We start from the raw sequence: 72089 nt of genomic DNA, 5'->3' as shown, positions 1-72089 counted from the left end.
TTAAATTTAACACTCAGTACTTTGGAATTATGTGATTATATTCCAGAACTTGAATATTTTTAAAACATTTCATCAGAGTATATGATACTGTCAAGGACTTAGGTGATATTCTACGTTCACAACATTATATTGAAATGAAAAACATTTGGGTCAATAATTCTGTTAAATTTAGGAGCTTCGTTCGGAATACCTTGGAACAGTTTTCAGATTAGTGAGAAATCGATAGTACAATTATGACTATTTAGGATTACATACTAGGAATTAATACACTGAAAGTCATATTTAATACGTTTAATTTGTTTGATTTTATATTTTATTTAAATAACTTTATATTTTGGAAAACTTGATTGCTTGTTTGGATTTTACCAAATCTTATTATTATTAAGTTGAAACTCCTAGACGTAACATTGACCTTCGTAAACAATAAAGTCCATTACTGTCTTGGCCATTGCAGATGTTCAGGATTTGTCTCAAAATGATGAAATATTGATCTACTTCTTTTACCTACAAAGTTTGTACTAACCTAATATGTATTGTTACATCAAAGGGGTGGCTGAGGAAGGGAGTGCTTTCCGCTGCCAGTTCTAACTCTTATGATCTAAATTGCATTTCCCTTTCTTATTTTTTCTATTTCTCTTTGCATATACATTTGTCTTTGTTCTATTTTCCTATCATTTTCCCCTCATTGAATTTGTTGTTCTTCTTCTTGTTCTCTTTGCATTTGCCTTTTTTCTCTATGTGTTTTCATTTGCATTTGCCTCTCTGGTCATTCTCTTTCTTCTTTCTTCATTTCATTTCTTGTTCGTGTTTCTCCTTCGTCTGGTTTCTTAACTGCATTCTTTTAGTTTCCCATCAAAGCCAGGTACAGTCAGGCAGAGACTTACTAATCAAATCCAAAGCAATTTTATATATAAAATTCTTTTCAACGAAGTAATGCGCCAAAATATTTTTTCTTCTTTACCGAAGATGGTTTTATGTTCGAAATGGAAAAAAAAATGTTTATCAATCTGAAGCAACTCGTTCTTTTTCGAAGGTTAAGCTCCATCCTATACTGGACTTGAAACAATATTCACTGCATTAGTTGACATTGTGAATATGTGTTAGTTTCACTAAAATGTTCAGGGACAATGAATGTCAGAATCAAAGTTAACTTACATTTAAAAATAATTTGGATTTCTCTGAAATAGTTTAAAGATACTCATAATTGTAATGACCCCCCCACCAACCAATTCTTCTTACGACCCTACGATTCTAGACTAAGTAATAGAAAAAGTAAAAGTTATAAGTTTAGTCAAATAAATAAATTCAATTATATGAATTGTAACATGAAAATTTAAGAGGAACTTACAGTATTGTGAATGAAATCCCAAATAATCCTAAAACTGTTATCACAAGTTCAATATAATTGTGTTGTGAATGAATTCCAAGTCATGAATGTGTTGATTATTAATAAACGTCAATGTGCCGATGTGCCAACAGTCCTGCTGTATAACTGCGATGTAATCTAAAATGTCCCACAACAATCCCAAAAGGTGTTTTTCCAACAGTCACATGAACACTGTGTAATTCCAGTAAATAATTTAAACAAATGATTCCTCTCATCTAAACACAACAGTTTTTACTTCTGAAGAGTGAAAAATATAGGAAGATAAAAAGCAATGGGAATGAGTAGTTGTTCACTTTCACTTCCTATATCCATCCCACTTCTCTTTGTCGCAATACATCTCTACTAGATCTATGGCACAATACATCTCCACCTGATATATGTGCAAATACATGCCCGCGTTGCATGTCGCAATAAAACCTCACGTGACCTACGTCAGTAACTCATCATCTCACTGGAAAATTATCATAAACTGTAAAAAGTGTCATCCTCTAGATCCTTTTAAGTTCATAATTAAACAATATCTAGAATTCAAATCCAAGTAAACAACCTATTTAAATATAGTGTACATTTATGGACAAAAATTAAGCATGCAATATGTTGTTTATGTTAAAAATGTACTAATGTGGGTAAAGGATAAACACACAATATAGATATTTATAACATACCGGAGTATTTATTTCGCCTTGATTTGCATAAGAATTGTTTAGGTTTTTAAAAAAATTATATGCCTGTATTGATCTGAATTTTAAGTGTAATATCTTTGCAGACGTTAGAAGGAACTGAAACAAATTTATCGATAAATCTTCTAACTATATCAAATATTTATTGAAAACTCGTATTTTGATTGACTCTGATAGTAACCTTAACAAAGAAGTTCCCTCTATGCCGAATCAGGAACAAAACATGTTCACCAAGTGATACAGGAAGGAGAAAGCAGTGATCGAAAACAAGAGACGGAAGATACGTCTTTCACTAAAGGTAAGTTACTAATCGTTAGTTCTATAAATATTGATACCAAGCAGTTTGTCCAATATTGCTTTCCATAAATCCTTTCCATGTTGATGTTTTAAAATGATACACAAAATGGGTTATGTGAAATCATTTATTTTAGTAGGTATGGATTTTTATGTTTTCGGATAATTTCATAGATTTCTGATTGAGTCCTATCGTTGTCACAGAAAGATTATTAGTTGCGATGTCGTTCAATTTTTGTTTTGCGTAAGAAATGAAATCTACTAACATTGATTAATCATACATTTACAGTATTGAAGTGTACAAAAAAGATAAATACTGAAAGACCACATGCATAAAAACTTTAAGGAACATATAATAAGAACATTTCGATGTGACAGGCTTCATTACCAAGACAAAACTTGCGTCATAATGTTAACTCAACATTCTGACTCGTTTTAAGTCAAAAAATCTTCTAAAAGTAAGGTGCTAGAAACAAAATAATGTTCGATTTTCAGATAGTCTTTACCAAAATTCAGAGAGAAAGACACAGCTGATGGGTCAGAGAATACCAGTTCTTTCCTTTTGGGGTCATGTTATGAAGAAGAAAGCGAACACAGAAGAATTTGAGTCGGATTTCCAAGTGAGTAGCACGTTTTAAATGAATATAAAAATAACATTACTGCCTGACGTCACCGACGAAATTCTTTTTCTTAAGCTCATTTGATATTTTGTATTTCACTAATTACAATTTAAGCGGACGCGATCCGTCGAATATGCACTCGAATGTACTTCAAAGTCATAGCACGTCGCTAATAATACGTGATCAAAGAATGAACGACCATTTAATTGAATGAATTGTCTTAGCTTCATATCTATTGATAGTAAAGGTTGAGCAAGATCCAACAAGGGGATTAAAAATAAAGGCAAATAAAAAGCACTGTAAGCAAGGTTTTAATGTACATTTTCTATGTCTATGACCTTGACCTCAGTATAAAATACAAAAGAAGATGTGTAACACAATGGATTGGCTTATATGGATCATGAGGCTTGACAAATATGATACAAATATGTCAAATGAAACATTTTATTCAAGTAATAAGTGATAGATTTGCCTCTACTCCTCCAAACATGGGCTAGACAATAGGGGCTAGTGTAATATCTTCCATGTATTGAGTACAAAAAACATGGGCTGGATAATGGTTGCTAGTGCAATATCCTCCATTAACTGAATACAAATAGCATGCTTACTTGTCTACGTTTCGGAGAGAAACAGAGATTGAATTCCATCTTCACAGAATTGTCGACAACGTAATTTGTTACAATTTGCTATCATGAATAATGCCATTATCTTTCAGAAAGGGATTTATTGAGAACTTTGACAAGGAACCATTTAATGAAAAAAGAAAGAAAATATTCATTCGGATAAAATAGTTGATTGATCCTAATTTGGAAAGTTGTTTTCTCTCACAGGAACAAAATAGAACAAAGAAAATAAAGCGTCAATTTCTCAGAGAGTACATACCAACTCTCCGTTTAATACTAGCATATGCAGTCGGATGATGATAATATTCTTCCACTACATAGTTGCATGTCACATTATTGTTGTATCATAGCTATGTGCAAATCCGTGGTTTTCCCATGGATTTGTAAGAAAAAACACTACATAAAAACGATACATTTGTGGTTTATCTTCAGAGGACTGAACGAATTTCATAAATTGTAAAACTTGTTTCATCACGTGAGAGGAAGACGTATTTCAATTATATATCAAAGCATTTCTTTCCCACTAATTGAACAAAACTATTACACCAATTAAACGTCATTTTGGAGACTTTCGAAATCGTTTCTCCAGAACGCTAAAGTTAAAATATATATCATAGCATCTTTACATTTATAAACGGCCAATTACGTTCATCTAAAAATGAAAATGGATTCCAAAGAAAACTACCTAAATGACAAAGCCTAAAAAGCCTGCGTCCTGCATTAAAACGCACATACTGAATAATAATTAAGAATTTATTCCATTACATACATTAATTGATAAACACCTCAGAGTACTTTACCTATTTTAATGTAATGAAAATTGCATGTAGCTATGTAGCAGCAGAGAGGGTGAACATACCAATGGTCGAAAAGCGTCGCAAAATTAAAAATAAGCCTTCATACGGATGATCGAAAAATAAAAAGTGTCGACAGATTTTTAAAACGCGTCGACATTTACTGAGAAAATCTCTCCGGAATTTGTCTAATTAATATTACTCCATTGTCGTTGGTGATTTTTTCTAGTTTATTATGCAACGCGCTTTACGCAATATACGTCTTCGCCGAGGTCCCACCCCCCACCCCCTCTGCTGCTATTCATCCAAATATTTTATCAAGTCCAATACGATATCTTGTTCTAGGATCGTGCAAATTTATTGTTATAAATCCATGTGGAGTAGCTTGCGCTCGTGAAAAGAAGTTTCTGAATTTAATTATATCCATGTCACCGCTGCACCAGGTTTGATGAATATTTCGCAACGTATGTGTATCAACTCCATTAAACACAACTAAAATATTACAGTTATCTCTGATCACTTTTGGTATTTGTGTGTATCGTTGAGTAACATTAATGACATCAGTGTTTTTATGTCTACCTCGAGAAAAAATCCTAACTGGATTTGATTGTTAGTCCAGCATCACATCATCATATACAACTAAATTATTAATAAATCCGTCTATGGAATCTACTGATGGTGCTTCATCAATATCGGTTATAAACTCGATAACATCGTCATCCAGTAATCGCACGTTTTCATTAAATCCTTGAGCACATCATAACATCGTTGATCATCAACTGACGGAGCTACCAGATACAATTTATCCCACTTTAACCATCTCATTATAAGATTAAGTAACAACTGTGTCTTTCCACTTCCAGATGGTCCTATTATTATCATTCTGATGGAATTCGGTAATGCAGGATGGTGTTTGACAGGTTCTCGTCTTTTTGTCGCTGAGAAATCAATTATATCCATGCTATATAAAATATCAATGGATTTATATTGTGTGAAGTGCAGGACGCGTACCCCGACGGATACACTAACAACTATTACCACAAAAAATAATAGATCAGCAGTTACGGGTAAGTGTACGCGGTGTGGTACAAAGAAATTAAAATTTATCTCTACTGACAAGTCAGTGCAGTCAGGTGAAAAACCAAAGCCAAAGTCAAGTAAAAAAAAAGCAACGGGGAGGTGATATTGCAGCAAAATTAACAAAGTTACCGGGAACTCAGTGGGCTAAATATCCAAGAGAAAAACATCTACCAGGATATAATTATTGCGGTCCTGGTACTCGACTCGATATCAAGCTTGATAATCAGGATCAACCAAAACCAGGCGAGGAACCAATAAACGATATTGATAAAGCATGTCATGCTTATGATGTTGCGTATAAAATCAATGATCTACAACATAGGCATATTGCAGATGTGAAATTAATTCATGCGCTAGATTCTATAAAAAATAAAAATATCAGAGAAAAATTAACTAATTGGTTAGTAAGATCCGCGATGAAAGGTAAATTAGAGCTAGGGGCTGGTAATATATAAAATGGAATCGATTTATTATTCACCAATTGGATACTGGAAAGGTAAAGCAGCAATTAGTAAACTTGCTGAAGCAGCAGCTGTTAAACATTCTACTGCTAAAGCGTGGTTATCCAAACAGGCAATATGGCAAATTTACCTACCGCCACCTAAGCAAATTCGATTTGCACATTTCGATGTTAGTGTTCCTAATGAAGTTCATCAAGCTGATATTCTGTATTTACCACATGATACTGTACGTAGAAAAACGTACAAATACGCGCTAACCGTTGTTGATGTTGCAAGTAGATATACATTCATCTAATCTTGCAACCCTAACTGCGGTATTATAAAAATTATTTATCATAGATAGCAAGTTTATGCTCACGTAGGCCAACATCGATGATCTTAAATGGGTATAGCTTACAATCGTACCTAATCGTGTTTCATTTGATAAAAAAACATCTTCGCGGTTTATAAATATATTTCTCGCTGCTGCATCAGCACCTATAAAATCGTATTCGGTATCATCCAGTATTAATCGTGAATGACGTTGTTTATGATCATATGCACCACCTTGAGTAAACTTTCCTATTATGTTTCTTCCAAGATCTTTTGCTGTTTTATTGCTGTTATTGAGTTTAATCTCGAGGATTCTAGGAGCTTCTTTGATGATATCATCCTTGAAAGCGTCAGGACATTTTTCTTTAAATTCCTTATTGACCTCATCGAGACTGATATTTTCCCCCGGTGGTAACCAAACCTGGGTTTGTTTCTTATATGATATAATTGCCTCACTAACCACCAACGATACCAATATCGCACAATCGAGCATATATCGCAATAAAACTATTGGTGCCCAGCGTTTTTCTGAGAAATGTCTACCAAACCAAACATAACATATCGTATGAAGATCCATAGCACACTCGAATGATTCAACACAAGCAAATCCAGTTAGATCAAAATCCGGCAATGGTCCATTTATCGATACTCGCGTCATTTCATGAGTTGGATGACCGAACCTTGCAAAAATAATTAGAACAATCTCCGTATCCGAGAAAACTTCCTGGATAACATGCAACCATATCAACAGATATCATATCGTTGTAATTATATTTGGTGTTCCACAATCCGCCGTGGCCATACTCGACACAACTTGATTGTATATCCGAAAGAAATTCATTTCGGGTTGGTTTCCACGAGCTTTTTTCTCTAGCAACATGAGCTGCAACAGATGGAACAATAAAACAGTTGCTGAACAACTCATCAATATTTTCTGAGTATCTTTGAGCAAGAGTTTTCATTTCTTCATGAAGGAATTCTTTACGATATATTTCACCGTTAGGTAGCACAAATTGATCATATTTTTCATCATCTGAGCTCTTAAATAACAACACTGACACAGGATCGTTTTTACTTATTTTGTTAATAAAATCAAACATGTCATCATCATAAAATTTAACAGTTCGATTTCGTGGAAATATTGTTACTGCGCTAGTCCATGCATGCGCGTTATGATCAATAATTGCGATCGAAGCTCCTTTAGATTTATACTTTGATTCATACAAAATCTCTACTGTTATCGTTGCTACGGTTATTGGGAATTTTAATCTTTTTCCTAACTCAGTGACATCTTTGATAGACGCTCAGGTATCTTTAACTGTTTCGGCCCACTCGTTATTATTTTACGTCTTTTATCTGTTAAACCGTTTCCACGGGCCGCGCTTGTAAAATATTATATTACTCGCTCAGCTACACAGCTTATTTTTGAAAATTTCATTGGCGCTAGTTTATCAACGCTAGGTTTTTCATTTATCACATAGATTCCATAAATAACTGCTGTTACAGGATACGCTCGCTCATAATACGGTTTGTCAATACCGGTCAATAGACCTGGTTTGGAATTTCTACTTAGTATGACAGTTTTTTTATTACCGTGGACGGGATCATATTTGTCACGGATAATCCAGTTATCTGTTTCTGCAAGTATGACAAATGTTATTCTGAAAAGAAAACTTCTATCATCGAGCTGTTTAATAATAGCTGATGCTCTTTTGTCATTCATCGTAGCGTTGACACCTTTGGCGTTGACTTTGTCATTACGAATAATCTTGAACGATGACCAGACATGAGATGCACCATCTGCGTGAAATTCTTTCTTGGCGTCGTGAATTTTATTGATCAAACCTTTATTTTTCTGATCAACCAGATCTTGTATTGGCACGTCAGGAGATATCCTGTCGAGGTTGAATTTACTTGTTTTCTAAGGCCTTATTCGGGATAATCTTTTAAACTCATCCATATTATATTTCAGACAAGTATTTAAATAAAAAATATTACATATATAATTCTCAATGCAAATGGTTAATGATCGGATCATTAACTCATTGTAATAAACCCTGCAGGAAGGAATTCTGCGGACAACACATGCCCAACGTTCACCGAGGAAGCTTAGGACCAATACCATGTCTGCGATGTGGTGCTGGAGTACGAGGAAAAACACAGTTGTGTGCGTGTTTTGGTGGTAAACGATATAGACAGCTTAAAAGATATTATGACAAAAAGAAATTAACGACCCTGACACAGTCAATAATAACGCTATAAAATCCGTGAAGGATTATCTAACTAAGCTTTCAGACAAATTATGATTTAAACAAATGATATTATTGTATAATGGAGCAAAATATGAACCACGAGTATATAATGCATCCTACAATAACAAACTACGAATAAAATATTAATGGCATGATCAGAAATTGTCAGAAAAAAGTACCAGTTGGTTATATTAATAATCATGGTTATCTATCGTTTACTGCTGGAAAGAAACCTTATCACTGTCATCGATTTGTGTATGAATGTCACAAGGGGTTGATCAAAGACGGTATTGTGATCGATCATAGTAACGGCAATCATCAAAATAATAGTTTATCCAATCTGAGGGTTGTCACGCAAAGTCAGAATTGTAGACTTGGAAACACCGGTTGTAATGATAAGAATGCCAAAGCAGTCTTATCATTAAACACAGAGACCGGTGAAGAGATTATATTTCAATCAATGAACGCGGCTGCGAAATACTTCAATATCTGCGTGCCTTCAGTACGTTTTGTCGCAGAAAATATAACCAAATCCACTTTTTCCAGTAAATATAAACAAAAAATCATGTTCCAATATTGTTAATGAGATGAACTATCATCATTATCAAGTAATTACCTCGAATTATATTTATTAACCATTTTTTAACCATTTATCCTTTTTTGTCAGAAAATCTTATTTTCATGCTACTTATTTTTTGACTCGTGCGAAAGGGAGTTTACTTCTGCATGTATACATCTATCCGTAGATTTCTGATTTTTATGGTCGTAATTAGTCAATTAACTATCTACGTCGTAATTAAGATCAATAATTATACTCGTAGAAGGATATTTATGGTTTTTAGCTAACAAAATAAATATATAAACGTATTTCCCATCGTACAATGCAGGGAGTTATTTTTAGATCTGTTACGAGAAATCGATGCAGAATACGCAGTTTATATATTTACAATCTGTTTAGAAACCACTGTTATAATACATAAATATTTGAACCGATCTGTATAATGCAGTGGTAGCATGTATATGTATATTTTATCAAGGCAGGACACGTTCTTTATATATTTATAGTCTGTTACGAGAAATCTTGGCAGAACACGCTGTTTATATATTTACAATCTATTCAGAAACCGCTGTTTTAATGCAGATATATTCAGAAACCGCTGTTTTAATGTAGAAATATTTGCAATCTATTCAGAAACCACTGTTTTAATGCAGATATATGTATAACTTACAATCTGTTCAAAAACCGTAGCTATATAATAATTTCTGGAACGTATATTGTTAGATGATTCGATAGCTCAGTTGATAACGTATCCGGCCGTAATACTTGTGGCCCGGCGATCGAATCCCCATGGCTGAAAACTGTCGGTGGTACGCGTATTAGCGATTTTTATAATTAATTGGGGCACCGCCAGCCCCCTCGCTCAACAGAACCCCTCCAACCACGTCACATGTGGTTGATACATGTTTTGTATTACCCACGGGCTGATTATTGGGGGGGGTGTTCTGCTGAGCGTAGATAATGGCCTCATACATGTTTGTGCCGTCATTCATTAGTTGTATGTTTGTGCCGTCACTCATTCATTGTATATACTCATTCATTGTATGTTTGTGCCATCATTCATTCATTGTATATACTCATTCATTGTATATATTCATTCATTGTGTATATTACAAATACTACGTGTTGTGCTGTCATTCATTCATTGTATATATTTCATGTCATTCATTGTATGTTTTTGCTGTCCTTAATTAAGATTATATGTTCCGTGTATCCTCTAAACTCAGTAGAATGCGGTGGCAAGCTACGAATTTAATGGGGATTATATGTTCTGCTGTCTTCACCAAACGCACCCTCTTGGACCTGTAAACCGTCGTTTGACGGGTTAGGGGCTCTCATAGGGGGTAGTGTTTCGTGTGCCTGTTGAACTTTGGTAGAATGTGGTGGCAAGCTACGAGTTCTGGGTTGTACTGTCCTTGTGCTGTGCCCCTTTCGGCTCTTGCTAAAAGACTCGAATAGGGGATATTTTTCATAGGGGATATTGTTCATAGGGGATATTTTTTGTCTTTTAAATATATATATACTAAATAATGAACTATGAAAATATCAATGATGTAATTGTTGCTATTAAAAAATTAGAAAAAGACAGCATTAATATATCTGATGAACTGAATCCTGAAAAGGTCCTTTTCTGATTTTGAAATCTTACAAGAACGTAAAAATGATGGTGGTTTTACACTATCATCTGAACACAAGTTCATAAAACGAATTCAGGTAGCGATGTTCTGGTCACTAGATGCAGTAAAAGATGATCAGGTCAAGGACTTCGTTCCTCTCTCTGCCTCAGTAGAAAAAATTAGATCGATGTTATCCCACGAATACGAGGCAAAGAAAACGATTAGTACTCGTATAAGACAATTTAAAAAAATCATGTTAGGGAGTAACCTCGTTACTGGTGATACGATCCAAAGTAACTTCGTTACTGGTGAAACGACCGAACAAGTGTAATATTTTTATTTATTCTGAAATATTTTATTTTTTCAGAAATATTGTATTATTATTCTGAAATATTTTATTGTTATTCTGAAATATTTTATTATTAGTCTGAAATATTGTATTTTCCATAAAATCTGATCGATTTGTATCATTTTGAGTATCAAACACCATATCAGGATTAACAAACTGATCGATTTGTATCATTTTGAGTACCAAACTCCATATCAGGATTAACAAACTAATGGATTTGTATCATTTTGAGTACTAAACTACCATACAAATTTAGATATTTCTGATAAAATTAAAAATATTTCAGAATAATAATAAAATATTTCTGCTAAAATGAAATATTTCAGAATAATATTAAAATACTTTTTATAGTATTTTTTGCAAAACTAATCGATTTGCACGATTTTGAGTACCCATTTACCAGTCAAAATTAACAATCGGACTGATTTGCACAATTTTGAGTACCCATTTACCTGTCAAAATTAACAAACTGATCGATTTGCACGATTTTGAGTACCCATTTACTAGTCAAAATTAACAAACTGATCGATTTTCACGATTTTGAGTACCAATCACCATATAAATTTAAGATATTTCTGATATAACTAAATATTTCTGATAAAATGAAAAATATTTCAGAATAATAATAAAATATTTCTGCTAAAATAAAATATTTCAGATTATAATAATTATTTCAGATTACTTGCAAAACTGATCGATTTACACGATTTTGAGTACCTAAATACCCATCAGAATTAACAAACTGATTGATTTGCATGATTTTGAGTACCTAAATACCCATCAGAATTAACAAACTGGTTGATTTGCATGATTTTGAGTACAAATCGCCATATCAATTTCAGAATATAAAAAATATTTCACAATAAAATATTTCAGAATAATAGAAAACTTTTTTGTAGTATTTTTTGCAAAACTGATCGATCTGCATGATTTTGAGTACCTAAACACCCATCAGAATTAACAAACTGATCGATTTACACGATTTTGAGTACCTAAATAACCATCAGAATTAATAAACTGATCGATTTACACGATTTTGAGTAACAATCACCATATCAATTTCAGAATAAATTAAAACATTTCTGATAAAATAAAATATTTCTGACAAAATAAAATATTTCAGTATAAATATAAAATATTTCTGAAAAATCTACGACAAAGTCTTACGACAGAAATCTTAAGATAAAGATCTACGATAAAAGTCTTACAATAAAGATCTACGATCTTACATACAGTGTGACAATCAATTCATCCCCACGCAGGTCAATTAATCGTCCTATGTGGTCAGTTAGTTTAAAATTTATTCGTGTTAACATATTATTATGACACCGCAGATAAACAGGATTAGTTGGTTCTTGCACGATCAAATTCCCAGGGGGAACTTGTGGTGTGAACGTGTATAAAATGTATCCTTGTTGAGTCTGATTTGACTTTCCGAGATCTATTTGATAGCTACCATCGATTACGTCACAAACTAGATTAACCGCGATTGTAGATGTTATATTAACTATTCCCGGAGATACATGTCTGCCGCCGCCGTGTAGATCATTATTATTTCTGAGAATAAACTCCGGTGGAGTTATTTTTTTCCATGTATTAAGTATTTTAGGAGAGTTTTCGTTGATAAGATCCTTGAGTGATTTTGTCAAGTCGTCGGTGACAAATACTGGTAGTATAAAATTTAATAAATCCGCTTCATTTATCTTATAATGATCGATATTAGTTTGTTTGGTACTTTTACTCGTCTTAAGCGGAAGAATGCTTTCATTTATAACATCAATAAAATATCGATTAACGTATTTAAGATCTAATATAATTTGATTCAGATGTTGTATTATTTCAATAATTTTCCTTTTCAGATCGTTATTAGGATACTCCAGGATATAATTTTTAAACAACTGTGTTAATGTTGTTGATGTATTTGTAAACTCGGCCTTAATTTCGTCGGATATAATCCTGACATATTTTTCACCAACAGTTGTGGTTGAAGCTGTCACATCAACAACAATAAAATGAGGAAATATTGGTGTAATAAGTTTTCCACCAGCAGCAGCAACAGAATCTCTCCATGCTGGATACTAAAGAGAAAATCGATATCCTGGAACCGTTATAAGTCTTGCTTCGTCCGTGAGAAATTCACCTAACTTCGGTTCTGATGGTCCATGATATTCTGGCGGAATTTCAGGCCAAGCTAGTACGGATCTTATCGTGGACTGATAAATATCAACGGCATAATCAGGAGAATGTATCTCAACCGCAGAAGATAGCGTCGGCTCATGAACGTTAATCGATATTTTTTATTCTTTTCCTGTTATTGATTTTATTCTATGAGCAAATTCCTCATTGATTTGTTCGATCTCATAACTGCCAGTTGTTATTCCATCAACAACCCAGTCAGGTGTTCCATCGGGTTTATTCTTATTAGCAAATACAAGCGAATCATTTGCTGGTGTACCCTTAAATGATTTAGATCTGATATTTGGCCAACTATGGTATACTCGTCATTGTGCGAGTGCAATTACGTTTGCGCGAATCGCAGATGGAAAATTGATACTAAATACAGGATTAATCAAGCTTACCGAGATCATCGGGGTCTTGTGCGGTGTTGTGTTTGTCACGATCTGCTGGAGTAATTGCGTCATTATTAATACTCGTTCCTTTAACAGCACTGTTATATATTTTAATCATTTCAGAAAACTCGAAATCAGATATAATTCCATCACTGAGATTTGCTGATAACAACGACGATAACTTCGAGTATGCGACCGTCGCTCTATGTAATCTTATCATGTAATCGGATAATTTTTAATTCATGCAAGAACATATTTTTTTGCAATGATATTGAGTACACCTGCAATCGTTGTTGTAGCTGAAATACAAATAGTTACAGCTACTGGTGTTATCATTGCCATTGTCACACCGGTTTCAGCAACAACAGCGGATGCTGAATAAACGATTACGTCGACGATAACTAGTCGTCGTCGATATTTCTTTACTTTTACCGTGTATTGTTCCACTCAATCTTTCAACGCTGCCTGCCATTCACGCGCTTGATTGTACCTGTATTGAGATGCATCGTCGATTGAGGTACTCATTATATGTTATGCAGTAACCAATTGAGGTGTTTCAGCTACGAATTCCAAACACCACCAGTAAGATGTTGCGTTTAATGTCCTATTGGCTGCTTCCAGTATAAACTCTTCTTCGGTTGCGCTATTTATTATTACAGATACAACCCCGGAAAACTTATCAGTTGAATAGCGCCATGGATGCTTTGTAAATATTTCAAATTTTGCAGCACTGAACACAGACAGCCTGTACACGCCAGTGACCGTTGCGGTATATTTTATAGTTTTATTTTGCTGCGACCATGTTGCGAATCCAGATGATACAGTGCATCCGATATTGGTAATATGCCCGGGAATTATTCCGGCTGAAATTTTAATCAGACTAATTTTATTAACGATCACAGAAATCCTCGCTACGACATCCCGAGTGTTATTTTAGTTGTGTCGATGTTCGTATTGATATCAGAAAATTTTATGTCAACGGCGTGCGGACTGCCGAAGAATTTATTTATGGATTCATCGGTTTTTTGAGAATTTCTTCGAACTCTTCCAAAACGCCTACGTGCACATCATATTCGGCCCGCAACGTGGATAATTTACCATTTACGGTGTTGTAATTGACGTCAACGTATTTTTTTGTTGCGGCATCTTCGTCGGATGTTGGATCTCTCAAAACTACTATCTTATTCCCGTTCATACTGAGTTCTTCCGTCATTGTGTCACCGGTATTTTTCACGCGATTAGCAACACTTGCTATAATTTGATCTCTGATGGTTGGTAACGATATAATTGAATCCCTGATTTTGCCGCTGTCATTAAACACAGGGATATTATCCGCAACTGCACCGAGTACTCGTCGAATTATATCATTCCATTTGATATTGCTAGTTTTTAGTTTACCATTACGATCCTGAAAAATAACAACCTCATCTGGGTCAACTCCAGCAAGATTCATGATATCAGCGAGTTGATCTTTAGTCGCGTACTTTGACAAATCAATGTCATCGGATTTTTTCTTAACGCGTGAAGAAGATCTTTTTCCGTAAACATCAACCATTATATTTTAAGATCTGTTTAAAACGAATCGGTTGCTTGTATAATCATGCACGACTTGGATGATTTTGATATAGCGTTAAGTACATTAATTGCCTCACGGTCACATATTGGCGGATCTGTCATTGTTTGTGTGGGTAGCGTTGAATACCAAACTTGCGCGTGAAGTGGTGCAACATACTTGATAAATTCAATGGGTGGTGCTAACCCATATGAATAAAAAAAAAACGATTCCACGTGGATCAACCGCGTATGATACCCAATGAGTACAGGGTCCTGAATTCGAGTCGAGATTAATAATACCTGTTTCAACACTGTTTGGTTGTTTCGGTAATTGATCTCGCATAAAAACACCTCTGAAGTTTTTTTAGTTTTAATCGTTTAGCAGCATCAAGTAAATCAAAATTTGATGCTGGAGCATCTAACGAAGTGATCATGGAAGCCTGAAACCTCTTCCCCAACGAGATCCCGGTAATCTTAGGCCGCGTCCCTTTTTTGTATCCCTTTCCTGTTGCTTTCTTTAAAGCCATTCCAGCAGCTGTTCCAACAGCACCCAATGCGGCTGCGTTTGCTACGGCTGGAGCGGCAGCAGCTATTAACACTGGAATAGCAGCGAGAAGTGGAAAAATAATACCGGTTTTAATTCAGTCCTTAATCTCACCCGCAGAGAGATTAAGTTTCACGCCTGTCTTGATTGTTTAGCGTCGTTGAAATGTTTAAGTTGACGTTCTGATAATGATAGTTTATTTTGACCACCCGTGATCTGATCTCGCTTTAGTGATATTTTCATTCCGCAGTTTTTTGCTGAATTTGATTGAAGGTTTTTAATCTGACCCGGAGTCAGACTGACACTAACGTGATGATATGGCATTTTATGATAAATACTTGCCACGCTCCAAATAATGATGAAAGATTTTCCACTGGTTCATCAACGACTCTCATTCGACCACTACCACCTTCAAGTAACATCTCTTTGTCACTGAGCATAACCGCGATTGCTCTGTAGATGCCGCGAATAAGAGGTGGACCAGCTATATCAAGACAACGGTTAGTAACACGAGCTCGAAAGTGTACATCAACGACAGATTGTTTAGATAAAAAAAGATGTTCCAGTGAAAAATAATAAATCGGATATAGATTTGTAAAATCTAACTGTGATATTTTCAAACCGGTATCCACATTTTGATCACGTCCCATGAATGACATCAAACGATGATATGCACACGCTACGTGATTTTGATTAAAATCTAACATTATATCTTCAGCTGGTTCTTGATGTCCATTTATCCGCAAGGAAACTTCATTAACTCCAAGGTCGTCAAATATCATATGTGAACGTTCTTGATTATTTGTCCGAGCATTATCTTGCAGCGCAATAAAAATATGTCGTGGCGCAGAAACACCCTGCTGTGATGCTATATTCCATGTAAATAAACCATTAACAGAACTTTGAGTAGCATCTGTGGTTACTGTTAACCATGATAGGAATGATTTACCGCCTTGATCCGTAAAAGAGAGTAATTTTTGTTCTTCAGCAATAGATGGAATCATTACTGGCATCCACAATGAAAGCTTCGTTATATTTACTTTACCATCAGCAACACCAGCACCTCGCCAGATTGCATCATTATCAGTATTTTTTCTTACGAGCACAACTGTGTGTTTAGCTCCAAAGATGACCTTTCTAACATTTCTGCAAAATCCAAAGATGTGAGACAATGAAATTGCACATGAAAAATTTCTATCATTTCCTGACAACGCTAATCGGCGTGTTGCAAATCCTAAGTTGTAACTCGTATTAACACTTCTTATAATATCAAAAGCAGCACCTGGTCTATCTTCATGTTCAAAATCACCTGGTTGTGGATCAGTTGCAGTATTTTGTGGTGTTCGTACCTTAATATACTGAACATGATCAGCGTGGTCAGTAATATCCTTAGCAAACATCATTGTTGGACCAGCTGATCTTGTGTAATCATCAGAATATCTCGCTAGACCAATTATTGTTGTAGCAACATCGACATCCTTTTGAATTGTTTCAATATTTTTTCCATCAATCATGTATGTGGCGCAAACAAACAGTGCCATAATCCCATTGTTGACAAAACCAACACGCAAATTGGCACCATATGGCGTATTAGCTACAACATTTGTTACAAGTCTACCTTCTACTTCAATAAACGCCTCAGCGGGTAAAAAGTATCTACTTGTATCCAGAACCTGTAATTCGATTCTCCCCCGCTGATTTGGTTGTATTGCGTCACAGGGATAAAATTGATAATCACGTACCGATTCATTTTTGAAGACCGGTTCATCCATGTCAAATGCTGTGTCGGATATCCGTTTAAACATTTTATTATAATTACCATTTTTCCAAATGGTGATCTAAATTATCATCGTCGACGAAGACCACTTCCTGCTATTAAATTGGCTGTTATATTTGTTTCTGCTCCTTCAGATAATTCCGCTAGTTTTTGATTTGCAGCCTGATTTATTATTTTACTTACGTCTGCGGGCATAATTTCAGTACTTGGTAATTTTACTGGTTGTGATCTTCGTCGAATTAATCGTGTTAGTCTATCTTTGATCGCCGAGAACGCCTTACCAGCAACATTGACAATTGCACCAGGAGTTTTTTCACGAACAATATCAATAGCTTTCATCGATAATTGTTTTGCAACAGGTGCTACTTTTGGAGTTATCCTTGTGAATAATCCCCGTACAACATCACCAAGTCCATCTCCGTAAATAGCTCTGTAGATTGGTAATCGTGAGTTTACCGAACTGACCTGTATTATCTTTATGGATAATATCGAAAGTCTGAATAAAATTAGGAACTAAATATATCATTTCACATATAATTTCTGTTATTACACCAAGTACGCACTTGGTACTTTTGTGTACCGTATATGTATCATTATGACCTAATAGTGATGTAATTTGCGTGTATCTGTGTGTGTGATTTGGATTTTTAAGGTAGTTTTAACAATTTTTTCAGTTATTAACTACAATTTCTGCAGTGTGACAGATTTACAGTGATGTCTAGCACTGGGAAATCATGCCGCAGACATGTAGCATGATGTCCCACCAAGTCACATTTTCCTGACACCAGGCCAACCAGTCCTAACGATAACCTCTTAATGCTGAGAGCCTTGGGAGGCATATGTTAGTACCATTTTTCATTAGTCTTTGGTATTACTCGGCCGGGGTTCGAACCGGCAACCTCCTGCATCCGAGGCAGACTCGCTAATCACTAAGCGAGAGCGTTCATATAATTTGCATACACGCATTCGGGTGCAAAGGATGATAAGAGAATGACGTTACGAAAATATGATTTTTTTTTTAACTTTCAAAATGCAAATATATTTAATGAAACATTGGAGTCACCGTAAAACCATATGCAGTTGCTTAAAGATATTGTTTTTATCACAGAGGTTTGAAGGCCGCAAGTGCTACATTGCTGCGCAAGTTATGTACACATTCTCGTAAAATAGTTGTTCAATCAATGAAAAATATTGTTCAATATTAGTAGTATATCGTAATAGATATCAGGAACTGAAACAAGGAGAGCACCATTCAGTACTTTTTCTTTTTATACGATACGTCATAATATTACGATTGCAGCGAAATTATTGTATGGTTATCGTTATTTTGCAAAATGATAAGTCTCCCAAGGAGATAAGGACATAAATTAGGTTTTTAATTTTCGACGAAATAGAGGTAATGAGGATATAGCTCTATAGCTCAGTCGTTCTGTTTGTATTTTCTGTTGTCATTGTATGTTACATCCTTTTTGTATGATTTCTTAATGGACAAAACATAATCTCTAGATTATCATCACTTTGCATTAAATTAATGTTTTTGCACTTTTTCTTATTTTAAAAGATGTTTTTGATTATAAGTTTAACATCTTTTGCCAAATTTACAAACGAAAATGCTGAATTCTCCACCTAAATTAATTTTGTATAAACATTCATGTAGCATCTTCTACACATATTATGACATAAAAAATCTACAGATCATGGAAGAGTTAATATCAGTTAATTACAATCACAGGTCCTATAAACAAAACAGTGGACGATTTCTGGTGGATGGTTTGGCAAGAACGGACAGAATGCATCGTTATGCTGACAAATCTCAGTGAAATGGGCAAGGTTGGCCTAAATTATAAATATAAATTTTCGCATGTCTCAGTGGTTTGTGTGATTATGGACATTTCAATGGTAGAAAACATGTTTTTGGACTCTGTGTGTGTGTGTGTGTGTGTGTGTTGTGATGGTTGGGTTTATACGTTATTGATATTACAAATACGAGAATTGCGACGCAGAATAGATGTCTATCGCTGTATTATCCAACATTGATCTAAAGTTTACTCCTTCTTTGGGATGGTCCACATTGATTCTTCAACTTTGAGGAAAACATAGCACACTCATATCAGCAATTGTGTGGACAGAAAATGCAACAATGTTTATGATTACAATGTTAGATTGGATCTTTTAGACACAAAATATGGAAATGCCTGCATTGATAATGCGTAAAAGTAGTCACACATTATTAAACCAGTAAGAATAAGCAATAATACCACTTGTAATAGAACGTCCAGGTAAATGTTAAGGTATCTTCCTAATTTAGGTTTAGAATGATCAATAGTTTTCTTCATATTGATACCTAGAACGATCTATGCTTTTAAATCGGCAAAGGTGCTAAAATGTTTGGATATCTACTGTTATTTGATTCAAATCAATTACAGCAGAAAACTAGAATACTTGAACTATAGAAATGGTAATCAGAAATTAGACGTGCTTAACTCAAACATGGAAGATCCGTGTTTCATGTCTTAATTGATTTTTCTAAGACTTTAATTATAACATATTACCTCTTATGTACCTCGACTTCGAAACAATAAAATCTCACCCTTGCATTATATACATTTCCCATTTTAAAAGTATTCGTTTGGAGGTCCTACTGTGTATTATATGATAAATAATTGTTGATTTTATCGAAAAGTATTAACAAACATTATCCAAATTAACAAAATTTAACCAAACTCTAAGTATCGCAAGGTTTTGCATATTGACAAATTGATGAAACGGAACCAAAAGTTCTATAATTCCCATACCTTCAGAGGTTTAAATGCGGGTTTCTTTTGATTATGTGTGTAATATAATCCTACATATTAGTTTCAAATTGTGCGAATAAATAATGAATAAAAGCAAAAACTATATCAAGCTATGGATGCCAATGCTGTTTAAGAACAAAAGAAGAGTGAATCTTATGTTTTTGTCTAGATGAAGTGTCTCCAGTACTGGCCGGATAAGGAAGAACAGACGTACGGAGATGTGACAGTTAAAATTTTACGAAATGAATCTTTCGCTGACTGTGTCAGAAGAGACTTACAACTAACTGTGGTAAATGTTCCGCATGTGTCCTAAAACTAATACAATAAATTGTGTTCATTGTTGTATTTGTTAAGAGGGATGTGCATTACAATATGATTTAATAGATAAGAGTTTAATAAATAAACAGCTGTCTTTATGGAACATTCAACCTCGAAATCTTCTCGTTCTTATTTAACAGAAAATAAATCTAACTGTATCGAGCCCATACTTAGTATTTAATGGTGAATTGTGTTTTCGTTATTACCATAAAGGATAAATAACATTCACATCTGAAGTTTGTTTGCGAGTATACTAATCTCTTGTTTTCTTTGTAAGTATTTATAATTTTCTCAAATCCGACTTATAGATAAGCTATGCAAGACTGGCACTAAATATCATATGTAGAAATGTTGTATGATTCTGTTTTAAATTATTGTATAGTTTTGTTGGTGAAACATGGAAGTGACAATGTTATGATGACAAAAAGTAACTTGAGATGTATCAAGTTTTCTCTCATATTTACTTAGCATTTGGTGCTTTGCTCTTAAAATTACTAATATGTTACTGTATTTATACAGCACTTATAATAATGTACCTACAGCTAATAGTTTCGAATATATATATGAATATGAATGCAATTAAAGTTGCCGGTAAGAGGAGCAAAAGGAAATCACGACAAAATCTTACAAAGAATGATGGTATTTATATTTGCTAAATTCATTAATATGTGCGCGAAAGGGCTATTGATTAAGCAACGTTTAGATAGCGAGAGATAGAATCAAATATGAAGCCAAATTTAATTGTTTATTTGATGCTATCTTAAACAGAAAATAAGCTACCCAGTTTAAATTAAAAAAGAATGGATGGTTAACACCCTTTACCAGAATGGGTTGAAGCTATTTTTAGAAGTAAAACTTCAGTTGTACACCAATGAAATTACTAGAAAGGAAGAGAAAAACAAAACGATGCTAAACCAGTACCACTACGTGGGTTCTTTTATTTAGAGTGGCAAGTCGAGGAAGATCACTCAGTTTCATTACACAGCCTGGCCAGACAAAAACGTACCGGACACGGTCTGGTCACTAGTGGAATTCTGGAAATCTGTCAGGACGCACAATGCATATCGCAAGGGTTCTATGGTTGTGCATTGCAGGTATACTTTGGATCGCACTTTTGGAAATTAATGAATTAGAATTAAAACAATGGGAATGACGTTTGAGTGGTTATTATCTTTGTCTATGTTTCAGAGGGACATAAAGCATACATAACCATTGTGTGATATTTGGATCAACATAGAACTGATGGTCCAACATAATAATGTAATACAAATAAAATGTATACAGGACAAATATTTAGCATGTCTGTCTAACATCTTTATAAAAAACATCAATATCCACAACTGGAGCTGCTTTAAGAAAGTACCACGTGAATATATATATATATATATATATATATATATATATATATATATATATATATATATATATATATATATGAGTGTATGTGATTATTTCTAGATATAATCGCGTCTAATTCATCCCTTTCATGATAATGAATTTAGTATAATTGCCATTCTTCAACGCTTGTAGAATGGAAAGAGCTGTTGACAAAAATGTTAAAATAATACTTGTCTGAACGAAATAGAGTGTTTGAAATACGATCAGTGTCCCATATAAACATACGTGTATCATTTGACAGAATTCTGTAAATCTAATGAAATCCTTATTCAGTGCTGGAGTGGGAAGAACAGGGACATTCATCGCTTTGGACATTATCCACGACGAGACATGTGACACAGGACATGTCGCCGTTATGAAGTGTGTCGAGAATTTGCGAGAACAAAGAGTCAACATGGTGCAGACTGCGGTACTATTGATGATCTGGCCACTTTTAATTTTGCTGTAGTAGTATGTTATTTAGTAGTCTATATAATAGAATGGACTTTTATTGTAAAAGAAACTATTCCCAACTGTTTTCTCAGATCAGTGAGGACACCTCATGCTATGTATGACTCAAGAGTTTAAAACATGATCGAGCTAACATACTGTTTTCAACAATTGAACACGAATAAGCAAACACAAGCAAAATGTAAACTGAAAATTTTAAACATTGGAAATTAAGGTTGGCAAAATTTGCTCATGCAATGGAAACGTCTACCCTTGAAATAAACGTTCTTTTAAATATATAACAAATAGGCAGTTATGCTAGCTGATATTACCAACAAATTGTAGATCAATTCTGCACATTGCAGATCCTAAACTCTTCTTATTATTGCCTTGCGTTTGTCAATTTATGAGATCCTGAAACAATAGAAGCAAAACTGCATTGAGGGTGTAAAATATAACAAAACATAACAAACATATTTTATCTCTTTTCTTACCTACCTATATTAATATCTGAGTATGGCTTTCTTCCTTTCTTTAGAATTAGTTTATATTCCTGCATGATGTTGTCGCAGAAGCTCTCGGATTTGGAACAATGCCTGTATTAAAGAATCAGTTTTCAGATGTACTCAGACATTTAATGGAGCAAGACGAAAGGTCCGGACCGACTCGCCTGCAAAAACAATACAATGTACGTAGTATAAAAAATGCAAGTTTTGTTTTAAAGCAGTTATACGGTTTACGAACAAAGTACTGAATCACCTATGCAATTTATGGGAAATCTCCAAGTGACTTAATGGTTTCTTTACTTCATGAATGGTCAAACGGAAATCTTACAATCTTGATAGTGACATTTTCCTCATCTGTGGATTCCACAATTTGCGAGAACTTGTGAAGCGCGTTCGCAATATGCACTAATAGTAACTAAAATGATGCTTAAGTCTTATTAATAATGCTCGTGTTTGGTTTAATACCATAAGTGTCAGCTGTCCCTTAAACAAGGTGCTTCCACTGGAGAAAATGTAGTGGTAAGATATATAACTCTTGAAGCGAATTTAGTCACTTATCCAGCGGTAAATGAAATAAATGCATTAGTACATGGACTTAAGTTTCGTTTTATATGTGTTAATAGAACGCTATATATTGAATTTTCATACTGAATACATAAAAGTAAAGATAAACCAATTTCGTCTCCGAGAAACTGGAACCGGCTACGAACGGTGAAAGTTGCGCATGTCTTGTGTATTTTTACCAAAAAAAACATCCTGATTCAATTCTCTGTTTTACTATTATCGCATCGAATATAATTTAAACCTTTACATATACGATCATCTTGAAATTGGTGAAACAAAATGCTAGTTGTAGGTACAGATTCAATATAAACTATGCGATTTTGTTGGTTTTAGTTCAGTGTTAGAGTTATTGGACTTTTTACTGTAACTTCAGTGTATGATTGTCAATTACTAATACAATTTAAAGGAGTTTATGCTTTAATTATGTCCCGATACATATATCATATATTTCATAGATACGTATGGAGCGATGGTTAAATGGTTTTGATTAAAATGGAATGGTTTCATAAACTCTCCAATGTCAGCATGAAAATGAGGTTTCTTCCATTATCATAAAATCAGGGCTGTAAAGATGTAATTATAAGTATTGTAAGAATCGTCATCAACTTAATGATTTGTTTAACTTATTTCAGATGCTCAAGAAATTAAAGCTTGGACAAGATGAAAACAATGTTGCAGTCTACTCGAATGCCGACGGCTTTCAGTCTGAAATCATATGGCTTCCGGTAAAATTTATCTTTTGCTGTAAACATATCTTAGTAAATAGACATTGTGAAGATTCTACCTATGATGGAATTCCCAGAAAATTACCTAAAAGTCAAAGGGAGATTGTTTTTAGTTGGTTAAGAGAATCTGAGCATGTCAGCCAATTTATTAAGGTTTTCAGGAAGCGTTTTCTTACTTACTACTGTCGCTGTATATTAAAACCCAGATTTCTTGCCCGGGACATACTTTTTGAATACCAACGTTTCCCCCCCGATAATCTAGGAAATCAAAGCACAACAAAATTATAAGCAAATTAGGTCATTCCCAAGGATTTGGTAAAATTGCAAACTTTATCTCTATATTTTGAATCCGTCTCTTAATTCGGGCGATTTCCCACTTATGACGATGACTCTAAGTTAGCTGTTGTACTGTATTGCTATATATTTTCATTGGAAAACATATTAATTGTAGAATCTGTCGGGAAAAGATGCCTTCATCGTAATGAAACGAGTCGACGACGAAACACTGCTGGCCACCATTCGAGAGAGGAATATCAAATGTTTGATCATCGTAGATAGCAACAGTGTAAGTGGAAATATAAATATACAGTGTTTGCATCTAAAAAACAAAACGTGTATTATAGTGTTTCTTCTTTTTAAACTGACAAATAAATCTTATATGTTAATCACAGGCATATTGAAAGTAAAGAGATCCGAAGGTTGAACATGGCTTCGATATCTTCTTTATCTTGTCAGAAAATTTAAATTAGTATCTAAGCGTTAAAGTGTGATATCATATCTTGCTGTATTCTCTGAGAGAATATTCAGTTTCTTGAAACAAAAGTGCTTTTAGTGTTTAAAAGAGGTGAGTATTCTATGACAGGAAATGCACTTCATTGATTAGGAACAATTACGTAAAATGGCTGACATATACACTTTTCGTATTAATTCTTCATTTCATACACCTAACACATTTTTGAGCTCTGCCTACTTAACACTTCTTCCATCATTGCAAAATATTTCCATTAATAAACCCAACTGATCCTCATGTTTAAGACTTAAGAAAATATTCCATTCGAGATTGCTTGCCTTGATATAATATCACTCTTTCTGTATTTCAATGATAGCTTATAAGACACTGTTGTTACGACCCAGATGTCTAAAATTAAGTAATATAAAGAAGCAAAACCAAGCAAGTCATTACCTTATACTTCATCCATGTGTATGAATACATAGATTTGATTAAAATTAACACCATTCTTAAAATGTTAAATGTTTCTATTTTGTTTATATATTCATCCGATTTTTTTAGCTAGAAAAGAAGAAAAGAACGAAACGATTATGAAATATCATTTGTAATGGTTTGCATGTACAAATGTGTGATTTTCTTGTAGAAATAAAGCAAGTAAATCATATTGGTTTTATTATTGGTCATATTTATACAAAGGCAAATTAGAAATTATGTACTAGAACAAAGTTTCAGATATAGTGTTACTGTAAATGTGGGGGCCTCCAGTGGACGAGTCGTTTAAAATACTTCCCTTTGTCAATCATTATAATGGGGGCATGTGACAAAGATTCCCAGCAGCATCTTGTGGATCGGTGATTCTCACCTGGGTTTTCCCAGGTTAGTCCAGCACCAGTTATACTGGGGGCATGTATATCCCATGATGTGGTGAAAAATGGCGTTAAACTCACTAAAACAACAAACAACAACAACAATAATAACCGCAGATGCAATTGCAGGAAAGGAAGACAATATTGAGGGTGTTCGAAGTTGTAATATCTTTTAAAATGTAGGGCAAATTTAAATTCAACGGAGTAAATTAATTGTACCAGCCATTTCATAGCTTCAAAAACGTACCCAGCTGAGATGTTTGCAACTGAAACAATACAAAGTGAGGTTTGAAATTATTGAAATGATGAGTGACAAATACAAACCAAAAACATTTTTGTCATTGTACTATACAGGACAAACCTCCATCCTTGCATTGTTGGTCTAATAAGTGATGGAAATCGATATATGGAGGCAATACACACACACACACATTCCTTTGAGTATCACTGTAAATAGCTTGCAACCTGTTTTGATGCCGATGTGGGTTTCAAGGGAGTATCCATGCAGTTACTTCATAGTCCATTTCGTTCGTCCATATTTTTAATCAGCATTATTGATTATACATCGTGTCGTTGGAAATGAAGTGACAAAGAAAAATTGAATACAATTTAACTGAATTTATATAGAACAAAATAGATGCTACTGCATATATTAGTTGCAATCGAGTTTCGGATTTTCCGGCTGCATATTAAAAAGATACGTGATTTGTCTATAAGTAACCGTTTAACAGAATGTTAGAAATTGACATAATCAGAAGTATAACTATGACTCACGCAAACAACAGTCTCGATGACTGATGCACATAATGTCACGTGTTAGGGAACAAACATCGTGTCGCCTGTTTTATTCTTTTCATTTGTAACATCTCGTAAAATTCAATTTTAATTATCTCTCTTTGTTGTGGTCTTTGTATATATTGACAAGCAGACGTGGAAATTGCAGAATTAATGCTGCATGTAGTAACTGCATATTCCAAATTAAATATGAGTAAAGTCTTGCTGCACGACCAAATTTCACCAGATATTGTATTTCTTATGAGCATACTTGTCTTTTAAAGATCGTCGTGCAGCAAGACTGCGCTGGTAACAAACATTATTATTCACGAGTTTTACGGTCTATGTTTCCTTGGCATTTTGTTATTGTCGCACTGTTTGCAACCAGTCTATATCACGCGTAAAGAAACGGGACTATTTTCTGTTACATTTTATTTTCTTCCTATGAAGATTATACGCATAATATTTAGAAGAAAAATGACAAAGAGATTTTTAAGCACACATTATTATTGTGTAGTAACATCAAATATTACATCAGATTTGGAATTAGATTAATGTATCAACACATATAATTTTCTTTAAAACGAATTTTGGACAGAAAATAAAACCCGGAGATAGCACTGGAGAGGCCAGCCTATGTTGTATTGTTTTGTAGAAAGCAGCTAATGAATATTGGCATTTCTTTTCAAACTCTAGGGGAATAAGCATATATAAAGATCCTGTGCATGAATATATATTGCCATGTAACTAAGGAAAGCAGTTTTAGAAGGATATTATTTATTTACAACGGCAACAGAACAAAAATGTATATTCTCGACGAACGTGAGAACACAGTCACCCCTAGAAATAAATTATCATCAATCATATTAGCTAACAATATTAAACAATTCTCAAATAGACACTGATTTTGATTTTATTTTTAAACTTAATTTTAAACAGTTTCATGTTTATAAGATTTACTAATGATGGGTTACTTGGGTTTATTTTTGGTATTTTTCTAATCAAGTTAAAACATTATTTTATGCACCTTTATACCAGAAAAATACAAATTTAAAATTACATTTTAAATGTTGTGAATATGTAATGGATAGACAATCACGATGAGAAAGATAAAAAAATGAAACTTTTTGAATAGTGTTTTATTTTTTTGGTACCCACGGTTTCCATAGCGGAGATAACCTGAACAGAAAACCTGTGTCAGAAATGAAATCAAGCTAGCTTATATTTTTAATATACATCATTTGAAATTTAGATAGGGGCATAAAACTGCTCTCATTCCTAATAGTCCACTGAAATGAGACGAGTATGGATAATATCATGGAGCTCTGAATTGGATCCTTTACTGAGAGAATTTTATGTTCGGGTTTCATTTATGCGTACAGCGTTACCCGATAATAGTTAATATACGTACCACATTATTTGAAAATACTTAATTCGCTTTACCCTATGCTGCACGAGCTAAGTGCGTGCAGTGAGAAAATCGTTTAACGAATTCACTCGACTTTTTTGAAAATCTATCCTTTAAATAGGATTTGACGTTCCTTCGTCAATTAAAAGCATAATTTTGATACCTTTGTCGGTTATCTAGCTTTCTCACTCTTTAGGCAGTGATATTTGAAATCGGCATTTCTTGCACAAGATGCCGTTTGCTCGCGATAGTTTTGTTATGCACCTGAGACAACATGCGGTATTTTACGCATAATTATCATTATACAAATTGAAATATACGCGATAGCCAGCCAATTTTCACACTTATCCTTTATGTCGGAATTTGTGGGCAAGGTGGATAAACTGATAGTCGTCTATTTTACAATTCGCTTTTGGAGGGAAAGCAGCCTTTATCCCTATTTGACACACGTCAAATCGACTATTCACTAACTATTGCATCAGGATTCAGGTCACAACTATTACTTCAGGTTCAGTACCATTTTATTTTAGTGAATTTATTCCTCTGTCATTGTGGTAGTGAAACAAGAGTTTAAATTAGGCATTATTGGTATTGATTTAAAGGTAACTGTTATTCTTTAGAATATGAGCATTATGTGGTTGGAGGTATGTATTTCGGCCACAGTGAAAAGTGAGTTAAGTGACTTTACAATCGAGCCTGTCAAACAATGCCGGATAATCTATAACAAGAACTTGACCATGAGTTCATCTCTGAATGTATGTTAGATCAACATATCATTTATTAGGATTTGAATACAGTGGAGTGCTCCTTACTGAAAAACTAATGTAGAGACTGTATAGGACAAACAATTTTGATCTGAGACCATCAGGTGATTGGCCAAAAAGCAGCGTAGCAATATTTACTGCTTTTGGATTTAATTGTAATTCTCTATTCAAGCGGATGTACAAAGCATTATCAACAAGTGACTAAGACGTTTACTGAAACATGGCACTTATGATCGCTAAATGACAGATAAACGACTGAGAAGGTAAACATATTTGGCATATCGGACGAGATCTTAGAAAACTTGCTCAGGACGTTTCGGGAAAAGAATTATGACAAAATGATGCTAAGCAGCCTAGAAAAAAAATATGGAGTTCATGCTTATTATAAGCCCTGAAACTAAGTTTGACCAATCCTTTTGAATTCACTTTGACCAATCCTTTCGAATTCACTGTTTGACCAATCCTTTTTTATTCCATGTAAACAAAGTTTGAGCAATTCATTTTTATTCACTTTTCAAAAGTTTTACAAATCCTTTTCTATTCACTGTTTAAAAGTTGTAGATCTGCTTATAAATCATAAGAAGTCAAATATTTATCAAATGTTACTTCCATTAGGTTCATCGCTAATAACAACTGGATAAACTAAATAACTAAATTCAGCAGATCTTTTAAACTTCACACCGAAGTAGAACATTCATGAGTGAATGGTATCTTATTAAATATAAATATTACTCGAATAAGACAAAATATCAACCTCAAAACTGTCCACCATTATTTTGGAGTCGTATCGTGCTTTGTTACGCATCTTCGTGTATTCTATTTCGCTGTGGTTTGGTTTTCGGTTTTCATCTAAGGTTTGCACTGACAGCAAGAGTTTATGTTTGAAATAGTTAACGACACCTCTCCGATCTTTGATCCTGAATAGAGTTTAGAGAATAAAGCGCCTGTAAATAAGAGATTTGAAATCGGCTAGTATATAAGGGGAGTTAACGCAATTATAATGCTCATGGAAAATAAATAGTATCATATAAACTACCTCCCTTGGCCTCGTAATCTCTCTCTCTCTCTCTCTCTCTCTCTCTCTCTCTCTGAAACGCTACATTTACAATTTTATTGTCTGAAGACAACGCAGCCGTAAGGGGATACAAGCATGGGTAAATAACCCGTAGACAAATCACAGTCTTTTCGACAACCAACAAGGTAAACGGGTTTCTCGGATAAACGTTTGTATGAGAATCGGGTATGCTAAATAATACGGTAATAATGTGTCTAAAATGGACATTTTGATGTCAGAGAGAATGATCTGGAATTATCTAATTAACTGCAAATTGCTTATTTTGTAACTTATCGAAAGTACACCTTCAGAATTTACTATTAACCTGTTGGAGCCAATTCGAGTTTTGTTTAAATGTGCTAGACAAACAACATTTGGTAAATTCCGTGTTTCTTGTAACTATATAAAGTGTATAAGACTAACCTCTCATACTCAGTTGTTATGCATAGAATGTTTCATAATCTCTCTAAAACAAACCCAACCTCAACCTGCCATAGCACGTGCCCTTACTGTGAATTTTAAAACTTTAATTATTATATTGCGATAAATTGTTACAATGACTACTTTTACTTTATTTATTCATCGTTGGGATAATGCTCTGTATTTCTCTAAATTATTTGAGAATTACCGTTTTCTCTGAGCTTTGGGAAGTAATCTTTTTTTTCTAAAGTGCATCCATCGTTCGTGCCACTGATACAAAAGAATGACTCTGCAAAAATACTGCTCTCTTTCATAGCTTGCTACAGCGATGGAACATTCGCATCTTTGAAGATGGTGACTACGTTTGAACAAATCGATTCTCACAAAAACTCATTTAAATTTGTAAAAGTTCCCGCCAAATTGACATTGAATGATTTTTGTAAAGGATTAAAGCAGTGTAATAACATTAATAATGTGCCTGTTGTATTACCATACAATTAAGATGCCCAGCTCTGTTACCTGCTCACCTCTGAGCGTCTTCTTCATTTGATTTAGGATATCATTTACGGGTATAGTTGGGCTCTTTTTGCTTCTGGAAGCAAAAGAACACTTCATATTTGTACTGTATTTGTCAGCTTCATAGAAGAAATGCTTTCTCTAAACGGGAACGGCGTAACCAGCACGCACATTGTAAACAAAATAGTATGCCTGACAACACTGGAATGTCACCGTGGTTTGCTTGTGGAGAAAGCTTTACCACGTATGCATGATGTAAAGATTACTGTGTATCCGATAATGACCAATTTATTGGTGATATCATATTTCCGTTAGCTTCGCAAACGTAGTTAAGGGGTAGGGGTGATCTACACAATTGTGCACACAGCAGTTTTATTACAGGTATAAGATATATAATAGAACAAAAATTTGCTTTTAATATTTCTTCTTATTTGCCCCTTGACCACCCTAGTCAAGTGAGATATTGCTCCCTGACCGGCGTTCTGATGCCAGGTATTTCTCCTTGACCAGCCTTCTCAAGTCAGACATTGTTCCTTGACCAGCATTCTCAAGTCCAAAATTGCTTATTGACAAGCCTTCTCAAGTCTGATATTGCTCCTTGATCAGCCTTCACAATTCAGGCATGGATTGTATCCGATTGGCCATATACGCTAGAACAGTGCTGCCCAACCTTTTTGACACCATGGGCCACTGAAAAATGTTTTTCTTGAAGCCGATGGCCGCAGCAGAAAAGTGACAAGTAGCGACTCTATAGCTGCTCGAGCTCTGGTGGGCCATTTAAAATCAGCCCGCGGGCCGAATGCGGCCCTCGGGCCGCGGGTTGGACAGCAATGCCGCTAGAAGCTCCTCGGTACCTATATACATCGGAATGCATTGTATCCATTGAAATTCCAAGTGAAGCTGACCATTCTTATCGAGCAATCTATAAATGGTATGTTGTCTTTGAATGGTACTAGTATATATCAGCAAATTTAAACAGTGATCACAAACATTTTTCTCTTAAGTTCTGAAATTTTATGGATATTTTCAGACTTGAAATTACCACAGGCAGAACGTACATCTAGTTAGAAGTTGCACATGGAGTTTTCCATTCCATGTTTCCTTTGACCTTTCCCATCCCGTTTTAATAAGAAGATGTGCATTTGAATGACATTACGCTCCAACTTAGGCTTTCTATTTGTCGATATCAGGCATTCAAGTTTCAATACAATATTTAGAAAGCCGAGAACAATACTTTGGTTCATATAATTCATATTATTTATTCATTGGCCAGCCGTCTCAAGTTAGACATAGATTTTGTCCTGTCAGTATAGGTTTCACAGGATACAGGCGGTCCACTGAGAAAATAATTTGAATGTTAGCTGCTAAAATACACGTGCAAAGCAGTTTTTAAAGACAGTGTGATTAGATGTATTCATCAATGATAATTGGTTAGGCAAAATACACTAGAAGCTGTTCAGTACGTATATCCATAGGACTTCATTGTATCCCACTGCACGTGCTAAATTCCAAGTGTTGCTGACCAGTCCTAAATGGCATTTTTGTCTTGGAGGGTATTACTATCTGTGGTCAAAATTAAATCATAGTGATCGCATACACTTTTGTCTTAAGTTCTGAAATTAGATGAGTTATTCAGATTTGAAATTATCACAAATAGAAGTTAAACCTTTAGAAAGGGTAGCTATGAACTTCTCTATTATCTGACATGTCGTACGCCATTTTGTTGAAACGTAGATATGCTTATGAATGCATTTGAATAATATTGAGCTGTTACGTTGGCTTTTTATAGCGACAAAATAGGTTTTAACTGCCGCGATCTAGGATCTAAATATTTTATTTGTCGATATTAGGTAAGTAGGTTTCTGTACAATGTTGCATAATTTTGCTAGCCTCTGTTTAAATAACTACTGAATGCCACTTCCGCATGGTTTAGACGACTCCATGTTTTCGATAGCGAACACGCCCTGACCTCCTACACCAAAATAACAGACAATATATCTAAAACGGGATGGGAAACATCAGAGGAGAATCAGCCTAGCACTTTTCATGATATACATTTTGGTGGGTTTTTTGTTGTTGTTGTTGTTGTTGTCATTTATTTGAAGTGCAGTTCTATGGACACAGTTGAAACTATGGTCACGAAACTCCACGTTTGCATTGAACTTGGTCACATACATTTGCAATCTTAAAAAGTTAAGTATGGTTGTTATGACCTACCGTTCATGCTTACGTCGCAATTCTAACTTTTTGGACAATGTTCTGGCGAAGCAGGCGAGACATAACATTCAAACCATTTACCCAGTGTTTCATTTTTGGCACACCAATTTCTGTTTAATCAATATTAAGTGTGAAAGAAGAAAACATCTTTAATATAGGTTTGGATGACAAAAGTGAAACTTTCACTCGTGTTCCCACATGTGTATTGTTTATTATTATGTTTGATAGTTACTTTGTGGTTAATGCACAGTTTATCACAGGTCAAAATACAATGTATCACAATTTTAGTGTATATGATCGTTGGTCACATTTCAGTGACATATTTGCTACCTCAATTTTTATCTGTAAATTGAACTGAAAATGCATTTCATGATTTTATTCTTAAGACTGTTTATTTCCATAAAATTGTATGCATTCTGTGCCTGTATGAAGGCACACGCGTACGCCATTAAGCATGGATAACATGTTGGTACAGCATCTACTCAGATACTTATACTTTCTCTTATACATCAAGATGGTCAAATTTCGCATATGTTCGCTAAGTTAGAACTACAATCAATGCCTCTAATACAGTGCTGTCCAACTCGCGGCTGATTTTAAATGGCCCGCAAGAGCTCGAGCAGCTATATAGTTGTTGCTTTTCAGTTTTCTGCTGCAGCCCTCGGCTTCAAGAAAAACATTTTTCAGTGGCCCATGGTGTCCAAAAGGTTGGACAGCACTGCTATAATAATATAGGGTTCAAAATGACGTAGAGTCTAGTGGGTAATACAGGAATAAAGATAGTTAGTTATTAGCTTAAACAAAAAGACCACTGCGTTGACTACGTGTGTACAACTGTATATGTATTTGCTGGTTCACTGGAAGTGACGCTAGTTATTGGCGCTGAGCTACACAACTGGAATTTCGCCTTTTGGAGTTTCGCCAAATGGATACGATGTCGTCTGTTGTTATGTTATTACTGTCAAAGATGAACGTTATATGGTAGACAACATTCATTGTTATTACGGTCATTGTTCATTGTCACGACGGAATTTGTACGTATGATGGTGTGGATTAACTTTACCATACTCATTGATATTTTTCCTGAAATATATAACTGTTGTAGCTTCAGGATTAAATATAACATGGACACTATTTTATAGGATGCTAGCTCAATCCACGTCTGTATTGCAGTAGAGTTATTAATTAAAAAATTGTCAGTTATTCGCGTATTTGTCATTCAATACTGCATGCTTCATTTAAATGATTATAAATGATTATAAATTGAACGTACATGTTGCTGTAAGAACAAAATTGCAACGTTACCATGTGATAGTATTAAGCATAACAATATGATCAAATATAACAGACATAAATAAATATCTTTGTTTCTAGCTTAGGTACTATAGCGTGAATTACTGATTTAAAGATTTGAGAGGAAGTAAAACAGCAGCAAGGAGAGGTAGACTATTCAGTTGTTCAATTAGCAATGAGATACAGAACATGTGTAATAATTCAGCTGTAGTAACGTGTCTGTACGATTGAAAGAGAATTAAGATGTCTGTAAGTAACTTAAATCTGTACAATTGAAATCTGTCTGGTAAATGGAACCAGTGCAATTGAAAAAGAGTGCATGTCTGGTTAGTTTATCTGTATGTCTTACAGAAGAATAGAGAGAGTGATATCTAGAGATTGCGTTTTCATAAAACGTGAAAATTCGTGAATCGGAACGTCTGTATACAAGGGATTACAAAGACATTTTACTGCTACACTTACAAGAGGAAACGAAAATGGAATGGTTTACGTAAAAGTTCAGTTAAAGTCGAAAAGACCAGCTCAGAAAACTTTAAATATAAATAGTAACACCTTAAAATTTATGCTCGGTCCTTATATTATGCCTTACTTTTGCAGTTACTTCTATTGTTACTAATAAAGACAACAAAGGTATATACATTATAGGAGGAAGAGAAAGGCAGGTTTCAAAGTAGGCAATAAATACAGCTATTTAATACTATGAGGATGTTTATTGTGTTATTAAACAAAATGTTGATTCAGTTGGTCAAGTTGCATTTTTGTCGTTAAATTAGTGTAGACTGCATTAAAGTTGTACCTTTTTACTCTATTCCACTTTTGGAGACTTTTCTTTAAAAGTTGTCGAAAAACGGACATACTGGCATCAGATTTTGTCAACACCAATACTCTTACACCACTAATACGATTTTAGAAACTTTGTGGGACATATATGTGATAAGCATATAAGCGCATTATTGTTTTAGTTTTTCTGGCCCATTTTGGGAAATGTCTCAATAGGTTCGTAGAATAGGAAAATTTTGAAAATTCAATTACTTATTTATTATTTTTTCATACCTAAAAAAATACCTGTGAACATTTACGTGTGTAGAAAACATACTGGTCCCTTTTATTCCATCAAACGTATTGAGATAGGCCGATTTGATTTGATTTGCCGTATTCAATAAGTTCGAAAGAGCAATCCTGATGTGCGGGCATGTACATGTCAGTAACTGCATTCAAATGTGTATTATTTTCCGTAAAGTTTCAGCAAATACCTTTAATCAGTCATTATTAAACCTACATGTAACCCATTGCCTAAGCGGTGAAGCGGTGATACAACTAGTCGGCAATGAAATATAATAATTGGATACGTTTGGTCAAAATCTCTGCGATTTATCATATATATATATATATATATATAGAGAGAGAGAGAGAGAGAGAGAGAGAGAGAGAGAGAGACAGAGACAGAGAGAGTTATAAAATATACACCAGACATAACGGAAAGTGCTATCCCTGGATTCCTGGAGAAGAATACTTGATATTAGTAGGCATAATTACTATTTTAATACAAATTATACTATCACACAGGTTAAATAATTTTTAATTCGTACTCTGCGAAGATTCGAACCCAGGTCCGAGGTAAACGGCACCTTGCCTGCACACACGAGCCCATATTCTCTCACGACTGAGTACACATCACCAAGACATGACGTTACTCAATCGGTGTTATATGCACACGTGTGTAGCAGACACACTCGCATGTCAACCTAGTAATTAATTATCATGTATCTACTGTCATTCCGGTTTCCTAAGAAAGAAATCAAGGTATATAGAATTAATTATAGAGAATTACAAATATACACCACAGAACAGAAAGTGCTCTCTCTGGATTCCTATAGAAGAATTCTTGATAATATTAGGCAGAATTAATATTTTAATACAAATATTACTATCATGCAGGTTAGAGAATTTTTAATTCGTACTCTACGGAGATTCGAACACAGGTCCGCGGATGAACAACACCCACCACCTTGCCTGCACACACGAGCCCATATTCCCTCACTACTAAGCACACATCACCAAAAAAAATGATGTTACTGAGTCGATGTTACATGCACTCGTGTGTAGCAGACACACTCGCATAACGACCTATTAATGAATTCTCGTGTATCTATCTAGGTATGTATCTATCTATCTGATATATATATATATATATATATATATATATATATATATATATATATACACACATGAGGTGCTCGATAATATGTACCGCGGGATTTCTTTCCACCGATGGTTGTTGTTGTTGTAGGGTTTAACGCCATCTTTCAGCACACGATGGACTATACATGGAGGCCAGTATTAATGGTGGAGGAAGAACCAGGGAAAAACCCGGAAAGAACCATAGAACCACAAGAAGCTACTGTCCTCCAATGGTTCGCATCACGCTACATTTTCACTATACCGGTATTTCGTTAATTTCCGTCAGTAATGAATGTACATACAAATCCGAGAAATATTGTTGCAAATTTATCCAGTAATTCATTTCCTAGCATAAAATAAATACAAATTAAACTAAATAAATAAATAAAATGGCAATTGTTCCAGTCGTGTAACATTCCTAAATGTGTTGTGGTTCTATCGATACCATCAGTTCATTAATGTTAAAACATACAGTATTGTAATGAAACTAGGATATGTGCTTTGCATAGTTACGTCTCCGTTTATATCTTTCTTATATTTTAATGATTGCTTATTCATTATGGGAAATCGGTGATGGGAAGTTATTTCCCAAAGCGAGTAATTATACAATTTCCAGGATCAAACGTCTTAATGTATAGTATTCACGAGGCTTTATCCTAGAATGAATTAGTTTCGTAAAATGGACCATCCTTACTTTCTTAACATAGAAACTCTCTGGTATATTTTGGTATTTATGTTTAGTAATTTGAGAATAATTCTTTGTATTAGTGCAAAGGTTGTCTTTTGTCCTGCATGGCATACATACAAATATTCGACTAAGAGAGGCATATGGATGAGTCATACAAATGTGAAACTAGACAAACGATGCGAGTGGGAAATTATAGTTCATAATGTGTGATCTTTAGATGTTTAGAGGAAAGTAACTGTAATACTAGTGTGTTTAAGAACTATTCATTTAATGACGAAAAGTTTCTTTTGGCTAGATGTAAATAATGGAAGCAATCAGCCTCAAGCAAAACCTCATGCACGTGTTGGTTAATTCGCTCGTTAGTTAGATTTCAATAGTACAGCAGTATATTTTATTTAAAACAAACGTACACGACTTTTAAAGTTTGCGGTAAGAATTATTTTCAAGGCATATTTGTTTCAAATGGCAATATAGTTGTTATTACACTCTTGAAATAAACATATTAAAACATATTTATGCACTGTGGTCTCTCAAAATGAAACGCTGACCAACTACGGATAAAAAAATATGACAGCTTTGACCTTAAAATGAACAATGGTACTATTTCTAGATGATCTACATAAAATTAGCGTGGTAACTATCACTATTAGTGTTACATAATGGCTGTCGTATAAGTGTACAAGTCTATAAATTGAAGGTCATGATGAAATAGTTATCATCAGATTAGCACATGCATTAGTAGTTAAATGGTCTTTTTAGATCAGCATATATGGCATTTTGCTAATTCACGGAGAAGCAGCGTTTTGACTGGACTCCTCAAGCCTTGGGTGAGTGGTTGGAGGTGGGAGGAAGCTGGCCTCTGGCGGTCATGGTAAGGTGGGAGACTATCTCCTGCATGCCAATTAGAAATGCGAGTAGAGGAGTCTAAGTGACACAATCATGGGAAATCTCAAGCATCAGTAGGTAGACAGTATGATGGAAGAATCTGCATTTGAATGTGAAGAGTCTGGTAACTATCCCGAATAAAAGGTTCAGGACTAAACAGAACCTTCAGAGACATTCGGTCTTGCTAAGCAATCACGAATTTTATTGGAGATTATTGGATTCATGGCCCGATACCTTTTATACGATAGGGATGTTTCATTCATATTCCATCCATAGTTACCCTGCGCGAATCTTTCACTGAGTCTCTAAAAGAGAATTCTTGAAGCATGCAGATGTCTGGAGGATCTGAACGAAACAGGCAAGCTTAGGAGTGCCGGCAGTCTCACCAACTAAGGCTGATAGGCTGGAGGAGCGATTAGAATTACCTCTAAGAGATCGGGTAGGCTAAAAGAATAATAGATTAAATAGCTTTTGCTAAACCTTTTCCTAGCCGTTTGACGAGATTGGCGCTGCCCTCGGACCGATTATATTTGGCAATTTATTTTAAACGGTAGTCATTGGGGCTGTCCTTGAGTGCTACATCCGAAAGAGAGGGACATAGCGCAAATCCTACTGTTGATTTTAAAGATTGGGAATTGACTATTCATAGAGTATCAAAGCTAGTGATACCTTGTGGGGCCAATAAACCTGAACAACATTAACCATAAACCTGAACGACAATAAAATTTTGATTATTTGGGAGCCTGTTGGTCCAAAAGATGCCGCTAGTAAAGAATACATTGACAGGGTTTGTATTTCAGAATCAATTAGTAATATATCCACCCACTCTCCCGTGTATGGAAGCTACAAAAATAGTACCAGAACAAAAGTCTATCACTCCTCAGAATGCGGATACCAATTGATATGTTGATATTAAACTGCGACCTACAAACTTTGCCCTCGTTTTAATTTTGGTAGTTAGTTTTTCAGTGACATCTATATATGATAAGATCCATCTTACTTTTTTCTAGAGAAAACAAAATACAGCGCAATGCAATTGGGAGGACGCGTTTAAATCGCTTCAATAAATAACTTAGTGTTTACGTGAACCTCAACCTTTATAGTAGTCTGGAAGATGCGGATAAAATATACATAACCTTGTGTGGAGATGATCACGGCCGACAAGTAGAAAATCCTCTTTCCCAGAAACGTTTGTTTTCAAACGTCAGTGATATAATCTTTCTGGCCTGTATCTGCAGAGCATAACTTTCGATTTTATTCACATTCATTTTTTGACGCCTCTGCATGGGAGGAGGTAAATTCGCTCTGCCCTGATTGTTAGTGGAATGGTCAACGTATTCTTTGATTGCCGTGTTTTGAGTGAATATTGGATCTACCTTAGACATACTCTGATTTCACTCACGTTCAAAGGATGTCACGATTATCTCTAGCCTTGCAGACTCTATCCGCGTCTTGGTTACGTACAGCTGGCTCTCCCTTAACTACACGGTGCGACTCATTGGAGCGGGGTCTGTTCGTACCCGCAGAAACTACAGTCTTTGAGCGCGCCTCTTCGCATGTTTCTGCCATCCTGACAATCTCTTCGAGCGTCTTATGCTACCTAGGAAAACTGTCAACTGTAGCCTGTATGTACTCAGGACGAGCTCCTTGAGTATCGTTTCACGTAAGCCTTCATACGACCGATCGACCTCTGCCATGTTCATCCACTTCTCAAATAACCCGCAAACTCGGGTGTGGAACTGAGAGAGTGTTTGCGTTCGCTTTTTCGTTGACTTTCGAAGAGGTTTCCGGTATGTTTCAGCAGTGAGCCGATAATAGCAAAGGAGAGCCTTCTTCACTGCATTGTATTCGTCTGCATCGTCTGCTGCTAAGTTGTGATAAACTTATATAGCTGAAACTTGCAGAAAGGCCGAAACGTTGGTTGCCCAGTGCTGTTCAGGAATCCTATTTCCGAACGCGAGTTTCTATAATTGATCGAAGAAATCATCAATTGATTCTTCCCTTTCATTAAATCGCGACATGTTTATCTGGAAAATACTGTGGTCAGCATTCAATCGTCCATTCCCTCCAGGATTTGAACTGGTGTCGTCTCTATCAGTTGTTCTAACCGCTACTCGTAACGTTTCCATCTCGAGAGCGTGAGCGAGCTCTCCTTCCTTTTTGGTCGCTCATCGTTCTGCTTCTTTATCAGCCACTCGTCGTTCTGCTTCTCTTTATTTCGCAGCCGCGTCTATCCTGGCCAGCTCTTTCTGGGTTTGTCATTCTGCTGCTTTCTCTCCCTTCCATTCTTTATCTTGCACTTCCATGAACACTGTGAGTCGGTTCCCGTCTCCAAATCTACAGTCAGCAATGCCGACGGTCTTTGTGGATAATGTGCAAATGAAAAAATGTGAGGAACAACAATTTAATAAGAGATATAAATATTCAAACAACACAAGTATATTTCCACAATTTCTCCACTCGGTCGACCTACTTAATGTGCCAATTTAATCATCTGGTGTGCAACGTGAAAGTGTTTCCACCCGTCCATGCTACTTCACTCATCTGTAGGATTTCCTTTTCCTTGACTGGTACTCCAATACCCCTTCCGTCCCTCAACTACATCATTTACCCTTCCACTTCCTCCACTTCCGTTCTCCGGTCTGCCTTCAAACTTTTACCTCCGTTATTGTATCCGGTCCCGTGACCTCTATAACAACTTCTCACTACTTCTACACCTTTGGGTGGCACTAGGTCCAACCCGAACAACTACAAAACAGCACCGAAAGCTTCTCTGTAAATAATAAAGAACGTATAGTCTAGTCTCCCTTTCAACCTAGAAAATCTCACACCCTCACACAACCATTCATCAGCACAATCGCGATTAAAATCATTAGGTCACACATACACTCACATCAGAATATTTCATACATGCTTGTATATAAAAAGGCTAATAATACAAAAACGGTATTAACGACTCCTTATACATACATCAGCAACTTCCGTGACAAGAGTACACATTTTTTATTTTTGATATAGTAACTACCAACATCACAACAATGAGACGCATTCCTTACCTTACAAATCATAAGAGGTACACACAATGTTCAAATGCAAATATGCAGACACTTCAGTATATGTTTACAATGTTAACATGACTATGTATTCAAATTCAAAATTAAAGCAAGTATAAGTTCTAACACAACTCATTAATAAATGCAATAATTCAATACGATGCACATAGCAGTAAATTACACAATTAATTCCGATGGAAGGCTAACAGTCTACGAAATTCAATCTTGTATACTACTAATTTCTCCAAAGAACGTTAAGATAGGTAAATAAATCCAATACATAGGTGAGATGAGCTCTAGAAAAGGTAACTTTTACATATCAACATAATTCTAGCAATATGTTTCTAGATACTATATATAAACTTACAACTCTCAGCTAGTAATGTTCAACAAATTCGGGCTAAGATTTCTTACCTTTAAGAAGCTTTTAAAGTCGGAATTCCCGCTCTCCTTTTTTACGAATGGCGTGTATTCAGAGTTCGCCTATTAGAATTCACGCCTTAACGTACTAGACCTCTACGTTGGTCAAAATCGTGGCGTGTACTGAAGTGATCGTAAAATGACCTGTAGAATAAGGGTTTGCTTCGGACAGGTGCCCCGCCCATAATTTACTAACGCAGCCCTGATTTGATGATGGGGTCTCATTGAACTGTAGTCTGCCTAGTTTCTCACGCGCCTGTAGATTACTTTCTGCCGCGTCTAAAATGCGGCATGAGCGTGAATAAACAACCTTTTCCGGTTTTACCAGGCACTTCATCTCTTTGAAGATAGCCGTCCCTTTGTTCCCTTCAGTTTCGATTCAAGTCGCAATTTTGCGCAACAAAGGTCAGTCGCCAATATAGTAGCGACATTCTCCGCCCCAGGTAAGTTGTGTACATGACAGCTGTCCCCCAACGTGACAAAGTTATATTATTAAACCATTTTCATAATATGTTGTTAAAAAGATTCATTTGGCATCGATTCATTTTATACTACTTTCCAAATGATGTTCGTATCTTTTCAGTCAATAGTTTAGCAATTTGTTATACAAAACTATATACCGTGAGCAATTCTCTTCTCCCACAGAAGACCGTTATATTTCAGATCTATCGTAGATTTTAGGTGCTAGGTGCTCTCAGACGTATAGAAAAAGAAGTTTCCTTTGAATGCTAGTCCCATATTCTAGTGACTATAAGATTAACCGTGAAGAAAACATAACGGTTTCAATCTATGTTCATTTATGTACTCATTTAGAAATATATATATATATATATATATATATATATATATATATATATATATATATATATATATTTGGCAACCGGAAGAAAAAACAAACACGAGTAAAACGGATTCACTAAATATCTCTTCATATATGCTCCTAGAGCGAGAACAGAAAGAGAAATATAATATTTTGCTGGTGTCTGTACATATGTTCATCTCGAATGACTTTCGGAGCAATTGCAATGATAATTTGCTTTCTTTCTTATGATCATGACATGCGTTTGATTTTAGGGCAATTACAGCATTTTTTATGTGCATTTGTTGAACAATATTTCTTGACATAACGGGTTTACAACACTAATATTGGCAAAATGCAGAACAAAAAGAACTAGAAGTGTACAGATCACAAGAGAGACTGAGCAGTATATGGGCCATCAAAGAAGGAAATTTTCATAAAATCAACATTGCGACCTTTTTAAAAATCAATCTGGCGACGTTTTTATAAAATCAACACTGATACTATTTCATAATTTTAATATTGATACTGGTTCGCAAATTCAACATTGAATAAGTGTCATACAAGCGACACTGTGACCATTTTGTAAAACGTTCATTAGGGCAGTTGTATAAAATGAGCTGTGCGCAGTTTTATAAATCAAACTCGGATATTGTATTATAAAATGAAGCTTTGTTATAGTTTCATGAATTAAACATTAACAGCTTTTAATAAAACACACTGAAAATGATCTTTGCAACAATGACATTACTACAGTTTCGTAAAATCAATTAGTTCCATAAAAACAACATTTGTTAGTTTCATTAAATCAATATAGATACAGTTTCATAAAATCATCATTGAGACTGTTTTGTATCAACATTGCTGCGGTTTATTTAACATCAGGATAATTGCTGTTTTACAAAATGAACATTGAGATATTTTTTAAAATCATCATTGGGGCTGTTTGATAAAATTTGCATTTACACCGTTTCATAAAATCAACATTGATGATGATTCTTTACAAAATTCATCATTGAGACTGTTCCAAAAATCATCATTGAGATTGTTTCATAAAATAAGCATTGACAATTTTATAAAATCTACATGAATGCATTTTATAAACTTCACATTGAACAGTTTCAAAACGTCAACATTCACAGTTTTATATATTAAACATTTATGAAGATTCAGAAAATGACATTATGATATTTGTATAAATTAACACTGCGACTTCGGGACATGCAATCAATATTACTGCAGTTTCATCACATCAAATGTCGATACTGTTCCATAACTGAATAATTATGCCGTTGTCATAACATCAACAGTGAGACCGTTGCATGAATCAACATTTATTGTCATAAACTCGACATTGTAATCGTTTCACAAAATCAGCCTTGGTCAGTTTCATAAATTCTGTTTCATAAACTCTACATTTCTACGGTTTCCTAAACTTTACATTGTGATTGCTTCATATATTTCACATTACTACAGTTCGATAAAATCACCATTGCCGCGGTTGCCTACACTTAACTTTGAGACCGTTTCATTAAATCACGTAAACAATAAATTCTGAGTCTTTATTTTAAAACCATCATTGGAGACTGTTTCTTAAAATCAACGTTGATTCAGGTTCATACAATGAACATTTCGACCGTTGCTGTTTATTATAATCACATTTATTTTGCCCGTGTGCAAAATTAATCATGAGATGGTACGTCATGACACAACTTTGCATCAATTTATGTTGGATTCCAATAGTTAATCTTGAAAAATTGTATGTCCCAATCAGCGATTGCAAATATATGATAATCGCGAGCCATGAACAAATGTTAATAATGGCAATGCAGCAAATTCGATGATTTCGACTGATCAACTTATATTAATAATTTAATCTGCAAGTCTGGGTAATAAAAATGAAGCAGATCTGATAATGGCGAATGATCATCAGTTACGAATAATGTCATGTTGCAAATATGTTCATCGGTACTGATTAACGACAATGAATCTTAATATCATGTTGTAAATCCGATCATCGAGTCTCATGAACAAATATCATGGATGTCATCTTGCAAATATGATCATCACTGCTGATCAACACATTTTAATACTGACAGAAGAAAACAAATCGGATCATCGTGACTGATCAATTAATATTAATAATATCATGCAAACCGTTCATGCAAATCGGATCATCGCAACTCAGCAAATATTACTTATGTGATTCCGATCGGCGAGCAAATATTAATAATGACAATTCAACAAATCTGATCAGCGGGAATCATAAACAAATCTTATTAATGACGATCAAACAAGTCTGAACCGAATGCGATGATCAACAAATCCTTTTAATGACGTGCAAAAAATCTGATAAGCCCGGCCAACTGACAAGTATTAGTATGGATTCGATCAACGATCGAAGTATTAATTTTATAAAATGGTGGCAATGTGATTCATTTGAAGCGGTCGCAATGCTAATGGTATGAAATTGTATACATATTGATCCTATGAAGCAGTTTCAACGTTAATGTTATGAAACAGCCTCAGTGTTGCTTTCAAGAAATGGCCTCATTGTTGATTTAATAAAACGCTATCAATAATAATTTTATTCAGTGGAGATCATGTTGATCTTTTTTCAAAAATACAAAAAAGTTGATTTTATGGAACTATCTTTGATTTCATGGATCAGCATGGATGTTGATTTAACGAGGCAGTATTTGAATGCTAGTCCCATATTCTAGTGACTATAAGATTAACCGTGAAGAAAACATAACGGTTTCAATCTATGTTCATTTATGTACTCATTTAGAAAAAAATATATATATTTGGCAACGGGAAGAAAAAAAAAACACGAGTAAAATGGATTCACTAAATGTCTCTTTTCATATATGCTCCTAGAGCGAGAACAGAAAGAGAAATATAATATTTTGCTGGTGTCTGTACATATGTTCATCTCGAATGACTTTCGGAGCAATTGCAATGATAATTTGCTTTCTTTCTTATGATCATGACATGCGTTTGATTTTAGGGAAATTACAGCATTTTTTATGTGCATTTGTTGAACAATATTTCTTGACATAACGGGTTTACAACACCAATATTGGCAAAATGCAGAACAAAAGGAACTAGAAGTGTGCAGATCACAAGAGAGACTGAGCAGTATATGGGCCATCAAAGAAGGAAATTTTCATAAAATCAACATTGCGACCTTTTTAAAAATCAATCTGGCCACGTTTTTTATAAAATCAACACTGATACTATTTCATAATTTTAATATCGATACTGGTTCACAAATTCAACATTTAATAAGTGTCATACAAGCGACACTGAGACCATTTTGTAAAACGTTCATTAGGGCAGTTGTATAAAATGAGCTGTGCGCAGTTTTATAAATCAAACTCGGATATTGTATTATAAAATGAAGCTTTGTTATAGTTTCATGAATTAAACATTAACAGCTTTTAATAAAACACACTGAAAATGATCTTTGCAACAATGACATTACTACAGTTTCGTAAAATCAATATAGTTCCATAAAAACAACATTTGTTAGTTTCATTAAATCAATATAGATGCAGTTTCATAAAATCGTCATTGAGACTGTTTTGTATCAACATTGCTGCGGTTTATTTAACATCAGGATAATTGCTGTTTTATAAAATGAACATTGAGATATTTTTTAAAATAATCATTGGGGCTGTTTGATAAAATTTGCATTTACACCGTTTCATAAAATCAACATTGATGATGATTCTTTACAAAATTCATCATTGAGACTGTTCCAAAAGTCATCATTGAGATTGTTTCATAAAATAAGCATTGACGATTTTATAAAATCTACATGAATGCATTTTATAAACTTCACATTGAACAGTTTCAAAACGTCAACATTCACAGTTTTATATATTAAACATTTATGAAGATTCAGAAAATGACATTATGATATTTGTATAAATTAACACTGCGACTTCGGGACATACAATCAATATTACTGCAGTTTCATCACATCAAATGTCGATACTGTTCCATAATTGAATAATTATGCCGTTGTCATAACATCAACAGTGAGACCGTTGCATGAATCAACATTTATTGTCATAAACTCGACATTGTAATCGTTTCACAAAATCAGCCTTGGTCAGTTTCATAAATTCTGTTTCATAAACTCTACATTTCTACGGTTTCCTAAACTTTACATTGTGATTGCTTCATATATTTCACATTACTACAGTTCGATAAAATCACCATTGCCGCGGTTGCCTACACTTAACTTTGAGACCGTTTCATTAAATCACGTAAACAATAAATTCTGAGTCTTTATTTTAAAACCATCATTGGAGACTGTTTCTTAAAATCAACATTGATTCAGGTTCACACAATCAACATTTCGACCGTTGCTGTTTATTATAATCACATTTATTTTGCTCGTGTGCAAAATTAATCATGAGATGGTACGTCATGACACAACTTTGCATCAATTTATGTTGGATTCCAATAGTTAATCTTGAAAAATTGTATGTCCCAATCAGCGAATGCAAATATATGATAATCGCGAGCCATGAACAAATGTTAATAATGGCAATGCAGCAAATTCGATGATCCCGACTGATCAACTTATATTAATAATTTAATCTGCAAGTCTGGGTAATAAAAATAAAGCAGATCTGATAATGGCGAATGATCATCAGTTACGAATAATGTCATGTTGCAAATATGTTCATCGGTACTGATTAACGACAACGAATCTTAATATCATGTTGTAAATCCGATCATCGAGTCTCATGAACAAATATCATGGATGTCATCTTGCAAATATGATCATCACTACTGATCAATACATTTTAATACTGACAGAAGAAAACAAATCGGATCATCGTGACTGATCAAATAATATTAATAATATCATGCAAACCGTTCATGCAAATCGGATCATCGCAACTCAGCAAATATTACTTATGTGATTCCGATCGGCGAGCAAATATTAATAATGACAATTCAACAAATCTGATCAGCGGGAATCATAAACAAATCTTATTAATGACGATCAAACAAGTCTGATCCGAATGCGATGATCAACAAATCCTTTTAATGACGTGCAAAAAATCTGATAAGCCCGGCCAACTGACAAGTATTAATATGGATTCGATCAACGATCGAAGTATTAATTTTATAAAATGGTGGCAATGTGATTCATTTGAAGCGGTCGCAATGCTAATGGTATGAAATTGTATATATATTGATCCTATGAAGCAGTTTCAACGTTAATGTTATGAAACAGCCTCAGTGTTGCTTTCAAGAAATGGCCTCATTGTTGATTTAATAAAACGCTATCAATAATAATTTTATTCAGTGGAGATCATGTTGATCTTTTTTCAAAAATACAAAAAAGTTGATTTTATGGAACTATCTTTGATTTCATGGATCAGCATGGATGTTGATTTAACGAGGCAGTATTTGAATGCTAGTCCCATATTCTAGTGACTATAAGATTAACCGTGAAGAAAACATAACGGTTTCAATCTATGTTCATTTATGTACTCATTTAGAAAAAAATATATATATTTGGCAACGGGAAGAAAAAAAAAACACGAGTAAAATGGATTCACTAAATGTCTCTTTTCATATATGCTCCTAGAGCGAGAACAGAAAGAGAAATATAATATTTTGCTGGTGTCTGTACATATGTTCATCTCGAATGACTTTCGGAGCAATTGCAATGATAATTTGCTTTCTTTCTTATGATCATGACATGCGTTTGATTTTAGGGAAATTACAGCATTTTTTATGTGCATTTGTTGAACAATATTTCTTGACATAACGGGTTTACAACACCAATATTGGCAAAATGCAGAACAAAAGGAACTAGAAGTGTGCAGATCACAAGAGAGACTGAGCAGTATATGGGCCATCAAAGAAGGAAATTTTCATAAAATCAACATTGCGACCTTTTTAAAAATCAATCTGGCGACGTTTTTTATAAAATCAACACTGATACTATTTCATAATTTTAATATCGATACTGGTTCACAAATTCAACATTTAATAAGTGTCATACAAGCGACACTGAGACCATTTTGTAAAACGTTCATTAGGGCAGTTGTATAAAATGAGCTGTGCGCAGTTTTATAAATCAAACTCGGATATTGTATTATAAAATGAAGCTTTGTTATAGTTTCATGAATTAAACATTAACAGCTTTTAATAAAACACACTGAAAATGATCTTTGCAACAATGACATTACTACAGTTTCGTAAAATCAATATAGTTCCATAAAAACAACATTTGTTAGTTTCATTAAATCAATATAGATGCAGTTTCATAAAATCGTCATTGAGACTGTTTTGTATCAACATTGCTGCGGTTTATTTAACATCAGGATAATTGCTGTTTTATAAAATGAACATTGAGATATTTTTTAAAATAATCATTGGGGCTGTTTGATAAAATTTGCATTTACACCGTTTCATAAAATCAACATTGATGATGATTCTTTACAAAATTCATCATTGATACTGTTCCAAAAGTCATCATTGAGATTGTTTCATAAAATAAGCATTGACGATTTTATAAAATCTACATGAATGCATTTTATAAACTTCACATTGAACAGTTTCAAAACGTCAACATTCACAGTTTTATATATTAAATATTTATGAAGATTCAGAAAATGACATTATGATATTTGTATAAATTAACACTGCGACTTCGGGACATACAATCAATATTACTGCAGTTTCATCACATCAAATGTCGATACTGTTCCATAATTGAATAATTATGCCGTTGTCATAACATCAACAGTGAGACCGTTGCATGAATCAACATTTATTGTCATAAACTCGACATTGTAATCGTTTCACAAAATCAGCCTTGGTCAGTTTCATAAATTCTGTTTCATAAACTCTACATTTCTACGGTTTCCTAAACTTTACATTGTGATTGCTTCATATATTTCACATTACTACAGTTCGATAAAATCACCATTGCCGCGGTTGCCTACACTTAACTTTGAGACCGTTTCATTATATCACGTAAACAATAAATTCTGAGTCTTTATTTTAAAACCATCATTGGAGACTGTTTCTTAAAATCAACATTGATTCAGGTTCACACAATCAACATTTCGACCGTTGCTGTTTATTATAATCACATTTATTTTGCTCGTGTGCAAAATTAATCATGAGATGGTACGTCATGACACAACTTTGCATCAATTTATGTTGGATTCCAATAGTTAATCTTGAAAAATTGTATGTCCCAATCAGCGATTGCAAATATATGATAATCGCGAGCCATAAACAAATGTTAATAATGGCAATGCAGCAAATTCGATGATCCCGACTGATCAACTTATATTAATAATTTAATCTGCAAGTCTGGGTAATAAAAATAAAGCAGATCTGATAATGGCGAATGATCATCAGTTACGAATAATGTCATGTTGCAAATATGTTCATCGGTACTGATTAACGACAACGAATCTTAATATCATGTTGTAAATCCGATCATCGAGTCTCATGAACAAATATCATGGATGTCATCTTCCAAATATGATCATCACTACTGATCAATACATTTTAATACTGACAGAAGAAAACAAATCGGATCATCGTGACTGATCAATTAATATTAATAATATCATGCAAACCGTTCATGCAAATCGGATCATCGCAACTCAGCAAATATTACTTATGTGATTCCGATCGGCGAGCAAATATTAATAATGACAATTCAACAAATCTGATCAGCGGGAATCATAAACAAATCTTATTAATGACGATCAAACAAGTCTGATCCGAATGCGATGATCAACAAATCCTTTTAATGACGTGCAAAAAATCTGATAAGCCCGGCCAACTGACAAGTATTAATATGGATTCGATCAACGATCGAAGTATTAATTTTATAAAATGGTGGCAATGTGATTCATTTGAAGCGGTCGCAATGCTAATGGTATGAAATTGTATACATATTGATCCTATGAAGCAGTTTCAACGTTAATGTTATGAAACAGCCTCAGTGTTGCTTTCAAGAAATGGCCTCATTGTTGATTTAATAAAACGCTATCAATAATAATTTTATTCAGTGGAGATCATGTTGATCTTTTTTCAAAAATACAAAAAAGTTGATTTTATGGAATTATCAGCATGGATGTTGATTTAACGAGGCAGTATTTTATTGAATGAAACAATGTTGCCTTTTAATAAAGCAGCATCAGTGCTGAAATGTTATTGAGTTCATGAAACTAGTAGCGAATTTGATTGTATGAAACAATGCTTATTTTATGAAATAACATAAATATTAGTTTTACGAAACATTGTTGGATTTATGAAACTGTGTTAATTTAATGAAATATTGCCGGGACCGTTATGTTGACTATTGACAGTTTCATGATATATCTGTTGATAAAGATAAACAAAAGAAAAACAAAACAGTATTAAAGAGCGATAAAACAGATGACACTGATAAAACAGTCAGAAGATTTGTTGTTGCTGTAGGGTTTAACGCCATTTTTCAGCACAATATAGGCTATAGATGGCGGCCAGTATAATTGGTGGAGGAAGATCCCTGGTAAACCCAGGGAATAACCACCAACCCACGAAAAGCTACTGGCAGGTTTTCTCACGCACCCACGCTTTCCGAGCCTGAGACTCGAACCCACGCATACAGAGGTGAGATGGCAGTGATCCGGAACGGGGTGCGCTTTAGACCACTCGGCGATTTGGGGCCCCCAGTCAAAAGAAACGACACCAATGAAACAACTCTTCGTTGATGTCAATGCATAGGCATTCTTGTATCACATGATTATGTAAATCACTCGTGTGTTCTTTATCACACAATTATTGCAATCACGTATGAATTATGTTATCCCATGATTATTTTAATCACGTGTGCATTATTTTGTCACACGATTATTGCAGCCACTTCAACATTACTCTGCCACACGATTTGTTTTCGGTAATGAAAGTTACCCAATATTATAATGAAATTTGATAACGATTATAATAACTTTACCAATATCTAATTGATATATCGTCATTGGTGGAGTTGCTGATCAATCTTTTGTACTTGCTAGAACTCTCATTATCCTGCCCTTTGAATCCCTATAATGATTTTGTTATCGATGTATACTCAAATATTACCGTCGATGTCTGGTTGTCACTGTTAGAGCAGAAAGTCTCGGTTATTTGTGTTTATATATACAATGCTCTGTGAACGATAATTTGATTGAATGCAGGATAAGCTGCTAAAACCATTCTCTTTTATTGAGAGCGTCGTGTTCATAAATGATATAGTACCGGATATAAATATTTTTTTTACGAAAGGGACGTCCACAATATATGCTATTTTCTTCTCTTTTATTAAGATTTAGAGTTTTCAAAAATACAATAAAAATCACACATTTATCATCATGTAAACCGGTTTTTATCACGAGGCTATCAAGAATGAATCAATAATTAAACTGCATGTTAATCATGAATTTAAACTGACCAATCCATGATAATATAATTGCCTGAACTGGGACCAAGATTTGATCCAAATGCAAGGCATTGAAAATATGTGCTCATATGACAAATTATATGATCATCAGCCCCATATTAAGGTTTGATTATGCCAAAATGGCGTATTTTATGGTGAATAAGAGGCTGTCAAATCCGCGCCTGAACCACTGGGGAGGTTTAACGGGTAATGGCAGAATTGGAATTGTTGGAACTTGTTCCAGATGTGCAGATGTGAAGTTTACGTTCGTCGGAACCTATTTTTTCAGACCTTCCAGATCAATAGAATCCAAGTTCAAAATGCATTTGCAATGTTATTTCGTTGACAAAATTCCCCATGGTAACATGTAGCAGATATCATTGTGAAATATATTTTTTGGATCAACCCGTATCCAATTACTGCAGGCCAGGAGTACTGTTTGATATACACCAGGAATCCAGTGACTGGCAAAACCCCAGAGAAGTAAATATAAATAACGTCGATGCTACATGTTACCGCCATGATCACAAAACATCAAATGATAAATGTGCTTGGCAAGAATCCGACGTTGATCTCATCTTTGATTTGAACGCAATCTTTAATCCAGTTGTCGGGAAAAACGTTTTAAAATGTACCGTGCTACAAAGGCGGATGAAAGGTCTATGTATCTTTGGTGCGGACTTGGAATATCTTAACGATTCGCCAATTCTCATATGTAAGCAGAGGTTATCTGGGGAAAAATTTGATCCAAGATGCCGATGAAGTCTAATACAGAACTGTCAACACTGTAGTCAGATACGATGGAGAAAATGAGCCAACAGTGTTGCACCGCAGCTACGACATGGCTGCGCTATTTATCAAATCGCGCAAGGTTACCACAAAAAAAATATTCGGTAACATCTTTCCTCGCCAGCAGGCATGATTATCATTTCACCTTGCCAGTATAAGGATCTAAACTTGTTGCAATCCGGAACTTACTTCAGTGACACAAATTATGTTATAAATAATGACCAGAAGGTTTTATTATTGTTGCCAAATATACTTTTGAGTGTTTACAATAATTCACTACTACGTTTGAGCAAATAAATAATAAAAAGTGAACATATGGGCAAAAAAACTTTTCTATTTTTATAAAACTGTAATCAGCATTCAGTATTTTACATTATTGCCAGTTTAAAATATCTACGTGCCGTCTTTTCCATGTCTTTCTGTGTCTTTGTCCCTCTTTGCGGTGTTTAGTAGGACCCTTACAATCCTAGCTATTATTTCGTTGACTTATATCCTTTTTCCTTGGCGACGTTGTTCACTTTTCCTCCATGACACCGATGAACATTTAAAGCGGCATCTTTGCCGGCACGCTCTAACACTAATGCAAACGTCCACATCTGCATTCGCAGCAGAGCACGTTATGCGACCTGACTCCGGTGCTACATTTGAGTCGTGGTCTAACTCCGGTACCAAAACTATTTTAGTAACAGCATGTTCTACCTCATTGTTCACGTTTTCCACGTACACATCTTTGCAGCTGTTACATCCTAATGCACTGAAATTTTCATATACTCGAGGATTCTTTGATGCCAAATTCATGGCGTGTTTAAACCAAAATGCAGTTTGTGAAATTAAGGTATATTGAATGGCAAATAATGTTAGTATCACCAAGCAGCAAACCTGTTGCATCCACAGTGTTTATATCAAAAGCCTGGGTAGTGGCTGCTTAGCAAACTATTTGTTACTCGGCAGCCTCCATAGTTTGAGGTCAAATAACTCTTCTTGTGAAAATGAACTTTTCTTCAAGGGTTCGTTTGGTAAAATACCCACATAATTACAATAACGATTTAACAATTCTCCAACTTGTAAATTATCATCTTTAGAACGCTGTCACCCAAAATTCAAACGTTTTTGGTGTACATGGCCTTGAACCTGAAACGTCTTACAATTACTGTAGTATTCATGAATACTGATCCATAGGTTCTTTGTCACTGCGATGGAATAACATTATTCAGAAATACCGCCATCTTGCCGGGTTGCGCATGCACAACAAATTAGAATAAATACCTGTCTCCTTACATTATCCACAATGTCTAATAACCTGCATTTATTTCTTTGAACTACTTCGACTAATATTCACGCGCATCTTTAATCAAAGATTCCACACACAGTCTCAAATTTTACCGTTTTATTTGAATTTCTGTATAAAGTTTAGGTCTTAATGTTAATTACTTATTCTAAGAGCAACTTGAGTTTAGAAATTCGTTGATTGTACTTCTAATTCGTTTCAAACGAGAAACTTCATTCCTGTACTCTATGGAACTGTTTGCAAAACAATGCAAATCGTGTGAATTTCTCTTGTTTTGGATAAATGAGTTAGATCTATATATTTTCGCAACTTACTCGTCATGGCAATGTTAGCTCATCATTGACATGAAATAAAAATTGACAAATACATGATGTGAATATGTGAACATAGGAGAAGAGATGGTGATTTTTGTGTTATATTTATCATGGTTTTTGCGCCAAATATTTCCTCTGTCTTCATCCGCTCATGGCCATTGCTCTTGCTGTAGGCCGAGTCACACCCCTCCAGGCTGCCTCCTTCATAATAATGCTGAAATGATTAATCCAAGCATATACAAGAGTCCCAATAATAGATCAAGATCTACTTAAAACTTTTATCTTGGCAAAGAAACAGTACGTCATTAGTAGGCTGGCAACTGGATCATTCTCTTGCTATCTTTCCGGCATCATCTGAATTCACACAAATATTTTAACACGATAATGTTACAGTTTTAAAGGAATTTCGTACATTAAAAAAGACATACCTCCCAATAACTTGAGAGACAGATACAATGCTAAACAGGCTGGAAGAGATCAAAGATATAAAATACATAATAGTATAGGCTTAGTCTGGAACCACTGAATTAGTCTGGAGTCTGGAGCCGCTGTATTCTCTAGATTGGGGGAATTCAAAGTAATTACATATATATATATATATATATATATATATATATATATATATATATATATATATATATAGAGAGAGAGAGAGAGAGAGAGAGAGAGAGAGAGAGAGAGAGAGAGAGAGAATGATGTCTTGTTGAAATTAAAAAGAAAGAGAAATAAGGTATATTTTATACACTCTTTTGCATTCAAAGAGTTAAATTCAAAACAGTACAAATGTTTCTTCAATAAATACTTGTTTGATAAACCCTCATCTATCCAAGCATTTCAACTGAGTTATTATGCTCGCGTTAATGGCAACTGAAGACCGAAATCTAGTCTTAAACATTGGATGCCATGAAGGTTTGTGCTGGAGTAACTGATGAACTGGGAAACAAGTGAATAATAATTCTAACGTGTATTGCATTTAAATTTGTTCGATCTTGATTTCAGTACTTTTGTATTATGTATTGTGTATGGTTTACATTAGTATTTTATACTTTGAAGATATCTGTCAGATTTCAAGATTCTGAATTGATATAAGAGAAGAATATAGTCTAGAAAACGAATTAAACAAAAATTAAATTTAAGAAGGCACGTGGCAAGGTGTGTGTGTGATTTGGATTTTTAACGTAGCTTTAACAATTTATTCTTACACCAGGTCGACCAGTCCTAATATTATCCTCTTAATGATGAGCGCCAAGGGAGGCAGCTGTTAGTACCTTTTTTAAAATCTTTTCTATGACTCGGACGCTCTAACAACTAGGCCGCCGGTAAAGATAGAATGTAATCATTTTTTATATAATGATTCCTTAAGTTTGTGACCATGTAAGGAACAAGCAATACCCTAAACTGTTTGTTGTTGTTATTATTTTTGTGTATGTAATTACCATCATTACACTATTCTAAACGTCCCAAACGGCGACCAGAAAAAGACACCAATAATACAAATGCCAGGCGACATTTGAATGTCGGTTATGTTTTGAAAGAAAAAAGAGGAACTGAAAACGCATGTTTCATATATATGGTACTTGAATTGGCCCACATGACGTGGGACATGAAGTGTGTGCTAAGGACACGTTTGATCTTCATTTTTCTTTTCATTAAGGTGGAACACAAGCGACAACGCGTACGATACTTACATATTTGTTAGACTTTTAAAAAACAAAGTCTTCTGTCAAGAAAATCACACATACACTAACTGATCTAGTATATTTTGAGTTCCTTGAAGATGCAGAAATATGGCGCAATCTGTGGTTTTGACAAACATACGCTTACTAGTAAAAATACTGAATGTTTATTTCACTACACTTTATGTTACAGTGAAAATATAGTCGCTGTGGTGATGTCACAATCATTGCATGTGTTCATTGTAGCAGCAACGTCAGTCGAAATGTATTTAATACTTGACCATCATGAAGATGCTAGGTACCACTGATTTAAACTTTCTAGCATTTCACTTGGCCTATATTCAACAACCAACACGGTATTCTAATAAAAGGTTATTCATGCACACCATTATTATTTCTAAAACAAACACCAGCGAAATGTTTTACAGGTATCTTCAATTGTAGCACAGACTGACTTGTTTATAGCCAAACGTGACTTCATTAGCACAGTTGAAGGGATCGATGAACTGTATCATGGTATCAAAGAATATGTATAAAATAATGCCGGTAAATTAATTTCAGAAAAGAGTTTCATCAGTTTAGGAACATTGGTGACTATATTGATTGAACTTCAAAGGATTAGGTTCCACTTTAATCATACAGACATCCTAGTAGCCGATACACCTAAGATGCAAACAATACAAGTCCTCTTTGCAGTGATCATCACGAAGGTTGTCAAGTGAGTGTTGTTATTTTATTTTCGTACCTTTTTTGTCTTCAAGTGTTTACTGCTCAAACATAACTTTTCAAACATAGCTTTGAATTAAAAGCACCTTTATGCTGTAGTATAGGAGGCTGGCATTCAGTTTCGAAATGAAAAACTCACTGGTGATTCAGTTAAGCAGAACCTCTCATTATGGGAGCCCCGAGTGGCCGAGTGGTCTGTGGTTGTGCAGATATTCATAACAACAATGATAATGGAATCCTCTATGACAGGTCGTTAACAAAACCATACATATCTGTCTGTGTAAAATGTTTGCGTGTCAAATTAAATTAATTGTCCTAATGCCATGGACCTGAATAGATACATTTCTCCAATGCAGAAGATGAATCCTTTAATCCGTGAACGTTCTTTCTCATTGTCGATCAATGTGCCAGAATGTTATCTCTGCAATGATAATTAGGTTGAAAGTACCATAACCGAATCTTTAGTTATTTGTCTGTACGATCGCATTTAGGCTTTCATCGAAAATCTAAGTTTTTGATTAGTTTTCATTAGCGTGTGAAACTGACAAGTTGCTCGCATGTTGAATGGGTCAATTCCAGCTAATTTGTCAGGACTGTTCGTTTTTCAAATAACTAGTTAATTTTACATATCCCTTGAGTGTGAGGGTCAACAAAGGCATTGTTTAAACAATCTGATTCAGATCGCGAGGAAGACGAGTCCCTACACGTGTTTAATAAATCTAACTCAAACGCACCAACAGGAACCAACTTGAACATTTGGTAGCATTATGTTAAAAATGGTTGACTAATGAAAGATTCGTAAACACAAAGACCTGTGTTTCAGCATCTCCCAGAAACTGAGTCAGTTTTACCAGTTACCCTCGCCCCTAATTTATTAGAACACAGACATTTAAATTAACCAATGAAGCATTCGCTTAAATCAGTCGAACCTTGACATATTCGCTCACAGTACACTGATCACTCATTTTTTTCTCCCTTGGTTTATAAAGTCGCCATGAGGTGACATGTATCATAAGGACAAATGAGTTTGAGTTCTGTCTACATTTGGCTATCATTTGCTTCTACCCCATTTCTAGCGTAAACGTTATTTGTCTGTTAAATGTTTGTGCAAAATTTCGATGCAAAATGAGTAGTAAAATCAGTCACGTGGGGTATATTGTGAAATATGGTCGTAATAGATGGTGTATATAAGAGGCAACTGAGCAAACATACGCCTTTCCTATATTGGAGTCATTCTAATTTCTAGTGTTCCTGTTAGAAGTCTGCAGACATGTTTTATGTTGTATTTAGATATCAATCGAGATATAAAAAAATTAAGAAAGAAAACACACAAAATGTTGTATTAACTGTTCAGTGGAAATAGAAAGTGCTCATTATTTGGACCATAACATTATTCTGAAACTGCTATGAATTATTTAAAGGAGTTATGTAGGACGTTATCTTGATAAAATTACTAATCTTGGCTGACCAGTACATTTCCGGTGTTCAGATTTATACGAACTTTCCTTTCCCTAAGGTCCTTCGTAGAACTTTATTATGATTATTTTGGATTTACTTCATTATGCTGTTAGTTCCTCTCACATTTTCTTTTATAACTTTGCTAATTAAATTATTTGTTAAGTTTTACAAAACGTGATGGTTTTGATTCTTTCTGTTACCTGGTTTACGACCATAGAATCATAAGTATGCAAGTTTTGGCCCTGTAGTTGTCACTGTAAATGTATTGAATAGAAAGTGTAATGTCTTATGATTTTGCAAGCGGCAACTACTCGTTCTGTTAAATCAAGTCATGAGTATATCCTACCGGTTTTATTTAGATTGATATGTGTACTGTTGAGTATTTCCTTAAAAAAAATTAAAAAAGAACTTACATTAAAGTGAATTAAATTTGAAATAGTCCCTAAAGATTTATCATAATCAAATATATATAGTTTCTTCTGAATTTCATTTTCATTCCAAATAAGTTCCAATATTGAATGTTTTGATGTGCCCGTATTCTCGAATGTGATAATGTGACAGTGGCCTGTAGTGTGGTGATGTGCTAACAGTGTTTTTCTCTATCACAATAAAATAATTCAAAAACGTTCTTGTCTGAAACCACTGTAATTGCAAATTAGCAATCCACTCCAAGAATATTATAGATAAACACTTTATATTTCCATTGAATATTAATATGAATAAGTAATTCCATCCAAATGAAATATCGAACACACCGGTATGACAATATGACTGATTATGCCTCAGATTTTAGCCATAAGAATGAATACATTCTCAAGTAAGCTAAGTTATATATAAAGCTAAGTATTATTTGTATTAAAATATTAATTCTGCCTACTATTATCAAACATTATTCTATAGAAGCCAGGAATAGAACTTTCCGATCTGTCTGGTGTATAGAGAGAGAGAGAGAGAGGGGGGGAGAGATATATAGATATATATATACATACATACATATATAAGATGAATGGTTTTCTGCACGTTTTTCGGTTTCCTCAACAAGAGTATTTACAGCGCAAACAAAAGGACAACTGAAAAATTCTATATGTAAGATGTTGTACAAAAGTCATAAAATTAATCAAGTAAACATTTCTACTTTACAAAATGTTGTGTCTAAATCATACATATTCTTTGTACAGTCTAAAGCATTTCTAAACGTGATTTTGTTCAGAATATACTACCATATCATTTTAAATTGTATTCAAAGCTACTTTGGGCGTATACATTCTTCATTTGTACATATATGCCTGCAAAGTGTATAGGTTCAGGACTTAGGTTTTAAATACAATATATCAGTTGATTGGGACGTGAATGATTTGATCTGTCTTGTGTATGGTTTTCCAGTGTTAAGTGACAAAAGAACAATACAAGATGTCATTCATAAGCACTTCGAGTTATGTGTTGTCTAAAAATACCTACGTAAATGACTTATGTACACATCTTGGTATGCTCAAGGTAATTCGAGGTTCACAAAGGGGAATCTTTACGCTGGCCTTATTGAATTATTAAAAACTTGCTTGACTAGAAACCTTGTCCAGTTGCACCTGAAGACGAATGAGCTTAACGTAAACGGATTGAATAAAATTAATTTGTAAATTAACTTGTGTACCACGTTTTCAATAAAAAGAATTTTAAAAGGTCAATTAATGGCAAAACCTACAGGAACTTTGAGAGATATTTAAGTTGCAAAAACCTATATGTATTTCCAAACAGTTTTAACACATATAATAAAATGTCTTCGTACGATATTTATCAGGTAATGCCCAAGTAATGACATAATGCATGTATGTATGTATGTATGCATGTATGTATGTCACAAAATGGTGATCATCATACACAGCTCTTATGTGCTTTTGTATGTGCGTGAGAGAGGAAGAAAGCCTTATGCTTAAGGGAAAACAAAAATTATACATGATGCCTTGAATTATTTAATTTATATTTATATATTTTGTCTTCTCTTCTGCATAACCAAAAGATTATGACGGGACCTTCTTGTTATTTTCCTGCTTCATCCGCAACAGCGTGCAAACCATAATAGATCCTAAGTTTAATGTCAAAAACAGTGGTTTTACTGGCAAGCCTGCGTACGAAAGTCAGACACTGGATTGCTCGGAACTTATTTCATGTGACTGATTTTGTGCAAGTTTTAAGATAATTTCTAATCTACTACACATGTTCGCTGTTTGTACTGTAAGGACATTGCCAGAATGAAAAAACTATACGCCATTACATGTAATGAGGTGCAAGTACAATTAAATATAGAGTAAGTAGAATTTATATACAACTGAGGAGCATTGAAATCATTTAAAGCACTCTATTTCAATTTATACAACCAAACGTTTGATGTCTAAATATGGTCCGTTATTCCATACATGAGAGAGGAGTCAAGAGCCTGACACATTTATAAAATCTATTTGAATAATGTAAACTCATTATAAAAAATACATTATTCAATACTTGCTTCAAATCTGTCACAAAATGCACACATATGCAAAATGGAGTATGGAGTGATGTTGGGTCGGGAAAGAGATTAGTTTTCAAAGACTGCATGCCATCAATTTACGATGAGATTTAAAGATGAGACAAAAATGGAACATACAATGTCGAAGAATTATTGGTAATTAACTGTATTATGCAGCACTGACCAGTGAGGAATCGTTTTAGCAGTAGTGTGTGTGTGTGTGTGTGTGTGTGCGTGTGTGTGTGGTGGGATGTGTGTGTGTGTGTGTGTGTGTGTGTGTGTGTGTGGAGAGAAAGAGAGAGACTATATGTTTGAGTGCAGCTGTCACTGTAACCTGTTTCCGACCATACTACTGTAGCTTCCAGTTTTCCTGGATTTTGCAATTATTCAAGATCCAATTTCTTCTTAGGTAACAATATTATTAGATATCGTGCTTATTCAAGCGCTTCATATTTCATAATATTTTAAAGCGCCTAATAGATATGGACAAGAAATCACGATTCTGTAAGTAATCCTGATTACCATAAAAGTAAATGAAACAAATTATAATTATTTAAGTTCTGATATTTAGATGATTCCGATCTAAAAATCTGTCTTGCAACCGTGGTTCAATTTTTTTTTAAATGGATGGAAAATAACTAGTTTTAAAAGTTTTGTTCTGATCGACCCAATCTTATTTAGCCTAATACTGGAAACATATATTATGTTGCATCTACAGGATAATATCAACTGTGTAATTTCATTTTCTTACACGTACGTCTTCTGCATGGTGTTCAATCTTTGAGTTGAAAGCTTCCCAGTACTGTGATCCTTTAATCTCTTGCGATCCAAATTAAAATACAAGATCTGTCAGCTTTATTGCTTGTACGTGTTTTATTTGGCTAGAATCACTCCATACCTGTTGAAATCCTCCTTACGAACTATCAAAAAATACTACAAAATGGCCAGGGGTCGGTATCTTTACCCTTACCACAATGCATTGACAAACAAATGTTTCTATAAATACACCATATGAAGAATGGATCTGCCTTTCTAGAAACAAATTTGAAGAAATTCCGTCCTACTAAACCTCTGTAATTTCATCTCAAGCATGTAGCATGATGTCCCACCCACGGTGTCTGCAGTGGGATAGTTTTATAGTGATGTCTGGCACTGGGGCTTTATGCAGTATACATGTATTATGGTGTCCCACCCAGTCACATTATCCTAACACCAGGCCGACCAGTCCTAACACTAACCTCTTAATGCTGAGCGTCAAGCGAGACAGCTTATATTACTTTTTTTAAGTCTTTGGTATGACTCTGCCTTGGATCGAACCCACGAACTCCCGCATCCGAGGCGGACGCTGTAACCAATAGGCCACCGGAGCGGTGGTAGGATTTGCTTTTGTTGTTTAAAGCAGTTAAGTAACGGATAAACAACATATTACTGGAACACAAAAAACAACAACAACAACAATAATAATAATAATAATAATAATTATAATTATAAAAAATGATGATGATGATGATGAACATTGGACCAAAATCAGGCGTTATTGATGATTCGTAGATCTACGCATACTGTAAAAAATATAGTTAATATATGATTGTTTATTATGCCACCTACCAATATGCCCTTTGTTAATTTGGTGATTGCAACACCTACCCATATGTCCTTTGTGCATTTGGTGATTGCACCACCTACCCATATTGTTACAAGTATATGCTCTTAAAATAAGTAACGGAGAAGAGTGGAAGGCAACAAGCTTTGTACAATTTAACAAATAGTTTATTTCCATTAGCATACAAAGCAAACATGTAAATAATAATTTACAGTATTGCGAATTAAAACACCAATAATTATAGAATTACAGACACACGTCTTAATAATACCAGTTCTGAATACATTTTGGTGAAAATCCAAATGCAGTCCAATGCTGAAAGCGCTGATGTGCCTGTGATGGCTCGTAAATTGTTGATATTTTGTTAGATCCCAATAATACAATCCAAGAAGCAATCCTTATTTAAAATTTCAGTATAAATTCAAGTCTCTATTTCCAAGAATGTTATCAGACCACTTTTGTATTTCCAGAGAAGAAATAATTTGAATAATTCCAAATCAAATACTGAACATAACAATAACTTCATTCTGCTCGGATTTTAAAGCACGAATAATTAATCTTTATAGTGACACTATTACATATTCCTCCATTTGACCTCTGGTCACAATTAGTATTTTCCAAAAGACCTATTACCTAATGGAAAATAACCTTCTATAAATTCCTAATGTTTACAAAATAACATCTTAGCTATAATTAGACGTTCTGTTACTAAAATTATACTATATAACCTGGACTATGTCAGGTAAGCCAGGGGAATCCAAATAACCTGGACCCATGACCCAAATAAACATGTTTACATCTACTAATAATGACCCTAATACTAAATCCATTCATATAAAGAATTCTTAGCCATACATTAGTTGTTTTGAGAATATAACAAAGTAATTCAGGACAAGTGCAAAACAAACTTGATTTTGGACAAGGTTACGTCTAACATACAATGTAAGATTGCAATAGCATATAAGCAAATAAATAAACTTAAAAATCTTTCAAACAATGCAAATTATATGGCTTTTATGAATTTTGTGATTATTCCACCAACGTATATGCCTTTTGTGAATATGGTGAGTATACCACCTACCTATATGCTTTTTGTGAATTTAGTCACCAAGAAAGTCAGCGTTCTTTTACTTGTACAAGATTTGCACAGCCACATAGCACGAGTCATAGTATCAGTACAAGAAATAATAGTGGATTTAGTTGTTCTTGCTGTTATCCTTGACTTAGCACTTTTAATCAGTTTTTGTCTCATCTACATAAACATTGCAAGATACAGGAATCAATTTTGCGCCAAGAGTGACGTCATCCACAATATTGCAGTTTTGCATTTAAGATTTTGCAGGTGGTACACACTGTTTGATGCAGGTGGAATAATGTTTGTTACAAATCCTGTTTATTTTCACAAAACATTGCAAACTTTTCCGGTATCATAATAACATTAACAAGTATACATATCGAAAAAAAACCACCGGTTTATATTTCATTTGGTGGTTAAACAAACAAAGTTTTGCATAAGCTGCATATTATAACGTTTTCATTAATCCTATGTTCACATATTGCTATTACCAGTTTTGAAAGAGAAAATGTACCACAATAATGCGTGCTACCTTTCTTCCCATGTAAGGCAAAAGACATGAGATTGATACCGTAATATCATTTTTGTTGTATCCCTGAAACGGAACGAAATACATTCGACATTGTAATGTGTTCATGTGATTTGTTTGTTTTACGTATGCTCGTTTACAGTATTTTCGTGTTAGGGAAAGCTACAAAAAAGTAATAAAAACGAATCAGTTGCTTTCTAATAGTCTGCTTAATCCAAAAAAAGAGATTTGTGTTTTAGTCAATATTTAGATCGTAATGAAAGTTTTGTATAAACAATGGATAAAATAAAGTTCTCATTAATTCAATAAACATTTAATACTGTATTCCGTATTTTCTGGAGAGCTGCTGAAACGTAAAGCTTAGTAATTGAATTAACGAAAAGCAACATTATTGTCAAATCAGGTACAGGATATTTATTGAATTCTATATCTTGGCAGTTACGTTGGATACCAAAGCAAACTTGTGTAATTCGGCTCTTTCCAGAAATCAAATTCAACAGAAATTGCAGTGAAATTATTTCGAAAAAAATGTACAATATCTCTGCTGATTCTTTTATACTTGGTATCCAGGTTAGTTCTTAACATAAGTAGGACGGAATTTGTGCGCTAGATATAAAACGTAAATTAAGGAAATATATAATGAACTTAATTAATGTAGTGATGCATGTAGTTGGATATGGTACAACATATTTGGTACAGTACAATAATAATAATCTGACAAAGGCTGAAATATCTAAACTATTATTTACGAATCATAAATCTGGGCTAAAGTCACATAGTTTTAATGTTTTTTGGCGATACAGGTCAAGATCTATCATGACACTTTGGTACATTATTATATTGACAATTGCGTTTCAGAAAATGACCAACTAAGAAAACTAATTAAATAAAATTATCATTATGCATCCGTATATACCGAATGGAAATGTTTAGTCCCCGTTAAAGACCCAACCCATTGACAAGAAAACAATTCAATTTAATGAATACGAAGTGGAACATGGTGCCGTCTTATGCACTGTTGTTGAGGAAATAGAGCTCAATACAGCAGTACCATTTACGAAATGCAGTATGCGTCACATCGTAATACCATATACATGGTCTCTTGTATGTGTAAAATGGTCGTGGTTCTGGGTTATTGAAGGTGACGGATTAAGAATATGATCCTACTCTATAGTTATACAGTTATATAGGGCATGGATATTAAAAAATTATTTCCTACAGAGTACTTTAGCAAACTTTGCTTCTGGAAAACACTCATAAGCTAATTTCTCACAGTGTTTCATAACCCTATGATCTCAAACCTGGTTCACACTATATCATCTAGTGGGATATATAGTAAAAACCAATAACGGATTATTAAATGTAACACATAAATAAATAATAGCAGGGTCTAAACCAGCCAAAAATTAAAGAACCCTTCCGCTTTGAGAAAAATTGAGTCTGTCCTGAAAAGTCTACTGTCTCAGAAGGTTCTTTTCTACTTCTTGGGGGGTTCTTAATCATGCTTAAACTATACGCTGTAGCATGAGAGTTTTAAAAGAGAAAACGGACTACTACGTAACTTTAAAATTATCTCAGACCCAGAAAGATGGGGCATTTGATTTTTTCAATCCGTTTGTGAATTTAGAAAGTCTTTAGTGGCCAAATAAACATTCTGCTCAGTAATAGGAAGATGTCAGTGAATACAGCAGAACATTCTTCTGTGGTTCTTAGTGTGTTTTTTGTTTTGCACTGACAGTTATTAAAAAGTAATATGATTTAGGATTATTCACTTGATTTGTAGAAATAAAACATCTGATGGACTTTTATCTAAACTGTCCTCACATTTCCTGTGCAGATATTTCATTGATTTATAATGAGTCAATAAAAATAACAAAAACAATTAGTTGCACTTTTTAAGATTGTTTACGAATGTCTTTCCATCCTTGTGCTAATTTGCAAGATACAGCAAGTCATTTTTATTTTCTGTCAAGATTTTCACTAAGCCACACTAATTAGCAGATAAGAAAATGAAGTTAATAGCAATGAACTAAACACGGAAGACAAATGGTAATTATAGAGACGTATAGTGCTAATGTAGTATATCATCTGATTCCCCTAAAAATAAAATATTGGATTATGTGATTTTATTTATACATGCAATATGAAACATGCATTATATTAACATGTATTCTAATAATGTAAAATGATAAGTTGTGTAGTATGTAACCCGTGTAAGTTATTTCAAATGAAGTGTTTGCCTCATTAGGCAACATCGGTTCAGATATAATATAGTACGTTTTTCCAAATCCAATTATACGCTTAATATGGACACGTTTACTAGCGATTTTCCTGTTTTTCATATTCCTTTGGAAGAAAGTTGGAATGTTTACTGTTACACCCTGTCTAGCAAACAGATCTTGTACATGAACCCTTTTTCTGTCATCACTTTTTTAATGGATTACACATTTTAACCAGATCGCTTCTATCAACAATTTGCCTGTGACCAGTTGGCCCCCCCCCCCCCATAAGTTGGGGACATATATGTTATGAATCCGCCCGGTTTGGCTCCAGTTAATATTTTGACTTTATTTCTGTTTTTGTAAGCTGAAAAGGTGTCCTGCTGTGATCCTGGCTGCTTTGTTCTCTTCACAGCACACTGTGTTCAATCCAGTATACCCTAGTTGTAGGAGTGTGTTGTTTAAATTCAGACAGGGCAAAATAATGTACCAGACATTTTGATGGACAAGCTCAACTTATCTCCATTTCTATGACACGAATATTATCCATGTTTGTACAATATTACTTATAGCTGAGTCAGGCACCCCGAATAAACGGGAGAACTCAAACTTGGTTGTGTTTCCGCAGTTTTATCCATTACACTGACATTCTCTACTCCATGGTGCAAATCATTAAGGTTATGTTTTACAGGGCCCAGAATGCAGAGAACAAACATGAAGCGTTCAAATATATGGAGCCCAGTCTATAAATGGACGCCTGCTTCATCCTTTTCAAAATTGAAAATTGAGAACAAAAGTTACTGTAAGGTTTTCGTCTCATACGAAGTGAATGCTGGCTGCGTTTTCTCTGCAACTATTTCATATGCTACATCGGTAGTTTTGTAAACTAAAAGCTCCTTTATATCTAAGTCAACGTAAATATCAGATTAGAGCAATAGTGTGAACGTTTGTTTGTTATTTCCTGAAGACTATTTCTTTGAGTAGGTCTTTTCAATGCACAGTTTTCTACTGAGAAACACTCCTGTGTCGGTTCCTTCGTCTAGGCAAACATGCAGGATGAACGCGCCTTAACGTGAACGAGGGTCAGCGTGGAATCGTTTAAAGCTCTGGACTTGGGATACCAACTGTTAGAAGTGTACGAAATTTATCACTTTCACAGGACAGAAAAATACTAGAAGGACAAGGAGACGCAGAAAGTTATTTTCGCAGACAAGGTGGATGCCTTTTTGAAAATGAAATCCTTCCTGGTGCCAGACTCCCGAAGAGCAAAAGGAAATCAAACAGAAATACTGGGAGCAGGAAGTCATCACTTTAAACCAAGTGGAGAAAAACGATGGAAGGCGAACGTTTGCCAAAGTGATGTTAAATTGCTTGTGGGGCAAAATAGCACAACGACAGTGTTTACCCAAAGCAAAGTATCTGACCGAACCTTCCCGCTACTTCTACATGATTCACGAAAATAATACACTAAATACGTGGACGTCCTTCTTGAGGACTTGATCCTGGTCAACGAAGAAGAACTGGACTTTGTACAAACTGACGAATTTGGAAATGTCATCATTGCGGCTTACGCGACAGCCCATGCTCGCTTAAAATTGTATGAAGCTTTAGAACTGTTAGGAGATCGCGTCCTGTACATTGACATGGACAATTGTATCTACATCGATCTCCTGGGTCAACGTCACCCGGACATAGTAGGAGGCCTTTTAGGAGCTTGGATGGACGAGCATCCCGATGACAAGATTCTAAGTTTTGTTAGTGGCGGTCTTAAACATTACGGCTACGAATACGAGGACACGCACAGCTAGTGTAAAGCGAAATGATTGACTCTCAATTATCACACCAGTTGAGTGGTGTACTTTGGGGTAATGAATGAAGCCTTGCAGTCTGGACAGGATGGAACTGTTAAAGTGATCACCTATGAATCGCGCAAAATTGTACGTTTACCCACACACCAAATTGTCAGTCGACATTTGGAAAACGTGTTTCAAATCGTGTACCAGAAGCGAGTGTGGCTTCCCAACCACTTCACTTAGGCGTACGGACACATCGATATTGGTCAGCGTATAAAAAGGAACAACGTCAGAGACCGATAGTTCATTGTAACTACCAAAACTGAGCTAAAAAGATGAATCCTTTTAAACAGGCATCATTCAAGTTTGGGGATTCTCAAGCGGAATGCGGGCGATGCCGAATGTTTTGACAATAGCGATGCAGTAGCACATCATGGGAACTACTATTACTTCTAGCACTACACCTACCATGGAAAATGATGCTGTCCGTGTCAAGCCTGACGGATGCTAAAGCGATGCCATTCGTTGCTGAGGACTCTATGCTGGTTTTCATTGTCAGTGTCATCCTCCACGTGAAACCATGCAGCTACCACCCTAAGAATGTCATGTGACCCTAAGCAAACTCCTGCGGATTTCACCGTACCCTCACCGAAATTCATTCCATGTGCTTTTGCCTGAATACTGCACCTTTGCAGGTCGATTCTAAACCTTCCAAGGAAAATGACCTAAATATCTGAGAGGACCTACCACCGAGGAATTAGCCAGAGCTGGATTTTCTACTTGGGCGACGTGGATAAAGTCAAATGCTTCAGTTGCGCTGTGTGACTACACCATTGTGAGCAAAAAGATTCAGCTTACCTGGAACATGTTCGATCGTTTTGCGGATTGTCACACCTACCTTTAGAGGGACCTAGTAATTGAAGTGGCATACCATGTAGTTTAAGAAACCAGACTGGCTAGGTGTCAAAGATTGGACAACAGCGAGACAAGCATTTAAACCCCATTTAGAAAATAATATTGAAGGGTTACCAAACGAATTGTAAGAGAAGATCTACAAGGAAGTTTGGCAGAGACTTGCCAGAGCAAAATTTCAATTGGTGGCTGTAGAAATATTGTGTCGAGAAATTCACGAGAGGAAAGTGAAAAAAGTCAACAAACGCGTCAGATTTCTCCGGATCAAGTCTGCGTTCATCCGAATATTCCGCTTTAGATGGTCGTTTAATTCAGATTTTTTTGACATTCTTGACCATTACCCTGAATGACAGCGGTCAGAAATTTCTCACTATGTCCATTACTTTCGCTCTAGAATAAGATTTTAAATAAAATAATACTGACTGACATGATCATGGATACTTTACAAGAGAACATTCGTGGTTTGCCTGTGGAGTTAAGAGACCGCATTTACAGAGAGCAGATCAAAATTCTAGTTAAACGCAAAGAACAATTGCATCCGTTTTGTCACCGATGTTTAAACCACTGGTACCTTAATGCTATAAAATGACTGATTCAGATGAAATTGTTCCAGTGGTCAGACATTGTTAAACTAGAAAAGAAGGATTGGTTTGTTGTGACTCGTTCGTTTTACTACAAAGGTAGACATACTACAACGAGATCCAGAAGAAGAGTTAGAGGATTAACAAAATCTTTTACACAACGAAAACTTAGTAAATTTAGTTCAAGAGAAAACTTCTGAACGGAGTGTGATGTGCAAATTAGTGACTACACCATTTAGATTTGCCACTGGAGTGCAATCATCTCTGTGCAGAAAGCACACTTATTGCCTCCGACAACAAGTGGTATAAAAACAGGCTACCATGCCACGGCCTTTATCAGAAGTGAAACAACATATTCCTTGGAAGAAAATCAATGAGAGTATTAAAACAGTGGAAGATTACCAACACTTATTGCGACATATGTGTCTCTTGAATTGGGGTTCACGTGTGGTGTGTGTCTTAGTGACTTGTTTTCTTTGATTTCGTTTACCAGTCGATTCCTTGTGGTCTCTTTAAGAACAGTACTTACCACCAAATAAAACATGACATTGGTCCCTTTAAATGTCCACGAGAATCTCATTGTGCTAAACCCTTGCGTTTTCATCTGGATGCTTCTCGACCTCTACGGGAAAAAAAGATTCGTCAACTTTTAGGTACTTAAGATGTGTATGACGATGTGTGTGTAGCTTGTGACGTATACCCTCACTGGACTGGTAGAATTGGGGTTTTGAGGCTTGGACCAAAGAAGTTGCTATTATGCCCAAGATATCTGATCCTCATTTCAAACGTCCAGTGAATAAAAGTAACTTTTAAACCCGTGTTAGTGACAGTGCTGTAAGAACCTGTCACCGAGTACAACCACTCACTTCAGGACAGGACTGTAATAAACAATCTGGAATGACCATGCCGGGAGGACACCTGTGTGACAGTACCCAATGTAGAGACTGTAAGAATATCACACACTGTCCCTAGGACACCTTGGTTACCAAATCATATTGTACAGTCACTTATTTATATTCCACTTTGATCGTTTTGATGTACTGCTTATCGTTGTACGTAGCCATTTGGCTTTTATGTATTTTTGTCTTTCGTGTTGTTACATTTAAGAAAATAACGTGTCCAGAAAAAAGATAAAAACTTTTGTCTTGTCTGTCTTCGTGTCAAAAGTGACATTCCCTGCACTATGGCAACCCTTACTGCCTCTGCTCCCTCTTCCTCTACTTTCAAAGTCATTGACGAACGCTTAGATTGTGCCAGTTGGGATGCCTTGTAACTTTGCCATCCCTTTAATATGTTAACTGCCGGACCTAGTACTTCAGGCGAAATCGAATTTGCAAACGTTTGATCTAACATAAACATCATTTGATCGATCGTCCACCTCAACGAATCGTATTGTGTTACAAAGAATGGCAATCGGACTCCTGCGAGAAAGTCAAGGCGATTATATCGTGTTTGTAGAAGCATTCCTAGCGATGACGATTGGATCGTGTCTGACCCCAGTTAAACCCATCTGGTCATCTTCGAGGACATGTTAGGAGAAGACGAAGAAGAAATTAGAAAGTGGTTTACGCGCAAAGGGCATCATCGTAATGTCATTGTCATTTACATTACCCAAAATTTGTTTCAACAAAGTAAAGCCCATCGTACCATCAGTCTCAATGCTCATTCCTTTGTCTTGTTTAAAGTGTCAACATGACGTCCCTTCAGTTTCATCTTCCCGTCAAATTGCTTCGTGCCTTGTTACGGCATCAGTCGCGAAAAAAATCCTCAAATACGTGTTCGTGTCTTAGAAGCCAGTCTCAAAGAAGTCTTACGATGGTTTACGGTGACAGCACGTCAACTACTGCAAGGCATCATTCACATTCCTCATCAAAACATGCGCTTTTTTGAGAGAAACAAAGCAGCCTTAATGCAACTGGCCGATCCTCACATCGACATTCAAGGCAAAATGCAAATCCTTTTGAAACCTGGAGGTAGCGGTTCTCTAGGAGGTGTCATCATTCGCTCCCTCTTAAAATGGGTTCCCAATGCTCTCAAAGTTCTTCCAAAAAAACGTCCAACCAATCCCAAAGAAGATAAAGAGCAACGGTGTCAAGACCAGGTCACAGGCCCTGAATAAGATAAGTCAACGGAAAAAGTAATGCCCACTGAAACAGTTTCTACCCGCAAGAGAGACACTTCGGCCAGGACGCAACCTCCTTACATTCGCAAACCACGACCTGCAGAGACGGTGAACGCGTCTCCAGTAGCCTCAGGCGCTTCCACTTCTCCTTTGTTAATGATACCTGCCAAACCCAATTTGACGCACGTTTTTCCTAACATGATGAAACAATAGAAATCCGCGTCTCCAATAACTTCTTCTCCAACCCATTACAACATCCTCCTCTTTAGCTGTAGTGATAGATGCTCACAAAGTTTCTGGCGCTAAAATCAAAATCCAAGGGAGATCGGGCATGTTACAGAGTTGACTGGATTTGTCCAGGCAAGAACTGTCCCGATTTAGTACCGTTGCATACCCCTCCACGACGCGTGATGCCTGTCGTTCAGTTGATGCGACGTAAACACAATCAGTGCCGACGCGTTCCAGTAAAAAAGGACCCGAGGCGAAGAATGGGAATCAGTGTTTTGTGCTCCTGAACCCCTAAAGATGTCACCCTCCAGAATCCATCCCTCTTCTAGCCCAAAAGGAAAGAAAAGGAAAGGACTGCCTCCTCGCTTAGACAAATATGGGGACATGTTCTCCGTCCTGTGCAAAGCTTCTTCACCCATGCGAAGAAAAGCTCATTCAAATCGCCTCCTAAACCATCGTCGATACCGTGTGCGAATGTTGTTTGAACATCTTGAAAGGCATGATACCTTTATCTAAACACCAGAAAAAATGCTTAGCC

General features: G+C 35.0%; 1 protein-coding gene across 2 annotated transcripts; it reads left to right on the top strand.

The window, feature by feature from the left end:
• Positions 1 to 19112: 19112 nt before the first annotated feature.
• On the top strand, positions 19113 to 23094 carry LOC149796562 (receptor-type tyrosine-protein phosphatase epsilon-like). Of its 2 annotated transcripts, XM_089960260.1 has the most exons (5): positions 19113 to 19302; positions 20437 to 20556; positions 21531 to 21679; positions 22257 to 22392; positions 22951 to 23094. In XM_089960260.1, the coding sequence occupies exons 1-5, from the start codon at positions 19240 to 19242 to the stop codon at positions 22954 to 22956; spliced, it is 474 nt and encodes a 157-aa protein (XP_089816386.1). In that variant the 5' UTR covers positions 19113 to 19239; the 3' UTR covers positions 22957 to 23094. The 2 variants fall into 2 exon arrangements, with proteins under 2 accessions (XP_089816386.1, XP_089816385.1); XM_089960259.1 differs by lacking the exon at positions 22951 to 23094 and having other exon boundaries at positions 22257 to 22655.
• The last annotated feature ends 48995 nt before the right edge of the window (positions 23095 to 72089 follow it).

Source organism: Sinohyriopsis cumingii, chromosome 6, assembly GCF_028554795.1.
Source record: "Sinohyriopsis cumingii isolate HCF-2022 chromosome 6, ASM2855479v2, whole genome shotgun sequence".
NCBI classification, from domain to species: domain Eukaryota; kingdom Metazoa; phylum Mollusca; class Bivalvia; order Unionida; family Unionidae; genus Sinohyriopsis; species Sinohyriopsis cumingii.
The sequence above is the reverse complement of the archived record's forward strand: the minus strand, read 5'-3'. Positions and strand labels throughout refer to the sequence as shown.

Excerpts from the sequence above, each read along its gene's own strand:
- LOC149796562 (XM_089960259.1), top strand. The coding sequence starts at position 19,240 with ATGGTTTGGCAAGAACGGACAGAATGCATCGTTATGCTGACAAATCTC. Across the intron at positions 19,303-20,436 it reads ATCTCAGTGAAATGGGCAAG|ATGAAGTGTCTCCAGTACTG; the intron begins GTTGGCCTAAAT and ends GTTTTTGTCTAG. Across the intron at positions 20,557-21,530 it reads GAGACTTACAACTAACTGTG|AGTGGCAAGTCGAGGAAGAT; the intron begins GTAAATGTTCCG and ends TCTTTTATTTAG.